The sequence below is a fragment of the Sorex fumeus genome, unplaced genomic scaffold (assembly GCF_029834395.1).
Source record: "Sorex fumeus unplaced genomic scaffold, SorFum_2.1 ptg000058l, whole genome shotgun sequence".
NCBI classification, from domain to species: domain Eukaryota; kingdom Metazoa; phylum Chordata; class Mammalia; order Eulipotyphla; family Soricidae; genus Sorex; species Sorex fumeus.
This window is the reverse complement of record NW_026606115.1, coordinates 30,081,650-30,142,773: the sequence shown is the minus strand read 5'-3', so window position 1 is coordinate 30,142,773 and position 61,124 is coordinate 30,081,650. Positions and strand designations below refer to the sequence as shown.

Sequence of the window (61,124 nt, the reverse complement as noted above, 5' to 3'; positions counted from 1 at the left end):
AACAAGCATCTATAAATCTGCATGTAAATTCTATTTTTGAATAGTAAAATTTATTGCAACAAGAATTAAATTTCTAGGGGCTGGAGCAATAGCACAGCGGGTAGGGTGTTTGCCTTACAAGTGGCAGACCCGGGTTCGATTCCCAGCATCCCATATGGTTCCCTGAGCACCGCCAGCGGTAATTCCTGAGTGCAGAGCCAGGAGTAACCCCTGTGGATCACCAGGTGTGACCTAAAAAAAAAAAGAATTAAATTTTTAAACAAGATCAGTACTTAAATATTATTACCTTAATTATATATAGTATTGTTATTACTTGATCTGGGGGTTACACCCAGCAGTGTACAGAGCTTACTCCTCGCTCAGAGATCACTTCTGGGAGTGCTCACCTATATGTACCAAATACATAAGGTATATGTATTTTAAGTATACCCAGGCTTTCATTTATGCAAGGCAAATGGTCTATCACAATTACATCTGTAAGTCTCAGTCTTTTTATTGTTGTTGCAAATTTATTTTGTTTGGTTCTGTTTGTTATTTGGGTGGATCATACGAGTCAGTGCTCAGAAGCTGCTCCTGGCTGTACATTGGGAGGTTACTCCTGGTAGTGCGGGAACCATGCAGTGCCAAGGATCTAACCTGGGCCTCCGACATGCAAAGTTTGGACATTGGCTCTTTATTCTTTCTGACTGGCTCTTTGGATGAAAATTTAAATCTGAAAGTTTTCAAAGAGGGAAATGACAATGTTTAGTTACTTTTGGATTTTTTCTTGTTCATTTCAACCACTATTTTTCTAGTATTCATAAACCTAAAGGTAACCAGTAGACGCCCATGTTAAACATGTCTCAAGCTGTTGCCATTAACTGTGGTGCACATATAGGCTTGGAAAGCTCAAATTAAATGGAATAAAATTGGAATAAATCAGAGCAGAATAAATCTATATAAGTGAAAATGCTAAGTTATTTGAGTGTTATAAACAAATTAGTGGTTTGGGTAGAATACAACTATGTCCAGTGACATTCATCCAGATTTAACTTTCTCAAGATTGTTTTTAATCTGGGTTAGAAGACCAATACACACCTGTGAGTGTAGACTTACAGAAAGCTGAAGGCCTTCAGAGAGATCCATTTTGGGTTTTTTTTTTTTGCTCACATCTGGCTATGATCACTCCTGGTGGGCTCGGTGGAACATATGGAGTGCTGGAGATCAAACCTGGGTTGGCTGAGTGCAAGGCAAATGTCCTATCCACTGTATTCTATCTCCAGCCCTTCAGAGCTCTAAAAGCATTATACAATTCCATTTCTGAGCACCAGAGGAGACCCTCACAGCCCCTAGCACTGCTGGATCTGATCAATGGTGAACCAAGTTATGCTGAGTGGCCCTTAAGGCACCCATATGAGATTTAAAAAAAATTTAGAACTGCTAGAGATACGTCCCCTTTCAACTCAAATTTTATCATTGTAAAGTAACTACTTACATTTTGCTGAAGCGTTAGCTCTTTCTTGCAGGTCTGTTCTATGCAATTTCAACTAATTGCTGTCGGCACTAGGACTTAGTGCCAAGCGTCTCCAAACACTTAACTCTTTGATTGCTTGATTTTGGAGGGCAATGAGCAATGTAATGCTAAAGGGAACTTAGAAGTGAAAGGACTGAAAATTGAGTCTTACACGTAATTCAGAGTGCTATATGCAAAAAAGTTTGTTGAAAGCAGAATCAAGGAAAGGATAAAAAATGTGGGGTTGGAGCGATAGTATAGCAGGTAGGGCATCTGCTTTGCATGCAGTTGACCCTGGTTCAATCCCTAGCATCCCTTTTGATCCCCTGAGCACCCTGAGTGTAGAGCCAGGGGTAAGCCCTGAGCATTGCTGGGTGTGACCCGAAGAGAATTATAAAAATGGGCAAGTTTAGTAAAAATGTGATTGTAGGCAATACAGAATTACTATCATACTCCTAAAAAGACAAAAGAGGGCTGAGGAGCTGGAGAGAGAACAAAGTGGTAGAGTGCTTGCCATGTACAAAGCTGACCCGGGTTCTATCCTCTGTACCCCATATACGGTTCCCTGAGCCAGAAGTGATCCCTGAGAGCGGAGCCAGGAGTAAGCGCTGAGCACTGCTGGGTGTGAAAAAAAGATGTTGCATTTTCCACTTTGTATCTTCGATTTTGTACTGTGTAGCAGAAAATGCAACATCAGCAAGGAAAAGAAAGGGTGAAGAGGAACGGCATTTGCACAAAGCTACACCAGATCAATTTACAGGTTTTAGTCATTTAGGTTTTTGGTGTTTTATTTTTGTTTTGACCCATACCCAGGAGTGCCCAGGGCTTACTTCTTGTTCTGTACAATGCAAAACAAAACACCTTAACCCTAGAACTATTGCTCCATCCATTAAAAAATGTAATTTGCTAATATGGTTACAATAGTGTTAAAGTATTGATGTACAAAGTTACTGCACACCATTATCACCACCACCAAAGTGCAAATGACCCTCCACTACTGTTTAGTTTGGTTTCAGTTTTGGTCACACCTGGTGATGCTCAGAAACCAAGTCTCCTCCATGCAAAGCATGCGGTCCCGTGCACTGAGCTGTCTCCCTGACATCAGTCATTTCGTTCTTTCTGAATTTAGAGCCCAGACCATTTTCTAGTGATTTTCAATTTTTACCCATGTCAGAACCACCTCGGGGGTCTTGTTAAAACACATATCTTGGGGTCTGTTATACATGTTCCTTATTCAGTAGGCTTGAGGCAGGCTCGATAATTTTTCATTTCTACCAAGTTCCCAGGGGATACAGATGCTACTGTTCTGGAACACTGTTTTGAAATCCTCTGGGTATTCATGTCCCATGCAGTTATTACATTTATTATAAAATCTATAAGCAAATTGCAAACAAAATAGTGAGGATAATTGAAACACAAACACAAAAAAATTGTATGTATGTGACTGTACCTCACGGTGATTCACTAATAAACTTTTTTAATTTAAAGATTTCATTGTGTGGCCACTACCAGTAGTGCACATGCAGGAGCAATTCTGAGAGTTGCTGGGCGGATTACTCTTAGAGGTACTTGGGGGGACCATGTGGTGTCAGGAATAAAAACAGTTCTGAATGGAAACATGTGCTCCAGCCATTTGACCCATCTCTTCAGCCTACAGGTACTTTTAAATGATAAAATCAGTTTTGAGAGTTTTTTGTTAATAATCTTCAGATGGCACTGTCCTCCCATTGTTCATCGATTTGCTCAAGCGGGCACCAGTAACGTCTCCATTGTGAGACTTGTTGTTATATGCAACTAATCCTGTACTGTGTTTGGCATATCAAATACGTTATGTGTAGCTTGCCAGGCTCTGCCGTGGGTGCAGAATACTCTCGGTAGGTTGCCTGGCTCTTGGAGAGGGACAGAGGAATTTAACCTGGGTCGGCCATGTACAAGGCAAATGCCCTACCCGCTGTGCTCCAGCCCAACCTTCAGATAAAGAGAAATATTGATTTTATTATTCAAATTTGGGTTTTAGGTTCACTCAGTGGTGTTCAGAGGTTACTCATAGCTCTGTGCTCAGGAATAATTCCTGATGGAGATCAGGGAACTACATATGGTACCAGGCATCAAACCCGGTTGGCCACATCTAAGGCAAGCTGTACTATGGCTCTGGTCCTAGGAAAAGTTGGTAATTCTTTACCTTTTGTTTAAAACTCAACAACAGTGGTGCATTATAAGGAGGAAGTGATGGGGCCGGAGGGAAAGGACAGAGGGTAGGGTATGCCTTGTATCGAGGCCAGCTGTTGCGGATTCTATCCCCAGCGCGTTATCGTCCTATAAACTTGCAAGAGTGATTCCTGTGTGGAGAACTAGGAGTAAGTCCAAGGTACCACCAGGAGAGGGCCCCAAAACACCCGATATTTTTAAGAGGTAGGGAAAAGAGCTATATTTAGATTACATATCGAAGAGGGTGGTTTAGTGTCACACCTGGTAGTGCCCAGGGGACCACGTGGTGCTGAAGATTGTACGTGGGCCACCCACATTTAAAACATGTGCCCAGCCTGTCTCTCTCCAGCTCCCCACAGTTTAGTGATTTTAAGAAGACAGTATTTTTTGGCTCACTCAGTGTTACCCCTGGTTCTGACTCAGGAATTACTCTTGGTAGTGCTCATATGGGATGCTGAGGATCGAACCCAGGTTGGCCGTGTGCAAAGCAAACACTTTACCCGCTGTACTATCACTTGCGCCCTGACAGTATTAAATTTTTGAGAAAGTAAAACATATACAAACCAATGATACCATTTTAAAGAATAGTACTTTATTGAATATGCTTTATTCAGAGAAAAATAAGTTTTAATCTATGAGAGCCAGATTATACAATGGAAAGCAATTCTTAGTTTTCCATACTGATAGGATTTCTATTAAATGAAATGCCATAAAATAATATTCATAAATACAGTACACTACCTCAAAACATTTCACAACATTAATACAATGACATAAAAATGTCATTCTGTCAGGTTAGATAAAAAAAATAATGAAAATTGAACAATCTAACAGAAATTACAAGCTTTTGTTAGAGCAAACAAAAATGCAAATTTGTTACCAAGTATAGACAAAATATAGTGACAGTAACTTTAAATGTTATAATATACAAGAATGTCGTAAATGCCAAAAATCTATATGCATTATCTGTAAATTCTAGACTTCAAAATAGAATCTTACCGCCCAAACATTGTCATATTGTATAATTCGAAGATATATGTGTTTAAGATTGTCCTATTGTATTATTAGCTATAAAGTGTCATTTACTATGTGAAAGTTATGGTATAGAACAGCTGACAAAATTAACACTGGAGGTCTCCTTGGAGAGGTAGCTTCAAGTTTTTCATCTTCAAACTATGTCACAGTCTGGGCTGTCACAAATTAGCTAAACAGCTTTCAACAAATCACCTTCTGAGCCTCCACTGCTCTGTAAAATGAGGGGGAGAAATTAGATACTCTCTAAGGTCACTTCCAGGTCTCAGTCTATTATGTTGCAAATGAAACCCATATTGGGCTAATATAATAAGCTGATGAACTGAGATGACACTGATTATGAAGGTGGGAATAAGCCTCCTTCTATTAGGAAAAGTTCAACTAAAATTTTTAAGAATAGGTTTTTCAACTTAGAATTTCAGGAACTTATCATGTGACTCAATGGTAGTGCACATGCCTCCTAATGTATGATTCCCATTCAATTCAATTCCCAGCACCACAAACACAAGAAGGATTTAAACATTTTAAGGATTTGACCTATTTATCGTCATTAATATCATAAGTATGAGGAACACCAAAAACATGAGTAACAGTCACTAAAAGAACTCATCTAAATTTTAGTCAAAATTCCTAGGGTAAAGGGAACCCTATTAAGAATGTCTGTCAAGAAGAGAATTACTACATTTATAGTAGGTATTTTATATACATGGTCTCCCTGAACTCTCATACCTTTGTAAAATAACTACAAAACCAAATTTCACAAAAAAATGGCTACCTCTTTCTTCTTTAAAGCACATGGCTAGGAAGAACTATACCTGTTAAAAATTCCTTTTATTCCTCTCCCTCCTTTTCTTATTTCTCTAATAGAAATGATACATGATATATCTATGTCTACCACCCCTCCAGCCCTCCCCCATTCAATACAAGCAAGAAATGATTTGGAGCTAGAGTATAGTATATGCAACTAATCCTGTACTTGTAGTCTCAACTCAGAGCATTCAAAAATAAAAAAATTATCCACTAGAATAAAAGCAGGAAAAAACTACCACCATTTAAATAATGTAACAATAAAAGGTTAGAAACAGTACCAAATCACATTATATACATTCCCACCCACTCTACAATAGGCCCTAATTGGGTGAGGAAAATCTAGCAGGAAAAGTAATTCAAGGAAAGGTATTAAAAGACTGACATTCATAAACACTAAAGTCACTTCTCAAAAATTAAGACTTTTATGAACACTAAATTATTATTAATAAAGATAACTATATATGTACTACAAAATAACTGTATTCTTAACGTGACTAGCAAAACAGGTGATAACTTCCAAATCTTAAGAGTGAATTTTATACAGAAAAAGAATGTCTACATGTAGATACTGAGAACAATTTTAGAAAGGGGGAAGAGGCAGAGATTTGGATCTGGTTTTATTTTTGACCTAAGTGGCTGGTTTTTGCACAATTACATGGGAAGGACCCAGTGATTTTTACAGTGAACAAAACACTCGTAAGTCTTTAAAATTTTGATTGGTGGAATTTGGAATGCTGAGTGATTTAAGAACCCAAAGCAACAACATTTTAAAACATTCTTAAAATAAACTTGTTAGCCACATCAGCTTTATGCATTAAATTTCACAACTCACAAGGAAGATAAAAAGGTCTTGCTTAACTCAAAATCTTTGAGTTTTAAAAGAGTTTTTCAAAATAATTTTTCTAGGGGCTACATCTGGTGGTGCTCAGAGGACTATGTGGTGTCTAGGGATCAAATCTAGGCCTAATTTGTGCAGTTAGCTCGCTGAGTTCTCTCTGCTACCTTAAAAGTTTTAATGAACTGAGACTCCCAAAATAGGAGAAGCCTTATGTTAAAACAATTAAGTCTTTTGCCCATAACTACAGTGAACTATCTATATGATTTGGATCTAAGGTGTCCTGGAAAATACATGTTCAAATTTTAGCACTTCTTCTCCTTACAATTTTAAGGTTAGTTAGTCTATACACATAAAGTTTAACTTAATGAATATATAATTAAACCTAAGTGGGATAGAGTGCAAAGGTAAAGAACTGGGAATTTACTAGTGAAACAAAAACAGGGTGGTCAGTAATTATTTTTTAAAAAGCATTTAAATTCACAATGCTTTAAACAAACATCACGTAGTGATCAACTGCAGTTAGAAGAACATGCTCCAAGAACCAGTATTCTTTTTCTTAGAAACTTTCTGCAATAAAATGCCTCATTCACCTCTACAACAGGTATTGTGAGAATCTTGCGAGCTTCTATGAAGCAGTTTTAATTTTTATCTATAGCAAGTCTTATTCAAGTTTTATTTTCTTTATAACATCTATAAAATTCTTATCAATATTTTATAATTTCCATGAGGTTTTTCTTTTGTTTGGGGGGAACCACACCTGGTGGTGCTCCAGGGCCCATATGGTACCAGGAATCGAACCAGAAGTGCAAAGCATTGTACTCTAGCCCGCTAAGTTCTCTCGGATCCATTTTCTATGAGATTTGAGAACATTATTTTGGAAGTACCTACTATCACTAGTTAAAAATCAAAAGAACTTAGGTAGAGAAATGATAGTTTGCCCTATATACATCTTAATCATCCTAATTACAATAAACTAAGACAAAAGGATAGGAGAATCTCAACATGGAACGCTGTCACTATAACTACAAGCAGTATACAAACATGCTTCTATTTTTACCTACATAAGCTGACAGATGTTTAAAATACTGGGTTAACAAAGATCTTTTAGTAAAGTGACTTAGGCAGGCTTAAACTAGCAAGGATTAAAGATGAATCCTCACTAATTAATTGGAAGATCTGAGACATATTTTATATTTCATTTTACAAAATCAGGAATATTTATTTTGAAACAAGAGAAGAAGACATGATCTACCTGTCAGAAAACTACCACTCAGAAATGTTTTTCATCCACAAAACAGGGAAAACATAAAAATACTTAAATTTCACATTGGCACCAAAAAGGTTAACTGCCCTGTCTTCCTGGATTAGAAAAACTAAAGCTGAGCAATAAGTAGTTTTGCAGGCGTCTGAACATGCCTAAGCCTTTAAATCAGTAAAACACTTTCTAAAAACTCGGATTATAAAATACATACTTATATAAAAATTAAAAAGAAAAGTTTAAAAAGTAGAAAGTGAAAGGTCCCCTGAATCCCCTTCTGGGACCCATTGCCCCACCCCTGCCCCCAAGAAAAACCATATTTAACCATTTAGTGCATATTTTTCTAAATATTTTGTTCTATATATTTACAAAACACACACATACCTCTTTACGTGGCTCATACTACACAAATTTTTGCCACTTGCATTTTCTACTTAATATATCCTTGATTTCGCTCCATATCAGTACATATAGACTATATGGCATTCTATCATTTAAAAATCCTTTAACTAGCAAAATCATATTAAAAATCACCCATATAAGTACATATGTATAATTTTAAAAGAAAATGGACAGCATTGTGAAACAAAAGAACATCTAAAAATAATTTCTCTTCCCACCAGTGTGGAACAGTTCATTCCTTTTTCATATAAAGCAAATTATGTGATTGGGGAGATTAACTCTAATCTCCACATTTATACAGAATGGTCCATTTGTTAACTCTATCTAAAAAGAATGAAAAATTCAGATGACTAATTCAGTTACACTAAGAAGCTATGTTAAGTCAGTGTACTACAAATACACATTGTGATCAGCTACAATATACTTCTTAGTTTAGTATTTCAATTAAATGACAGTAAAAAAAGATAATACAGCTGCTATTCTGAAAAATCCAGAAATTAAAAATTTAAATGATCAACTCTTAACACTGAAGTTTACATTTTTTCCTACTTGCTAGCAAATGCTAATGGAATTCAATGCTGATTACTTTAAGTGGGTTCCCATTACACATTCAAACAGTGTAATAAGAACATTAACACGCCTACTGTAAAGTTACATTTTAAGACATAAAAATTTTCTGCTTGAAAGTAATGACTGTGTAGCACATAGGACATTTGTCAACTGCTTCAGCACATTGTTTACAAGTGACCAGATGTCCACAAGGAATAAAAGCTATAGAAATATTTCTATCCATACATATTTTACAAAGTTTCTCTTCTTGCAGGAGTCTTAGCTGCTCTTCAGTACTAATATCTGCACAAAGAAGATAAAAGAAATAGGTTACTTTTAGACCATTTTAACTTGTTTATATTCACTGAAACATTTGAACTCTATGTCCCAGGATCAAGTCAACTGCTGCTGAAAGGGTGACTCACATACACTTGGTTCTATATGGTGAGCTGACAATATGGAGGTGAGCACGAAGAACAAAGGAAAAAAACGCCATATTAAAGTCATGTACAATGTGCTCTGGAACAAGATTTGAGAGAACTAGTTCTGTTCAGAGAGGCTGAGAAGACTTCACAGCTTGGTGAGAGCTAGGTGCAGGGATAGGAGAGAAATAAAAGAGTGACATTTAAACATTGCCAGCAATTTGTAGGCCAAAAAAGCAAGGGTGAGGTCATGGCTTCTTCTAGAATAGAGGGTTGAGCTTGAGGTACAACTTCTGAAGTCGGACAAGTAGAAACTGGATGTGAGGGATGAGGAAATAAAACTGATTTTAAGATTTCTAGTGTCACTGCTGACAAGAGGGTGGTGATGACAGGAGGCAATATTAAAAAGGTACTGGTTTGAGATTTTTCAAGATATTCTTGAGGTGTTTTAGTGTATCCATACAAAATATGTTCATGAGACAACTGGAGAGTCAAGTCTTGAGGCTAGAGGGTTCGAATGACACCAGCACATAGGTGGTACTGCAGTGCCTGCCTAAACCAGCCTTCCCCAAGTAGGTAGATTTAGTGAATGTTAATGTTTATGTCACAAAAAAGTGTTTTGTAATATATATATAACTATAATGACAATAGTACTCTTAACAGTGGTTAAGAGTACTATAATGCTTATTATAATGTGCTAACAGTAATTTTGTGTTGTGGTGCCTGGGATGGAACCCAAGGACTCACATATGAAAGGTAAGTGCTCTACCTCTGAGCTCATCCCAGAGCTGTGATCCACATAGCAATGAGCTATGTATTACTTTTGGACATGAGGCTTCAGTGAATAAAAAGAACACTGCATCAGATAACTAGAGTGGTCACATTTATAGAAAGAGCAGAATAGTGGCTGGCAAAGGCTAATGGAAGGATGGAAAGGAATCAGTTATTTAAAGGGTACACAGTGGAGACAAACAAACGAACCTCAGACCCAAGCAAGTTGCTACAGAGATAGAGATGGCCCTGGATTTCGCAATAGGCTGTTTCTGCTGGGCTGTTCCAGACAGGGGTAGGTGCCGTTTGTCTGCCTACCCCCTAGGAACTTCGGCGACAGCCATTTTCTAGAAGTCAGCAATAAGCTCCAGGTTCGAGCGGTAGTGGAGCCAAACGCCAGGCCTCACCGGACAGGGGAGGTTGGGCATTCCCCGCCGCCCCCCCCCCCCCGGCCCCGGTGAGACTCTGAGATGATGCAACACCCAGCCACCATCTACTTAAGCTCCCACACGGCCAGGATCCAGAGACACATAAATGAATCTTGGACCCAAACAACTTGCTGCAACGATCTCTTCAGACCCCAACTATTAAAATTTTAGAATTTTAGAATTCCTAGAGCATGCGGCTGCTCTCGTGGCTGGGCACCATTATATTGCATCCCAAACAAATAATACAAAACACATTGTCTAGCATTGCCTTTTTGGCAGGCATGAGTGTGGTGAGTCTGGTCTTGAAATATCAAAGATAACTAAGTAAAGAGAGTATTGTGCAAATTGTCTGCCACACAGGCAGAGAGAGGTGTGGAATGGGGGGAGAGAGGGAATATTGGGGATTTTGGTGGTGGATAATGTGCACTAGTGAAGGGATGGCTGTTGGATGACTGTATGATAGAAACTCAAACATGAAAGCTTTGATTCACGGTGAATCAATAAAAAAATAAATAAAGGGTACACAGAGTATCAGTTTTGTGAATGTTCTAGTGACTGGATGCAAAATAATGTGAAAGTACGTAACACTATGGAACCATACAATTAAAATGTTTAAGGCAGGCCTGGAGAGAGGCTCCAGGAGCCGTGAGCATGCTTTTCATGAGAAAGGCACAGCATGGCATGCTTACCATGTAACACCAGGAACAACCTGAAACAACTCTCCTAAATACTTAATTCTATGTCCTTCCCTATATGCTGTTTCCCCTTTTACCTCCTATATAGCCCTCCTTTAGATTACAAGATTCCTGGTATATGAGGTATGATGATAGATAACATTTTTGTTTTGGGGACACACCTTGCAGTACTGAGGGTTGACTCTTGGCTCTGTGCTCAGAGGTCAATCTGGGTGGGCTTGAGGAACCATACAGTATGCTGGAGATACCAGGTCAGCTGTGCGGAAGGCACACTTACCCACTGTACTATCACTCCGTCCAGCAATAGACAACTTTTGATGTTATTTATTTACACTATCTCAAACCAATTCTAGATAAACTGCTGTTATTTAGTTTTGGGCTTGGGGCCACACCCAGTGGTGCACAGCAGTCACTCCTGGTGGGCTTGGGGTATCATATGGGGTGCTGGAAATTGAACCTGGGTCAGCCACGTGCAAGGCAAATGCCCTACCCACTGTACTATTGCTCCAGTTCCTGCTGATTAAACTATCAGGGCTGATTCACGTAGAAAGAATGATAAGAAATATATATATATGTGTATGTGTGTGTGTGTGTGTGTGTGTGTATATATATATATATTGAGTCAGAGAGATAGCTCAAAGACCAGTGTGCATGCTTTGCATGTGGGAGGATGGTCCAGCTTCTATCCCCAGCACCACATGGTATACTGAGGAATGATGGGAGCTAATTCCACAGCACCCAGCTGTGAGTAGTCCCTAAATACAGCCAGGTATGGACCAACAACCAAAGTCCCAAAATGAAATATATTCTAAAAGTTTTTTTTCTTGTTTTCGACCATACTTGCCCAGTACTTAGGGCTTACGGGGACCATATGGACCCTAAGGCAAGTACCTTATGCACTGTACTATTGTTCTGGCCCTTAGATAAATTGAATTGTACATATATATATACACACATACACACATATATACACACATTATTTAGTTTTCAGTGTATTATATACACAAATATGCACAAAGGTATTAAAATACTTTGATCATATATACAAGAAGTAAAGTGCTTTATATTACAATGTCAAATTATAATCTTATTTCTTGGTGCTGGGGATCAAACCCCAGGCCTTATATATGCAAGGCATGTGCTCTGCTGCTAAACCATATTCTCAGCACACACTATGTAATTTTTACAAAGAAAGAAGTACTGATTTGGCACTATTTTTAGAAGAACAATTACTGGGGCATGCTTTGTCAAATAGCCAGTTGGAGAAAAAAACTAGCATTGAATCTAAGAATCAGTAAACAACAATAACGTGCTTTTCCTAGTAACTTGTACCTACTTTACTTCAATTAGGTCTATCCTCTATCTTACGTAAATCGTAAAAATTCAGTGTTTAGGAGGAGAAGCATAAAGAAGCTCTAATATGCAAAAATAGCCATAACAATCTGTGTATCAATTTAGTGAGACGATGGAGAGGTGGACTGATGGAATTCCACTCCTGCTTCTGAAAGCTGCCACTTGGGTAAGCCCTCATTCCTATAGCATCCTAGCTTGTAGTCTCAATAATAAGAACTCCATGGATAGCTGCTGGATAAAGAACAGAAATTCCATAAGTATTCCCCTCATCTCTTCCAACAGCAACCTAAGAAATCCTTCCATTGTAGAGAGCAGCATTAGGTATAAAAACTAGCACCTTTTTGTCAAATAAGCTTAAATTATAATTAGTATACAGGGAAATGTTCTACTATAGTAGAAAGATGACCAAGTCAAATGGTTAACATTAGTATCACCAACAAAAATAGATATTGTAGGTTTGAAATAAATATATCCTTAGGAAAAGTCATCTGCTGAATCTTTTATAACAAATGATGTCATTTTGAAAGTCATCACGATAATACCATGTCCAGGTACCAAAAACTGCATGTAGTTTGAAATCTTTTAATTTAAACGTCAGTGTTGCTGACAAGAACCAGAATATCTGTAATCCTACTGTTTTTTGTCTTGGTGCCACACACCAAGGGGCTACTCCTGGCGCTGTGCTCAGAGTCACTCCTGGTGGTGCTCAGGATACCTTGTGTGGTACCAGGCATTGAACTGGGATTGGCTGCATGCAAGGTAAGCACTTTACACTTTTTTATCTTTCTGGTCATAACATCCATAAAGAAGGAAGTTGTTTAATTTATTTATTTATATATTTATTTATTGTGGTTCTAGGAATTAAACCCAAGTCTCAAGCCTGTAAGGCATGCATTTTACCACTGACCCATATCCTCAGTCAAGGAGATCATATTTGTACATATTTATTTTTCCTTATGAGTTTACAGGCTTATTCTCTGGATTATTACATATTCTTATAAATGAATTATAGTATTGTACTGCTACTCAAGATTTACTAATATGACCGACCCTTTTATATGTTCACATCATATGAAAAATAATGTAAACCCTACATCTGAACTAATTTAGCTACAAAACTGGTTTTTGTTTTGTGGTTGTACCTGGCAGTGATCAGGACTCACTCCTGGCTCAGGACTCAATGATTACTCCTCGCAGGCTCAAGGGACCACATGAAGTTCTGGGGAGTGAACCCAGGTTGGTCACATGCAAGGCAAATGTCTTACCTGCTGTATTATTACTCCGGTCCCATTAACTACAAAACTTAAGGCATCTACCAATATGATAGAAGTTAGTTTTGACATCCTTTTCTTTTTCGGGGGATGGTGGTGGTTTGGGGTCAAACCTAGCAGTAACCAGGGCCATTTCCAGTAAGTTGCTGGGTGGAGAGCATGACTCCCAGTGCTGCTCAGGGCAACATGCAGTACCAGGGATTGAACCCAGGCTTTCCACATGCAAAGCATGTACACTAGCCTTTTGAGTTCTCTCTCTGGCTTACTTCTGTTGTTCTTCTTATGTTGTTGCTCTTTATCTAAAATAGAGCATAAGTTCACACTTTAAATATTAATGCATGAGTGGACGATATTAGATTGTGATTAGAATACATCAACTGTAAAAACATAGTTTTTAGAGGTTGGAGTGACACCCAGTGGTGCTCAGGGCTTACTCCTGATTTTAAGCCCAGGGATCACTCCTGGTGGTGTGTGGGGCCCTGATGGTTTTGAACCCTGAGCAGCGCCCACCTTACTCTCTCTGCTCCCTCCATCCCCCAAATGTTAACTCTATTCTACTCAAACATTTGAATATCATAGGGTAAATTCAAATCAACTGACTTTTGGGGGAGGGGGTCCACACCTGCCGATGCCCCGGGGTCATTCCTAGCTCTGCACTCTGCAATTGCTGCTAGCAGTGCTTAAAGGACCATATGGGCTGTCAGGGATTGAATCCAGATGGGCTGCATGTAAGGCAAAAGATCTGCCTCCTGTACTCACTCCAACCCCTCAATTGAATTTTAAATACTATGACAAATGGTTACTCTGGTTTTGGGCCACACTCGGCAATATTCAGAGGCTAATACTCGTTCTCTACTAAGGAATTACTCCTGGTGGTACTTGAGGGTCCATTTGGGATGCCAGGGATTGAACCTGCACATGGAAGGAAAGCCACATGCAGGGTAAATGCCCTACCTGCTATTATATTACTCTGACCCTAAAATGGTTACTTTGTTAAGTGTAATATGCTATGTATTAAATGTCCACACCTCCCCAATGTTCTTACGTTGAAGCCCTTACACATAAGAAGATGGAGGCTTTGAGAGGTAATTAGGTTTAAATGGGGTCATGGAGATAAAAGCCCAATGATGGATCACTGTCCTTATAAGAAGATGAAAAGTGAAGAGACAGTTTAAATTGTTTAGTGCGTGTTTTACATATGGAGAGCCCTGGGTTCAAACCTGACCACCATATGGTGCCCAATCATGGCCAGGAATGACCCCTAAGAAGTGCAGGAAGTAGCTTCCCAAACCCACCACCCCAAGAAAGAGTAAGAGAAATCCATGTGTGTGTGTGTGTGTGTGTGTGTGTGTGTGTGTGTGTGTGTGCGTGCGCACTGCGTTTTCTCTTGATCATATGAAGTCAGTTATGTTTATAAGTCTACAAGAGAGTCCTTATCAGGAACCAAATCAGCTTGCATCTTGATCTTAAGACTTCCCAGTTTCCTAAACTGCAATAAATAAATGCTGTTCTTTACTTGGTGCAGTACTGTGTTATAGCTATCCTAGAAGTCTAACCTATAAGGTTAAAACTAAGGCTTTTGTTTTGTTTTGTTTTTGGGTCACACCCGGCTATGCACAGGGGTTACTCCTGCCTGGCTCATGCACTAAGGAATTACTCCTGGCGGTGCCCAGGCGGTGCCCAGGGGATACTGGGAATCGAACCCGGGTTTGCCTCATGCAAGGCAAATGCCCTACTGGCTGTGCTATCACTCCAGCCCACTAAGGCTATTTTTAAGGCATTGTCAAACATGGGTTTTCAAATTTAAAAAAAAATAAAGGAAAAAATGAGGGAAATATGAAAGACTAGAAAATGTATTAATTATTAAGCTGGATGATAGACACCGGATAATTTCTTATACCATTCCAACTAATTTTAAATATTTTTTTGAGTTTTTATAATTACTGTCACAGGTCACAGTCCTCCCGTTGTTCATCGATTTTGCTCGAGCAGGCCCAGTAACATTGTGAGACTTGTTACTGTGTTTGGCATATCAAATACGTCATGGGTAGCTTGCCAGGCTTTGCCGTACGGGCGAGCTACTCTCGGTAGCTTGCCAGGCTCTCCGAGAGGGGCGGAGGAATCGAACTCGGGTCAGCCATGTTGGCTGTGTGCAAGGCAAATGCCCTACACGCTGTGCTATCATTCCAGCCCAGTTTTTATAATAAAAGTAAAAAAATAAGCAGTATACAAGGGGGCTCTAAGAGGGAAATGAAAAAAAGTGCTAGTAGGTATTTATTGCATTTTTTGGTTTTTGCTTTCGTGCCACATGGTGATGCCATGGCATATTCCTAGCTCTGTCCTCAGGGATCACTCCTGGTGGGGCTTGTCTTGCTGTACTATCTCTGTGGCCCCAATTTCTTGCTTATTAAAAACAGACAACTGTGGGTCGAGAATGACAGTATAGCAGGTAGGGCACTTGCCTAGTATATGGCTCTTGCAGGTTCAATCTCTAGTGCCACATATGGTCCCCAGAGCCCACTATGAATGATGCCTGACCACTGTTGGGTATAGTCCAGAAACTTAAAAAAATAGCCATCTATACCTTTTTGCAAGGAAGTCTGACTTGATTCCTCCTGTACATTTTCTTTCTGAGCACTCACTAGATCTGCAACCAATATCTCAAGTGATTTATAGTTGTTCCCAGATGTCTGAATTTTTTTCTCCATTATTTTCTTAATGTCATTGAAATGAAATCCCATTCGTATGGCTTCCTGTACCATGGGATTATGGAAGACAGTATCATCTGAAATGAAAATTGGTAATGGAAAAGAACATAGAGCTTAGACAAGTATTTTCAGTATCATCCCAACAGCAACCATATTTAAACAGCAAACAAAACCAAACAAAAAAAGTCAGCCAAGAGCTAACCTGGGAAGATTTTTGAAATATTTAGGCATTAAAAGATAACTCTGAGGGAAATATATATATATACACACATGCACATGTATATATTTTCAGACATATATATATATATATATATATACACGAAAGTTCACATCACTCAACCTTTAACACCATGTTAGTGATAACCTAAAGAAGGTCTTAATGGCCCCTGCCAAAATAGAACAATCTTCACACTGTTTTCTTTATGGAGACTTTTTTGTAGTATTTTCAGCAGTTTTTCATAACAAAGAATACAAAATATATTATTTCGGTTGTGCTTTGAGACGGGGATTGGGGTTTGGGATGGGAACATCCCAAATATGGTGTAATGGTGGTGGGATTGGTGTTTGAATATTAAATGTAATCAAATGTTGTGAAATATCTTAAGTAAAAGTAAAGTAAAGGCCCTCCCGTTGATCATCGATTTGCTCGAGCGGGCCCAGTAATGTCTCCATTGGAGACTTTGTTGTTACTGTGTCTGGCATATTGAATACTCTCGGTAGCTTGCCGGGCTCTCCGAGAGGGGCGGAGGAATCGAACTCGGGTCGGCCATGTTGGCTGCATGCAAGGCAGACGCCCTACCCGCTGTGCTAAATAAAAATTAAAAAAGATAACTCTGAAAAGCTTAAAATTAATTGAAAAGACAACATGTACTTTGTAGCACTAGTTTAGCACTTTAAGACTATTAAGAAGCAAGGTAGGGGCCGGAGTGATAGCACAGCGGATAGGGCGTTTGCCTTGCATGCGACCAACCCAGGTTCAATCCTCGGCATCCCATATGGTCCCACAGCACCACCAAGAGTAATTCCTGAGTGAAAAGCCAGGAGTAATCCCTGTGTATCGCTTGGTGAGACCCAAAAAGCAAAAAAAAAAAAAAGCAAGGTAAACAGTTAAGAAAAAGGTGAAGTACTAAAAAAAAATCAATCTTTTACAAAAAGCTGGATTCATTAGCAATCAATTCAAGGTACTTAAAGAGTGGATAGCTTTACTAACTCATAGCAGTAGTTCTGAAAAACCTTGGGAAATATGGAGAGGTTCCATTCTGTAACTTTGAATGTGATAATTTCATATCTCTTGGACTTATAGGGCAGAATTAGATAAGGCAAGAAAGCAAATAAAAGGAGCTGGAGGTAGCTCATTTTGGACTGGTCTTTGATACTGCACTGGCACCCACATAGCTTCCTGAGCACCCACACATGTGACCCCAAAATTGAAAAAAAAGAAAGCAAATAGAAAATGACTTTTAATGATAAACCAAGAATCTATGTTATATAAGGAGGTGCCAAAAAAAAAAAAAGACTTAAACTTTTTCCATTTTGGGGTGGGAACACATCCGTGGTGATCAGGCTTATATCTGGCTCTGCACTAAGAGTTCATTCCTGGCAGGGCTCTGGGAACAATAAGCAGTGCTGGGGAGCAAAACTGGGTCAGCCGTGTGCAAGGCAAGTGCCCAACCCACTGTATTATCACTTTGGTTCCCAGATTTAAACTTTCTTACTCATCCATTTAATTCTTGTTTATCAAAAATTTATACATAAGATTCAAGTACAAAATGAAAATTGAATACATAGGGGCTAGAGTGATAGTCCAGTAGGTAGGGCATTTGCCTTGCACGCAGCCAATTCAGGTTCAATTCCCAGCATCCCATATGGTCCCCCAAGTAATTCCTAAGTGCATGAGCCAGGAGTAACCCCTTTGGCATTGCTGGGTATGATCCAAAAAGAAAAAAAATTTGAATACATATACTTTAGATGCCAGAATAAAAAACTTTGTTATGTAAATGAGAATAGGCAGTATACTGTAGGGGCTTGGGATGGGAACATCACAAATATGGGATGTAGGGGCTTGGGATGGGAACAAGGCTGCGCAACATATTATCTAGTTCTCACTCTGGAGAACCTGGCAGGCTACCGAAAGTATCCTGCCCGCACAGCAGAGTCTGGCAAACTCCCCATGGCGTATTCAATATGCCAAAAACCAGTAACAATGATGGGTCTCATTCTCCTGACCCTGAAAGAGCCTCGAATGTGGCACTTTCTAAAATCTCAGGGCTAGGACGAAGGAGATGTTACTGGTGCCTACTCAAGGAAATTGATGAACAACAGGATGACAGTGATACAGTAATACTGTAGCTGATTTGAATTTATTTACATAGGCTAAAAATGAAATAGCAATCAATCATTGTATCAATTGAATTTTGTGGATTTATTTTCTGATAATTCCATTTGCCATTTCTTTAACTTTTTTGGTACAAGTAATATGACATAAATTTGTTATATGACTGCCAAAGAGGCAGGCTGGGAGTTGGCAGGGAACCTGGGAACACTGGTAGAGGGAAGGGGACACTGATAGTGGGACTGGTGTTGAACATTGTATACCTCAAACAACTCTACTATAAAAAACTTTATAAATCATGGTGTCTTAATAATTTTTTTAAATTTATGCATAAGGGCTAGCTAGAGAGACAGCTCAATAGGCTGAGTGCATATTTTGGAATCCCAGGTTTGCATCTCTGGTACCACATAGTCCCCTGTGCACCACTGGAAGCACCCAGAGCACTAATCCAAGAATAGTTCCCAACACTGCTGTGTGTAGCTCCTCAAAAAGCACTAAAACAAGTGCAATAAAATAAGAATAATCGGGGCTGGAGCAATAGCACAGCAGGTAGGGCATTTGCCTTGCATGCGGCCGACCCAGGTTCGATTCCCAGCATCCCATATGGTTCCCCAAGCAGCGCTAGGAGTGATTCCTGAGTGCATGAGCCAGGAGTAACCCGTGTGCATCGCTGGGTGTGACCAAAAAAACCAAAAAAAAAGTAAGAATAATCACAACATTATTTATGAGTCTCAAGCTGAAAAAAAACTTCTTACATTCATCAGATGAGTAAGTAAATTATATTGACTAAAACATACAGCAAGGAAAAAAAGACTGCCACAGACAAAAGAAAATTCTCATAGATAGCAAAAATGTCACCATAATGGGGAAGATGTATGTATATAATCTATGGTAATAGAAGTCAATATAACTTGAGATGGATATTAGGAAAGGGTTGATCAGACATTTGGATGGTGGAACTGTTCTCTTTTTTATGGTGCCAGGGATCAAACCTAGGGTTTCACAAAAAACAGCCAAGTGCTCTACATCCCTTGCCCTGGTAATGCTCTGTACTGTGATATGGGCCGTAGCTATACCTTTGATAGCACTGTTTCATTCAACATTGTTTTATTATAACATTGATGATCCAGCCAGAACTGTCTATGGAGAGTTTGCGTGTTCTCATGGGTGAGTGTTTTTTGTTTGTTTGTTTTTGGACCACACACATTGGTGTTCAGGGCTAACTCCTGAGTCTGTGTTTAAGGATCACTCCTGGCAGGCTTGGGAGACCAGATGGGATGCCAAAGATTGAAGCTAAGTCAGCTACCTGCAAGGCAAGCACCCTACACAGTGAGTGCTTTTATTAAGGTACTCCAATTTCTTCCCACATCCAAAAGATAAGCACAAGAAGCTTGTAAGCATGTCTATATTAGCCCAGTTTGAGAAAGAGTGAGACAGAAATGGGCAGAGGGAAGGGGAAGAGAGATGGGAAGGTTAGGAGTCACAAGAGAAAGAGTGGGGTGAGAAGGAGCGGGAAGAAAGGGAAAGGGGAACAGAGAAGAGGGGAAGAAAGGACGGGAAGAGTGGAGAAGAGAGGAGAGATACGTCCTGAGAAGCTCTGGCCACCCAAGCATCTGAATTAGAATACAGCTGGAAAACAGGTGAATGAATACAATGTTTAATATCAGAAGTGCTTTGTGTCTTTAAAAAAGGTGATATGGGTCCAGAGAGAGAGCACAACAGGTAGGGCACTTGCCATGCACACAGCAAGCACCACCAGATGCAATTCTTTAGTGCAGAACCAGGAGTCACCCTTGAGCACTGTCGAGTGTGGACCAAAAACATACATACAAAAAAATGTGATGATGTGTTTGTGATCAGAAATATTCCATAGGAACTTAACTTTTGTTTGTATAATTAATCTGTTTATTTATACTGATTTTGTAATATTTGCTTAAAGTCACAGTTCTCAAGAATATGTAAAGGTTTAAAGAGCTAATGTGTGAAAAGAATACATATATTTAATATACCTTATTGTATATTACACCTTAATAAATAATTTTTTATTATAGCTCAAGTCACATATTTACAATAGTATTAAATGTTCATGGGTTGTTTGGCCACAGTCAGTAATGCTCAGAGCACACTACTAGTTCTGTGCTCACAGATCACTCCTCGTGGGCTTGGGAGACCAGAAGGGATGCAGGGATTGAACGTGGATAGCTGCATGAAGTTAAGTGTACTATCACTCTGGCCCTGATTTATGGTTTTGATGTACACAGTTACCTTGTGCCTCACCAGCACCAAAGTGCCCAAGATCCTCCAATCCATTACATTATCCTATAAAAGTTTTGGGGGTCAGATAAGGACCTATAAATGTTTGGGGGTCATACCTGCTGGTGTTCAGGGCTTACTCATGGCTTTGTGCTCAGGGATCACTGCTGGAGGTATCTGGGAGACTGTATATGGTACAAGGGATCAAACCTGGGTTGGCCTCATGCAAGGCAAGAGCCTTATCCCCTGTACTCTCTCTGACACCCTATAAATGATTTAAGAGATTGGCAGAGGTAGGTACAGGTCCACAAAGAGAAAGTAAGGTTAGCAGAGTAAAAAATAAGGGCCTGAGAGATAGCACAATGGATTGGAGCACATGCTTTACATGTAGAAGGCTCGGTTTGATTCCTGGCATGTGGCTCCTTGAGTATTGCCAACAATGACCCTTGAGCACTGAGCTGAGAGTAGTTCCTGAGCACTGCTGGGTAGCCCACCTAAAAATTAAAGTAAAAGCTAAGTAAAACAGGATGTTGAAAAGGATGACATAGGAATTTTACTATAAGAAACAAAATGTGATTGGTGGTGGGGAATGTGCACTGGTGGAGGGATGGGTGTTTGATCATTGTGTGATTGTAACCCAAACATGAAAGTCTGTAACTTTCTCATGGTGATTCAATAAAATTGAAAATTAAAAAAAAGAAGCAAAATGTAGGAAAGTACATAAGATATAGGTAAGTATGTATTATTTAGCCTATAAGTATTTAAGATATAGGTAAGTAACAAGAGACATGGTCTAAATAGAAAGTATACTAAAACTTGTATTTGACAAAAATCACAAAGATTTGTATTTGAGGTCCAGAGAGTTCAGTGGGCTAGAGTTCTACATGTGCTAGGCTGGGTTTGTTCTTTGGAACGACATGGTCCCCCAAGTACTACTGGCTGTGGCTCCAAAACAAATTAGAACAAAACAAAAAAAGAAAAGAAATATTTGTGTTTGATTGGGTTGATAATATTGCTTAGTAGGAAAGTACTTGCCGTGCAAATATTTATGAAGTCCAAAACTTAATCCCCAGCACTGGAAGGAAAAATAAATTTGCTTGGTAAAAAAATTCTGGGTGCTCGAAAGATAGTACAGTGGGTAGGGTGTTTTCCTTGCACGTGGCTGACCCAGATTCTATCCCTGGAACCCCATATGGTCACCTGAGCCTGTCAGGAGTGATCCCTGAGCTCAGAGCCAGGGGTGAACTCTCACCACCAGCAGGTATGGTCCAAAAGCAAATGAGGAAGAAAGGGAAGGAGGGAAGACGGTGTAAGCAGCAGCCGCCGCTGTCAAAAGACCAGTTAGGAGACTATAATAGTTCAGATGAGAAATAAGAGTCTAGTCAGTATATTCTAGACAGCATTTTAAGAGGTGTAACTAGGGCCAGAGAGTGCTGTGGGTAGAGTGCTTGTATTTCATGTAGCCAACCCGGGTTCAACCTGCTACACCACATTTGGCCACCTACGCACTACCAGGAATGATTCCTGTGCAGAGCTAGGAGTTAAATCTTAAGTACTATGCGTGTACTCAACTTCCCTAATAATACTTAAAAAGAGGAACTGATCACCAAATATGACAATTAATTAAATGTACTGGGATTACGGAGCGCAAAGAGGTTAGCATGACTCAAAATTACCAGGTGATTTGACAGCGTGACTGGACGAAGTATGAGTAGTTGTTCTTATTTATTTATTTGTTTATTGGGCCACATCTGGAGATGCTCAGGGGTTTCTTCAGGCTCTGCACTCAGGAATCACTCATGATGGTACTTGGGGCACCATATAGGTTGCCAGGGATCAAACCCAGGTTGGCTACATGTAAGGCAAGTACCTTAGCTGCTGTTCTATCTCCTTCTCCCAAATCTGAGTAGTTTTTGAGCTGTTTGTGAGATCTGTAGGTGAAAATATCTAGGGAGTAACCTTTTTCTTGTTCTATTGGAGGTTTTTTTGGGGTAGCTTTTATGGCTCCTGCCTATCTAATTAGACACTGATGGTTTCCTTTCATTCCCTCATTGAACATTTATTTAACGATCTCTTTAGACACTTTACACAATTTTATTCTCATTTAATGAGTTCAGGTTATAATATCTATCTTGGATATCCTGCAGCTATCTCAAATTTGCCATAAACCAAAAGCAGAGACAAGGCATTCTCATAAAAAAAAAGACTTAATGGGCTGGGGAGATAGCTCAAAGGGCTAATGCATACACTTCGCACATGAAAGGCTCTGGCTGGATCTCTGGCACTGCAAGGTTCCTAAGAATCAAGCTGGGGGCAGCTCCCAAGCACTGCTGGCTGTTTCCCCCAAAAGAATTGTCATAAAACACGTTTTTGTAATTTTAAAAATATGTGCTATAATAAATGATATCTAAGTTGTATTTATGTCCAATACAAAATTTCTATCAAGAAATATCAAAATGGGCTTGCTCTTCAAGCACATTTTCTTCTTTGAACATGTATCACTTGCTTACTTGTCTTTATATTTCTTTCCTTATTTTCACTCTGGAGACGGTTGTGTTCTCTCTTGAACACACTTCCCCTCTTTCCTCTCAGATCTTTCTAAACAAGTTTCATTCAGTAAAAGCTATCTTGCTTCACTAAAAGAAATATCAAAATGGCTCTCCTCAAGCCGAGAAGGAACTTAAGATATATATCAATATATATCTATATAACTATATACATATTCAACTGCCTTTTAATACTTAAAATACTAAATAGAAGATGCTAGGTATGGGAAAATAACCAGATTTATTACAAATTAAACTTTCTACTGTTTTTGAAGTACACAATGTTTAAGTAAAGAATGAGATCTGTAGTGTGATAAAGGGTTCAGAGGACCTGCTTTACAGTTCTACTTACACAAATGATTTATAATTTTTTTTTAAGATTTTATTTATTTATTTATTTATTGGCTTTTTGGGTCACACCTGGTGATGCACAGGGGTTACTCCTGGCTCTGCACTCAGGAATTACTCCTGGTGGTGCTCAGGGGACCATATGGGATGCTGGGAATCGAACCCGTGTTGGCCGCATGCAAGGCAAATGCCCTACCCGCTATGCTATTGCTCTAGCCCAAGTGATTTATAATTTAACTACAGGCATGTCATGTAATCTCCTTGATGGTTTTGTCACCTGAAATGTGGTGATGCCAATATATTTGTTATTATCTTTCTGTCCACTTTCTGGTACCTCAAGATGTCCCCCCAAAGTAAATAACCTTTGTGATTAAAAAAGAAACTCAACCTCTCTAGAAGGTGATAGTATCCAACTTGATTGTATAAATACTTCCTGAAATTCTTAAATTTATAGCAAATATAAATTGACCTTGAAAGATAAGTTTACTGGGACCAGTGGGATACTACAGCAGGCAGGATGCTTGCTTTGCACATGGCTGACCTGAGTTTGATCTCTAGCATTCCATATAGTCCACCAAGCACTGCCAGGAGTAATTCCTGAGTGCAGACAGAGCCAGTAGTAATCTGAGCACAACCAGTTGTGGCCCAAAAACCAAAAAGAAAAAAGCAAGTTTACTTTTGCATCCTATAAATTACTTTAATACATTGTCAGTGATTGTATTAATTTTAATAAGAGTATTTACCAGTTCTTTTAGTTAGTGAAGGAATGTTTTCAGCAGTTCTTGCCTAAAATAGAAAAATAAATTACCAGTTAGAATTCTTTTTGGAGGCAATTACCTCCATCTGAAAATTGATATTCATCAATATCTATTCCAATTCAACATATGAATATGCATAAAAAGCAGAGTCTAATTAAGCTAGAAGGAAGTTCAAAGATCATCCAACCTAAATCCATTTACTTCACATACAGGGGCTGGAGTTCAAGGATATTAAACTACTTTATAGAAATAGTAGTTCACTGCTATAACAGCAATGTTGGGCTCCCATTTTCTAGCCACCTGAAAACTATGTCTTAATCAGCCCAGTTCACACTAATAACTTATAGTAAGATTTACACTATTACCTGCAAAAAGTTTAAAACTACTTTATCAATACAAAATAATTATAAAAAGTATCATTGTAGAAGGCAAGAGATTACGAAGTTTAGTTCTTCAAGCCGAATTTTGTCCACAGTGATACGCATATCAGTTCTGTTCCACCTTTCACAAATTTGCTTCAGGTTGGTAACAGGTCTTCACCCTTTACAGCTCAGTACACATTATAAATTTCAAATATGATGGCACCAGCAGACAACTAAAAGGACTGGAGCACATACTTTGCATGCAGGAGCCCTAGGTTCTAATCCCTGTTACGATATGGTCCACCCAAACATGCTGGGAATGACCACCAAGCACCAAGGAGGTAGTATCCCCCCAGTTACCACCAAGTATGTCCCCACAAACAATATAAACAATACTGTGGACACATACTCACACACCACAGTCAAGTCACTCAAGTATACACACACCAGTCTAAAAAACAACATACTATACTATGAATAAATAACATTTGAAAATGCATGTAGACAATACAAGACTTACCAGAGACTCCTCAAGTGAATGGGTTAAATGAATATTGTTTATATATTCCTGTCCTTTCTCCTCCAACAGGTATTTACACCTAAAGACAAAACGTTAAGTTTATTAGCTGATAAAGTTAAAGATATAATCTTCAGGAATCCTGTTTATGAAAACCACTCAATTTAGTCCTATACTAAGTTCCTACCCACTTGGGGAGCTCCCTTTCTTTTCTCTTCTATTTTCCAATAAACTTATCTACTTTCAAAAAAAATTCCAAAATGAAAACAAAAACCTCTCTCACAATCTGGGAATTTTCCTGCCTTTCCTCCTCTTCCTCCCCCCACTCTCTCTCTGTTTTGGGGCACACCTAGTGATGCTCTGGGCTTACTCCTGGCTCTACATACTCAGAAATTACTCCTTGCAGTATTTGATGGAATGTCAAGAATCAAACCCGTATATACCTCTCTATTATCTCTCCAGTCCCTCTTTCTAGTCTCCTAAATAAAATAATCTGCATCCAGAGGTAAAAGATATAATCTTCATCGCTTAATTCCATTAACTTTTTGCTATTTCTAAGGATTTATATATTAAAACGCCAATTTCCTATTCAATTGTTATTTCCAAAGTTAAAAAATATTAGGAATCCTTGGCCTGAAATAGAGTAAAGGAGGCAAGGAACTTACTTTAAAGGAAGTAAGGTAACTGCATATGGCTTCAGCAGCCACAACCCTACTTCAAATCCCCCAGAACCATATTTAGTCCCTGGATTATTGCCAGGGGTCACACCTGAATGCAGAGCCAGAAATAGCCAGCAAGAACTGGCAGGTATGTTCCAAATGTTTCCTAAAAGATTAAGTTTCCTTCATTATTCAATTTATGCTAGTATTAGAATAAAAAGATCAATGAGGGGCTGGAGTGATAATATAGAGGGTTGGGAGATTGCCTTGCAGGCAGTTGACCCAAGCTCGATCTCCAGCATTACATACGGTCCCACAAAAAAATGCCAGGAGTAATTCCTGAGTGCAGAGCCAGGAGTAACCCCTGAGCATCTCTGGGTGTGACCCTAAAAGCCAAAAGCATCAATGAGAATTAAAAAAAAATTTTAAATTTTTTTATTAGTGAAACACCATGAAGTACAGTTGTAGACTTACAAATTTTTGTGCTTGGGTTTCAATTATACAATGATCAAGTAACCATCCCTCCACCAGTGCCCATTTTCCACCATCACGGATCCCAGTATCCCTCCCGATTGCATTCATCTGGGGAACATAAAGTAACAAAAATTTTGTTTGATTTTGATCCACACTAGGCAGTGCTCAGGCCTTATGCCTGACTCTGCACTCAGGGTTAACTCCTGGAAGGGTCAGGGAACCATATGGCATTCTGGGAATCAAACCCAGATCAGCCATGTACAAGGCAAAAGCCCTGCTGCACTATTGCTCCAGCCCTGAGAATCTTCAACTTCTTAAATTATATTATCGCTTTGATATTTAAAGACATTTAAATAGTAACTTTCCCAAGTTTTACTTAATTAGTAAGTCAAACATTTATTATTATTTTTGTTTAGGGGCCATATCTGGCAGTGCTCAGAGGGCAATATATGGTGGCAAAATCAAACCTGAGTTGGCTGCATGCAAGCCAAGGGCCTTATTCACTGTATTATCTCTCCAGGCCCCAAACTGTACATTTTTTTTTTATTTTTTAATTTTTATTAGTGAAACACCATGAGGTCCAAACTGTACATTTTATTAAAAATATTTTATTGATTGAGATTCTGTGATGAACACTTTTGTTTTTGGTCCACACTTGGCTGTGCTCAGAACTGACACCTGGTGGGCTCCAGGGATCATAAGGGGTGCCAAGGTATCGCACTTGGGTTGGCTGCATGCAAGGCAAGTGCCTTCCCTGCTGAACTCTCTCTAGCCCCACAAATTGTGTATTTTAGAGGAATACTTCGTTATCTAAGTAAGTCCTTTAAAGGTAATTTAAAGTTACATCTTGTTTTCCAATGATCACTTAGGTTTTAAGCTATATTACTTTGTAACCCAAACATTAATACATCACTTGCATACATTATATTATGTAATATGTGTACACAATCCATATTATGTATATTTTATCCTTTTGGGAGGTTGTATCACACCCAGCTGTGCTAAGGGATTGCTTCTAGAAGTGCACAGGGAAGTTATATGTGGTGTGAGGTATCAAATCTGGGTCAGCTGAATGCAAAGGATAGATCTTACCCCTCTACCATCTCTCTGACCCCTGTATACTTTATTTTAAGGATGATAGCAAAGAAACATTTAGAGTACTATCATCATCCAAAGAGATCATTAATTATAAGAAACTTGAATATTTTCTATCACCAATGCTAATTATGGCTCTCTACCAGATGTGTCCTGATTTCAGAAACTGGAAAATATGAACAACTGTGTGTCTTCTAAACAATAATATACAGTAGTATTTGGCAAGGGGTGCAATCAATTCTTTTTTTTTACAATGAATTCTTATAAGAGATTCCTAGGCAACATGGGCTCCTTGTGTCCATTATGAAAGAGAGTATTTTCTTAATTTTTTTTGTTTCTGGGCCACACCTGGTGGTGCTTAGGGGTTACTCCTGATTCTGCACCCAAAATTACTCCTAGCAGGGCTCAAGGGACCATATGGGATGCTGGGGACAGAACCACTGTCAGCTGCATACAAGGCAAGCATCCTAACTGCTGTACTACCTCTCCAACCCCGAAAAAAAGTACTTCTAACAAAAGTATAAATTCCTAATTTGGCATTCTAAAATGCAATAATCTGGGCTAAGGATGTAGCTCATCTGTATGTAGATCACTTACCTTGCATATGTGAGGGAGGCCCTGGGTTCTATCCCTGATACCAACAAAAACAGATTCAAATAAATGGAATAATCTGGGGGGGGAGGGGGCAGAGAGATAGTGTAGGAATTAAGAACCTGTCTTGCATGCAGCCTAACCTGGTTTGATTCTCAGCACTATACAAGATCCTCTAGCAATATCAGAAGTGACTTCTAAGCATAGGTCCAGCACTGAGCACCACTCAGTGTGATCTCAAAACCAAAAAAAAAAAAAAAAAAAAAGAAGAAGAAAAAAGAAATGGAATGATGTGAATGTCACAGATGTGATAAACAATGAATGTTTTGGTCACTAGAGATGGCTTAGATGTTTTTTCCCCTATAAAGTAGGTGACCCCATTTTTATAGACCTGGTGCGAACTTCCAGTCATGGTAAAAGCAAAAATAGTTGAGGTGAAAAGTTATTCAGGTCTCTTCACTGCAAATTGTCCAACTTGCCTTTTCCTGATTAAAATTAAATACCTTACCCTGGATACCATTTTGCATGTTGTTCCCAAGGGTCTTCACTAGGCTTCCAATCAGTTAGCCCTCCTCCACAGTGAAAACACTGTACTTTATCACCTTCACCTAAGAAAATGTACATACAAGGAAAAACACAACGTTTTCATTCAATTAGAAGCTTATACCCATCATAAAATCAAAGATAATCCCAAATGACATGAAAATCACGTTTCACATATAAATAATACATTTGATCATTTGGAAAGAAAATACATACTAAATTCATTGAATGAATTTGAGGTTTTTTACAAAAGACAAAATCATACTCATTTTCACGTGAAAAATGACAACTGTTCTTTTCTTTTTAAACATGTTATTTAGGGCCATCATCACACTTAAATTTTTTCATATTATGAAGCTTTAACAATAAAGTTCAGCATACTAAAATTATAAGCTAAGTCTAAGGTTATAACTACACAACATTAAATCAACCAACCTTCATAACCAAATATTGAAATAACCAATATTTTGTATTTCAGAACTATTCCATCTTAGAGTAAATGGATCAGTTACATAATGGTAAGTTTTTCTGACTAACCCTGGAAACCATCATGCCACTATGCCTTCTTTTTTTTTTTTTTTTTTGCTTTTTGGGTCACACCCGGCAATGCTCAGTGGTTACTCCTGGCTTTGCACTCAGGAATTACTCCTGGTGGTGCTTGGGGGACCATATGGGATGCCAGGGATCGAACCCGGGTCAGCTGCATGCAAGGCAAACATCCTACCCATTATGCTATTGTTCCGGCCCCTCCACTATGCCTTCTTGACCTTTCTACTGCAGTTCATTAGAAAAGCATTCATTTCAAATAAGATACAATACAGGGCAACTTTCAAATACATGGTCTATGTGCAAAAGGTAGTTATCAATTTTAATATCTGCCAAACTAAACTCTCTGATATAAAGTTTGCATGGTTGTTATGATATGTAGAAAAGGCACATAGTAGCTTAAATTAATATTACTATCAAACCTATTCTTCAGGGATATCTTTCATCATTTGCATGCCACCTATCTTCAAAAGTCAATTACATGAAGATGGTCATTACTCAAACTATGGTAGTCTTTTTCACATGAATTCAGTGGTTACAGCAGAGACTAAACATAAAAACCCATAGAATAATAATGGTGCAATCATGTCAGTTTATATCTAAATATCTACTAGTACAGGAGGCTAAAGGTATCTATTTACTTTTTAAGCACTGTGGAAAGTTAATTTAAGAGTGAAACTTTTTAAAAGCTGTTCGAAAAGTTAGCTTGTTTTTTGCCTTGTTTTTTGGGCCACACCTGGCAGTGATGAGGGTTTATTCCTGGATCTGTGTTCAGAGATCACTCCTAGTGGAACTCAGGGGACCATATGTATGTGAGGGATTGATTCCAGGTCCGCTCTGCAGAAGGCAAGCATCCTACCCAATGTACTACCACTCTGGCCATAATTAGCTTGTTTTTATAATAGTTTACCTAAAGCATAAAATCCAGCTCTTGCAAGTTGCTCCTTGTTAACAGAGTACATCCATGTCCCAAAAGTAGTGATTCGTGCTTCATAATCTGCCATAGCTGGACTTCTTGGAGAATTTGTTGAATTTGAGAAATTTCTATCAGAACTTGCAACATCAGATTCATTTCGACTGTTAACATTCCGGCCCAAAACAAAGAAGCAATTAGGGAAATGCCGCCTGTGTTCTGACCATGCACGATCACAAGGTTCCCAATTTTTCAGTTTTCCACCACAGCAAAAGCACTGCACTTGATCACCAATACCTGTATAGTAGAGTCCAGCACTAGCTAACTCTCTTGGAGTTAAGTGGACATATTCTGGCCAGTTCTGGAATGATTTTAATCTAGCTTCTTCACTACGCATAGAAGGGTTCCTTGGGTACATGGCATCTGAGAGATCTACAACTTGCCCAGTTCTCAAAAGGTATTCTGCATGTGTCTCAGATGGCCTGTCTAAGGATAGATGATTTCTGTTTCCCAGACAGTTTTCAGCTTTGTACTGACCACTTTGGACACCAGAATTTGTAGGTTGTGCAGCATTAAAGCCATTAATAAATCTGCAACTTGGGGATACTTTCCGGTGCCTTCCAACTGCTGAGTCTCCATATTGCCATCTATCTACTGCTGTATGACAGCTAAAGCACCGCACACAGTCTCCTTCACCAGTATAGAGAAAACCAGCTCGTGCTAAAGTTGATGCTGAAACGGGACTACTACTTGGAAAATTAGCAAAAGTTTTTAATCTATTAAACTCTTCTATAAATTCTTCATCCTTATTGATGTCTGCAGGCACACAAGTTTTAGGTCCTTCAAAACTGTTCAAAGTCATCTTCTCTTGAATAATAGAACTTGTCCACCTTTACTAAAAAGAGAACATTACATTAGGAAATCCAAACTGTAAAAACATAAGCAACATATTTTTGATACTAGGAACTAGCAGATTACCCACAGAATATATAAAACTTACATAATACCTAAAAATATCTCAGTATTAGAGTTCTACATTATCACATGATTTAAGTCACTGAGGGAAAATTAGAATTTTTGTTTTCCATTTTAGAATACTTAAGCACATAAAACAGAAATAATAATTATCAGGGCTGGAGACGATAGTACAGCAGGTAGGGTGCTTGCCTTGCACACAGCTGACCCGGGCTTCAATCCCGAGGACCCTGTATGGTCCCTCAAGCCCACCAGGAATGATCCCTGAGTGCAGAACCAGGAATAAGTCCTGAGTCCCGTCCCTCCCCCCACTCCCAGTAAAACAAACAAAATGGAAATAATGATTTTCCTTTGGCATTGATTGTTTAGTCACACTCAGCAGTGCTCAGTGCTAACAGCTCCGGGATCAGGGGTCATTCCTGAAGGTGTGCAGGGAATTATGTGGTATCAGGTAATGAATCCAGGCCTTCTGCATGCAAAGCATGGAGCCTGGCCAGTTGAGCTATCTCGTACAGAAATATTAATTTTCAGGTGCTTATCTTAATAAGGAAACTATATAATGAAGAATATATTATCATCAACCATATAACTTTTACTTTGGGAGGAGCTCACAAATAGTAGCTGTGAGCCCCTCCTCGCTATTCTTGGCCAACTAGTCTGAATTCAACATAAGGGCTTAGGAAGTGCTTCTGCTGGGACCTGCAGTGCTGGAGATTACTCAGGCCACCCAGGCAGTGCTCGTTGTCTCTAGGGCCACACCAGGTGATACTCAGAAGCCTCCAAGGCTAAACCCCATGATGTTCAGGGTTTTATGTGGTACGTGGGATAAAACTTCAGTGAGCAAAATGCAAGTCATGTGCTTTAATCCTTGAATTACCTGTCCACCCTGCCATGTAAAGTTATTAGGGAAAACAGTAAAATATGAATAATTGTTATGAGAGAACTATTGCATACACAGGATATCAAAGTCCAATTTCTGCAATAAGAAAGAGTATTTTGGATCTCAGTGATAGTATAGAAGGTAGAGTGCTTGCCTTACATGCAGCTTACTTGGTTTTTATCCTGGCTCCACACCTGGTGCTCTGAGTCCTCCTCCTAGGAGTGATCCCTGAGTGCAGAGCCAGAAACAGAACTTGAGCACTGCTGGGTGTGGCCCCCAAACAAAAGCCAATATTCTATTAATGATTTTTTAGTATTTTTCTTTTTTCCCTGCTGTATTTCTGGTCCTGGTCTGTTTTTACTTAGTAAAAGGTAAACTTTTACTCAGAATATTTGTTCCAATGTGTTAATAACATCAGATGTTTATGATTTTCAGACATAAACAAGTCCCTTTTTGTTAGAATTGGATCATTTCAGATGTATATACTACTGCCCTCTAGAGGGTGGTTGAGAGAAAATATTAAGTACATGTAAAACTTAACTGCAGTTATTTTGCTATCAATTTCCCATAGTCAAAGAACAATCTATTGAAATTAAAGTACTTTTGAAGTCTCATTAGAGATACCAAGTAATAGCTATGTAATATTTAATCTAGGTAAAGTACTAAGAGGAAATGAGTGGCAGATTATCCTCTAAAATGCATAATTCTGACAGTAAGGGGGGAAATGACACTAGGACGAAATTCTGTACAGTGCCTAAATAATGAGCTCAGTATATGCTTGACAAATGCTTGACAAATGCAAAATATCAGAATATTATTACTTATTTCATTGATGTAAAATGACTTAGAAGCTCTTTTGGCACTATAGTGCAATCCTTGGAACATCATTTCTTCAGGAGTAATTATGTTAAACATAAGACATAAACATATGTCTTATGTCTAGCAGTGAATGTCAGTTTTTCCTGGCCTTGTCAATTCAAAATAGTACAAATTCAATACCTCAAGAGCAGAGCTATATTTGCATATACTAGTTTTTAGAAGAACATTTTCATAACTTCTAATAATTTTTAAGTGACCGAAAACACGCCACTAGCTTTGTGGTCCTTTGTTGAATTAAAATAGATAAAGGGAAGTAATGGGGGAACAGGGATCATGGGCCCCAGGTATACCAGTGATGTGGGAGAGTGGTATTGCTATATATCCAAAGCACAGACTCAACAACACTGTAATCAAGAGACCTAAGAACAACTACTGAACTTTGAAACATGCTTGACAGGGTGGCAAGTGGGGGTGGAGGAGCATGAGAACTCTGGTGGAGGTAAGCTGACACAGGTGGTCGTGGGATTGGTCGTGTAACAGTATGTCTAAGACCGATCTATCAATAACTTTGTTAATAACAGCTCGTTAATTTCAAAATAAATAAAAATCAAGATTCATGACTGTCGAGATAGTATAGTGGCAAGATGCTTGCTTTACATGTAGTTGATCGGCAGCATCCCATATAATCCCCAAGCACTACAATTCCTGAGAGCAGAGCCAGGAATAAACCCCTGAGCATCATTAGGTGTGGCTCCCAAACAAATAAAAATATTAGGATTCAGAGAAATCAAGGCTTTTAGGGTATTAAGGTAAAATTTAGTGGGGACATATGTATGGGCTTATATTCTGACTTTTAAAAGTCTTTTTTTTTTCTTTTTTTTTCCCTTTATTTTATTTTATTTTTTTTAAATTGTAGATTTACAATTTTTTGTGCTTTGGTTTCAATCATACAATGATCAGATACCCATCCCTCCACCAGTGCCCATTTTCCACCACCATGGATAATATCCCTCCCACCCCCATCCCCCCATCCCCCCTGTCTCTGTGGCAGGGCAATCCCCTGTGTTCTCTCTCTCCGTTTGGGTGTTGTGGTCTGCAAATGAGGCATTGAGTGGCAAACATGTTCAGTCCATAGTCTACTTTCGACATGCATCTCCCCTCCTGGGAGGATCCTCCAAACATCCTTTATTTGGTGCTCCCTTCTCTATCTGAACTGCCCTTTCCTCTAGGATACCCGGCTGGCCTCTAAGTTATGGAGTAATCCTCCTGGTGCTGATCTCAGCTATTCTTGGGTATTAATCTCATACTTTGTTACTTTATATCCCCCAGATGAATGCAATCTTTCTATGTCTATCCCTCTCTTTCTGACTCATTTCGCTTAGCATGATACTTTCCATATTGTACCACTTGTATGTAAATTTCATGACTTCATCTTTTCTAAGAGCTACATAGTACTCCATTGTGTAGATGTACCAAAGTTTCTTTAACCAGTCATCTGTTCTTGGGCATTCAGGTTTCTTCCAGTTTCTGGCTATTGTAAAGAGTGCTGCAATGAACAAACAAGTGCAGATGTCACTTCGACTATACATTTTTGCCTCTCTGGGATATATTCCCAGGAGTGGTATTGCTGGGTCAAATGGGAGCTCAATTTCTAATTTTTTGAGAATTGTCCATACTGTTTTCCAGAAGGGCTGAACCAGTGGACATTCCCACCAACAGTGAAGGAGTGTCCCTTTCTCGCCACATCCACGCCAGCATCGGTTGCTTTTGTTCTTTTGAATGTGGGCCAGTCTCTGAGGTGTGAGATGTAAAAGTCTGTCTCACAAGTAAATGAAGGCAGAATCTTTGTTGTAAAGGAAGTCATATGAAAGACAGGGAAAACAGCATGTGGTTTAGGGGGTACATGTGACCCTGGCTTGATCCTGGAGAGTTTAGAACCCCTGAGTGCTGCTGAATGTAGCCCTGCATACCTCCCAAGCACCACTGGGGTAGCCCTAGTGATTCACGAGCACTACTGTAGTGGCTTTAGTGGTGCCTGGCATCACTACATTCTTGAGCCCTGGCACTGAACTAGTGGCCCAGTTGGCCAAGAATCTCCAGAGGTGGCCCTTTGGTCCCCTGGGCATTACTTGGGAGGCATCCCCCAAAGAAAAAAAACCCAGATTAAAATGTTAGTTTAGTTAATAAAAATTTCATTATGAGCCAACACTACATAGCTGATAAAACATCAGCTTATATTAATGCCCTGATGTCTAATATCCACAACCAATGGAGCTACATATTGAACTTTTAGTTCTGAACACATTTTAGAAGGGACACTGATATCCAACGAGAAAATTCAGGATGATAAAAATGATGTTCTAAACATGACAACTGAATTAAGAAGAATTTGTTAGTGGGACAGCACTGAAGAACAAGATTCAAACCATTTTTGTTGTTGTCATTTCTTGGTTTTGTGCTCAGGGGATCATAATCAAATCTGGTGCCAGGAATCCAGTATGGGTTGGCCACACACAAGGCACAAGCATTAACCTCTGTACTGACTCTCTGGTCTGAAGTCTGAATTCAAACTTCAGAGGAGGTAAAGTGACAGACATGGTAAAGGAACCATGAAAGGAAACGTGAAAATATTTAAAATACAATTTTATTATGATTATTCATTGTTTCTGGGCAACAATGACGATGCTTAGGGGTTAAACCCTGAGCAGAGCTGAGTATGGTGGCTCAACAACAACAACAAAAAGCTTACAAAACGGACTGGATTGTCTTATAGATTATTAGTTCTTCCCATTACTGAGAGGATTTTTTAGCAAGTTCTAGGAAACAGGGTTAAACATTTCCTTTTTTTTATTTTGGGCCACAACCAGTGATGCTCAGGGGTTACTCCAGGTTTTGCACTCAAGAGTTACTTCTGCTGGTGATCAAGGAATCATATGGAGTGCCAGGGATTGAACCCAGGTTGGCCATGTGCAAGGCAAGCACCCTATCAGCTCTACTACTCTCCAACCCCAGAACTGAACATTTCTAATTGCTGCAAAGAATGTTCAATGTTCAATATAATCTAAACCATGAAAATTATCTTCTCTGAGGTAATACATTTAATTTCTTAGGTCAATCAAAATAGAAGTGCAAATCAATGAACAATCTCATCTCATTTCACACTAGAGGATATTTTGTGTGGTACAAGTGGTCACCCCACTTCAGATAACAGTAAGTAAACCTCCATCAATCAACACTACCAGAGAATTTCTACTTGAGCGTTTCAAGTGGAGAGCTCATCTTTACAGGGGCTATTTCCATGCTAATACTTTAGATTGCATCATATTTATTCAAGAAGCACTCAAATGAACAATACATATACATATCAGGGTATAAGATTTTGGATGAGGTTAAGAACAGAGGGACAGGGGCTGGAGCAATAGCACAGCGGGTAGGGCATTTTCCTTGCATGCGGCCTACCCGAGTTGGATTCCCAGCATCCAGCATCCCATATGGTCCCCTGAGCACCGCCAGGACTTAACCCCCCTGAGCATCGCCAGGTGTGATCAAAAAGCAAAAAAAATAAATAAATAAAAAGAAAAGACCAAAGGGACAATAGCTCAATAAAAATAATTTTAAAAAGAATGAATAGGAGAAAGATGACTGAAAAACTATAGAATCCTTGGTATTAGAGGAAGGCACTAAAATAAAGATGGGAGGAATTTTTAAAGAGGATTGAAGCTAAATGAAGGTGGAGAAGATATTTATAAAATAAGTATATGTGAAACACAGGAATTGTGACTACAGAAGAAAATGGGATATGAATATTGAAGAAGTGTAACAAAACGGCTCTGTACATGAAAAGGTCTGAGAGCAATAAAGTATGTGAGATAATCAAAGGCTTCTTTGTTAAAGTACATTCAAGCTTTGCTCCGGGTAAGCAGAAAGGCAAGAAGGTACAGAGTGAAAGATGCCAAAGAAAGCTCTGACATTAAGGTGCCAGGCAGTCATGAATCATAAGGGGAATAAAGGTTAGGAAAATGGCATTATGGAAACCAACACTGGCACCCAAAGAATAAGTGAGCAGTACCACATCTGCACAAGCATAAGTAGAATAGAATATTTTGAGGTGTTAAGGTGGTGAGAATAAAACAGGCTGAAAAGCTAGTGCAAGGACTAAGGTTTTTGCCTTGCATGTGGCCAATCACAGTTCAATCCCAGAACCATATGGTCCCCTGAGCACTGCCAGTAGCGACCCCTGAGCACTTCCAGCTATGGTTCCCCAAACACAAAAAATAAAATTAAGTGCCGGAGCAATAATACAGTGGATCGGGTTCTTGCCTTGCAAGTGGCCAACTTGGTTTCCATCATAAGCACCACATACGGCCCCCTAATCCCCACCAGGAGTGATCCCTGCTGAAATCAGAGCCGTCAGTAAGCTGTGAACATGTCCCAAAACAAAAAAATAAATAAAAGAAAAACAAAAATATACATACATATGGCGTGTGTGTATGTAAAGGTAAAGGTAAAGGTAAAGGCCCTCCCGTTGATCGTCGATTTGCTCAAGCGGGCCCAGTAATGTCTCCATTGGAGACTTTGTTGTTACTGTGTCTGGCATATCGAATACTCTCGGTAGCTTGCCGGGCTCTCCAAGAGGGGTGGAGGAATCGAACTCGGGTCGGCCATGTTGGCCGCTTGTAAGGCGAACGCCCTACCTGCTGTGCTATTGCTCCAGCTGGTGTATGTAACGCCAAATCATTTGGATAAAAAGAACCATGGGCAAGTATCAAGGAGAAAAGTATGATAGCTGACCTGGTGATATTGGAGGGCTAGGGAGTGGGCTGGGGAGCTGGAGGAGAGGGAAACATGCTGAGAAAAACCTCTGCCTGGCATGTGATACACAATACTAGAAGCAAGGAGGTAGATAAACTAGTTGTGTGGTCATACTCCTCCACTGCAGCCCTGCATCATGCAGACTAGAGCCTCTAGAGCCCTGCACTGACACACAGAGGAGGAAGGGCGTTAAATCTCCATGTGCTGTCCGGCCAGGCCATCCCCAGTCACCCTCTGGAGATCAGCATTGAAAACTGAGCTGCCTCTGCAGGTTCATTTAGTGAGATACAGGCACGCCTCAGTCGATAGCCACGGGTGCTCATACGTACACATGGTGCCCTAGAGGAGCAGCCCTGCACTCAACGTGACCAAGGCCACTAGGACATCCTAAAGCTGTTGTGACATCAACTTTCACTGGTTTACATTTGCAAAGGCAAAATTTTGGACATTTTGGGGACCTTGAAGATTCTGCAACATATTCATGAGATACCTAATCTTGCTATTTTAGTATGCTATGTATGCAGAACTCCAGGTAGACTCACTCTGTGAATAGAAATGATAATTCTATTAAAGCAGTATCAAACGCCAACTCTTTACTTAAGGGTTGTTTTGTTTGGGGGTCACACTTGTTGGTGCTCAGGGACTATTCCTCTGTGCTCAGGATCAAACTGGGACCTCCACATGGCTTGTGCTCTGCCAGTTTAGCTATCTAACCAGCCCCTACTTAGGAACTTTTACAAAAGTAAGAAGCAGACACAGTGTCTTTGGTATCGATGTGCTAATGATTGGAAAGGTTTTAATATAATGCATTGTGGATTGCCAGTCCAAAAATAAGGCAAAGCGAGTAAATGTTATGCCCTATGACTTTAAACCCATGTTTCCTATTACACACAAGCATTCCCTCACAAACACATCATAAAGTTCATTTTTACAACACTGAACATTTTGGGCCTAATAGAGATACCACACGCCTTAGAGAAGGTCCCATTGCTTGTTCAAGGAGGTCTGGCTCATGACACAGGACTATCGGCTGTAAACTGACAAAATTTAATTTTATCTTTTTGTTTTGTTGTCAGGGCCACACCTGGCAATTCTTCAGAGTTACTCCTGGCTCTGTGTTCAAGAATTCCTCCTGGAGGTGCTTGGGAGACCATACGTGATACCAAGGATCAAGCCTGGGTCAGCTGCCTACAAGGCAAGCACCCTACACATTGTACTATCTTTCCAGCCCCCTAACAATAAAATTTTAGAAGTTAATGGCATAGGAGTTTTAAGGAGAGAATTTATACAGTAACAGACATAATAATTAAAAATAGCTGCAACCTCTCCCTTGAAGACATATCTCGCTGGTTTGTCTTTGTTCCTTTTGTTTGCCTATTTCCACTCTAAGAAGCCTGTGTTCACTCTTGAATATGTACTTCTTCCTTTTATTTTTCTAAGTAAGTTTCAACAAAAATTATCTTGATTTATAATAAAAAAGCTGAAACCTCATTATAATGCTGACATAACTTAACCAGAAAAATAACGTTAGCAGCAGCAGGACCTCTGGTAGCTGCCCCAGTGCAGAAAGGAAGAAGAGTTTAGGCTATGCACATATAGAATGAATCACTGAGCCAAAAGAAGGCAGTAAAGATGACACCATTACTGAAGATAATAGCATGCCATAGACGATCCCCACAGCTGTTTCTATGACTGAATGCCTAGAATGCTTGACACAAATAGGACTCAGTTTTGAGTCTGGACAGAATGCTCTTATTCCTTCTAATTAAATGAGCTTAGCAATCCTAGTAAGTGGCGCAAACAGAGAATTTGAAACACATGGTTTAGATCAAAACTCTGAGAAGACAGAACAATCATATCAAGAATGAATTGCCTGATTGTTTTTTTGTGAGACTGTCACAGGATTTGCAAATCTGGTTAGTTTAAGAGCTCTTAAAACTTGAGTCAATGTTAGATAACATTGAGTTGTCCTTGCTCCTCCCGCAGGGAGCTTAAGGTTTATTGAGCTACTCCCACAACAGTGTCCCCGAGGCACACCCAATTCCATCAAGTACTAATAATCCTATATTGCTTTTCTCTTTCTTTTATGTCATTTGCATGGCTTATTTAGCAATGTCCTTTTTGTATAGACACAGGAAGACAATTGATGCTATGCTATGTAACATGGGAGTTAATTGACTCCAAAATAGTATATACTCCTGGACATCCATATTTACTTAAGCCTCAGTTGCCCTTGTTCCTAGCACTCTAAGAGCAGGGTCCCGACAAGGGAACAGATATACCCACGGCAAGCTGTGAGCTACCCTGGCATCAAAATGGGCCAAGCCAAAAGCCATAATACTTAATCATAAGTTAAGAGCACGGTCATGGACAAACTCTGTCATGACCCAAAAAGAAGTAATTGAATAAAGACCCTGCTGGGGTTAGGAAAGACTAACCTGGCCTGAGGAGTATGGTCTGGAATATATAGCAAGATGTCCCAAGGAAGTGCCAACCTTTAAGCTTAATATATCTCTTACTGTGTTCATACTAAATGACTATTATAAGAAGTAAAATTATTATGATTGCTTAAATGGATTACTAGCTGAGAAAACTGAGAAAACAATATACTCTGGATGAAATCCTGCCCTTGTGGGATCTCCTAGTAATCTGGAGTGCTGAATCCTCAGATGAGATTTTGTCCTTGAGTTAATCTCCTGAAGGAGAGGCTTTATATCTGTTTGTTGTTATGATAATGTTCAACCCCACCTTTGTATCCCCACCCTTCATGATTTCTATATAACTATTCTCTAAGGGGTAGAAGGGAAAGAGATGTTGAAGACATTGAAGACTAGATGTTGGGGACAAGAAAGTCGGGACAAGATGAGGACTAGACGTTGGGGGACGAGAAAGTTGGGATGAGATGCTGATGACTAAACATTGAAAACTTGAGGAGAACTGAGACTTTGGGACTAGAAGAACCAGAAGATGAAGATGACTGGAAGCAGAGGATTATGAGACTATGTTGAGACCACGAAGATATAATGAAGAAGAGGACTTTGAGATCCATGAGGAGACTAGGATGATGGAACTCCGATGACTGGGACTACGACCAAAACCTACGACTGCGCCATAAGGGAGAGAGGACTACACCGGGGAGGAGAGAGAAGTAAACTCACTACCAGCCGGGGGCCCGGTTCCTGTTCCTCAGTTCCTCACTCATTGGTCTACTGCTGCCATGGACCAGCCTGAGGAGGCAACTCTTGGCCACAGCACACTTGAGTCCTGCGCCTGCATGGGCCCATGCATGTGCTTCTTTTTGAAAGTTACAAACTTAAAAGTCAATAACTTGGAAATAGGCATAAGAACAATAATAATACAAGTTTTAAATATTATTAAAATAAACAGAAACAAAGTGGATTATGGAAGTCTAGAGCTGGGGCAGGAGGGGCTTGGGGAGTAACTTCACAAAAAGTTACTGCATTTACTTTTGGAGTGATGAAAATATTCTAAAATTAGACTGTAGCAAACATTACATAACTCTTGAACAAAGCTTTATAGCATAAAATTCAACTATGAATAATTTTGTAAACAATAGTGCTTTAATAAAAAAGTGGGAAAAAACTATGCCATGTGATTATGCACTGTAGCACTGTCCTCCTGTTGTTCATTGATTTGCTCGAGCAGGCCCAGTAAGATCTCCATTGTGAGACTTGTTACTGTGTTTGGCATATCGAATATGTCACAGGTAGCTTGAAGGCTTTGCCGTGCAGGCGAGGTACTCTCGGTAGCTTGCCGGGCTCTCTGAGAGGGGTGGAAGAATCAAACCTGGGTCAGACGGGTTAGCCACATGCAAGGCAAACACTTTACCCGCTGTGCTATCTCTCCAGCCCACCATGTGATTATATCTCAATAAAATATTTAAATGTTAAATATATATGAACTATATATAGTTCAATAATTGTTAGGATATACTGGTAGGTAAGAGGGGATTTTAAGTCTAATAAAAAGATATCTTTTCTAATAAAATTTTGTGCTTTTGACATGGAAAACTGAAAGACTTAATCATCTGGGTTTCTTTGGGGGAGGACACTAAAACCACAGCTGGCACAGTTCAGGGCTATTTCTGACTCTGTACTCAAGAGTGACTGCAAGCAGTGCTTGGGGGACCATATGTGATGCTGAGGATTGATAAGATGCAAGGAAAGCATCTTATCTCCTGTACAATCTCTCAGGCCCTCAATATTTTCTGTCTGAAGTGATAACAGTATTTAACATGTTGCAAAGATCCTGTTAATTTTTCTTTTAATGACGTCGTTTCAACTAAAAAATGCAGACCTTTTATTTTCGGTTTTGTTTTGGGGCCACACCAGGAGATGCTCAGGGACTAGGTCTAGCATAATGCTGAGGAAATGTGGTGTCGGGGATGTAACCAGAGCCTCAGTATGCAAAGCATACACACTATCCCTTTGAGCTGATTCTATTTTGGTACGATGAGGAACTCTGTTCAATGCTCCCAGCAACTTATTTCTCTTTTTCTTTTTTTTGGTGGTGGGGGATGGGTCATACCCAGCATGTTCAGAGTTTACTCCTGGCTCTGTTCTCAGGAATCACTCTTGGCAGGGCTTGGTGGATCATATGTGATTCGGGACGAAACCCAGGTCAGCCACATGCAAAGCAAGTGCCCTTCCCGCTATACTATTTCTCCAGCCCAGTAATTTATTTCCTAATGTTGCTGGTATTTTTTGGTTACAAGTAATTTTTCCTCATTTTCCAGTATGTCTGTGTATGCAACACTTCTAACAGTATTCAGGGGGTTATATGTGGTTACAGGGATTTGAACTTGTGTCATAGCTGCTGCAGCAACATTCAAAGTAAGTGCATCACCCCCTTTCTTAAAATACATTTTTCTGGTGCAAGGGACTCATATACAAACGGTATATACTTTAGCATGGAACTATATCCTTGGCCCATAGAAAAGCTTCTTGAGGGGCCAAGGAGATAGCTCAAAGGGATGGAGTGCATGCTTTGAATGCAGGAGTCCTGGTTCCATCACAGCCACGGTCACCTGAGCTCCACTGGGAATGACCTCCAAGCTCAAAGTATCCCCCTATTTACTATTTTAGGAGTAGTCCCCAAATACTGACAAGTATGGCCCAAAGGCCTAAAACAAATCTGTAATGTCACTAGTTTCAGTTTTCACATAATCTAAGAAAAATAAGTAGCTTCATATGTGCACCAGACTCTAAAGAAAGTGATTTTGACTGTGAAAATTAATAAAACTTTAATTATTTAAGTTGGTTGAAAAACTATCCCTAATGATGGAAAATTAACTCTTTTATTTACATACTCAAATTTTAAGACAAATATGTGAGGACCACAGACAAGTGTGTACACAACTTCCAGTTATTACAACATTATCAACAACCATGAAGGGAAGGAGGAAAACAAAAAAGTTAGATGAGCACTAGAAGATAGAGCAAGGAGCACTACCTTTAGTCTTTTTTTCTATCTAGTTCATAGGTCTCTAAAATTTCTACCTCACCCTTCTGGTTCCTGGAAGAAATTAATCTAATCACTACAAGTTTACCTAACTAACTACAAAAAATAATATTCCTGCAACCAAGAGTTCCGTTACCCATTTACTGCAAAAACAGCACATTTTCCAGTAACAATATTTATGCTGTTTACTACAAAGGGAATTAACTGATTGTTAACGATTGAGTTTATCACCCCAAAAGATAGTTTACAGTTCTAATACTGGTTAAAAAAGTGACCTTACTTGGAAATAAGCTCATTGCAGAAAATGTGAAGATGAGATTATTAGACTGGACCTTCATCTAGTAGGATTGCCATCTTGAAAAAAAAGAAGTTGGCACAAGGACAGAGAAGAAAGGAGGCCATGTGAAGATGAAGGCAATAAATGGAGTAAGGATGTATCTGAGCCAAAGAATACCACAGATGAATAGCAAAACCAGAAGAAAAGGGAAAGTAATGAACAGGTTCTCACTTAGAGACTTCAGAGAGCAAGGATGGCTCTGCCAACATCTTGATTTTGGATTTCTATCCTCTAGAACTGTTGAGAGAATATATTCTTACTGTTTTAAACCACTCAGTTTATGGTATTTTGATAAGACATTCTTTAAAAATTAAAAACCAACAGGATCAGAGAAATAGCCAAGGAGTACATGCTTTTGAAGAGGGAGTTCCTGGTTTTGTCCCCTGATCCCCAGCACCACTGTCCCCCTCTCCTCAAGCTCTACACTGGGAGTGGCTCCCATGCACCACTGGGTGAGACCCAAGAAACAAAAAAATGATAGGATTCACAAGTTTTCATAGCAACATAAGAACTCTTTCACAGGTTTTTCACAGAAAACACCACCATAATTTGTCTTAAGATTTTCTTCAGGGTTGGGAGGGTACTAGAGCAGGTAGGGTGCTTACTTTCAATACTCACAGCCAATCCCCATTCCATTCCCAGCACTATATATGGTCCCCAGGGCCCTGCAATGAGTGACACTGAGTAGAGTCAGGAGTAAACCCTGAGCACAGCTGGATGTGGAGCCCCTCCCCCCAAAATGTTCATGACATGCAGAAATAGAAGATGTTATCAACTGCTATTTCCCTATGGAGAATGCAGCACAGAGATCTCAAATAATGAGATTTCATTCACCCTAGTTCAATGGCGGTCAATCCCTCTTAATTATCTTAAAAGTATTATCCAGTTTGTTCCCTGTCTATAAAAAGGATTTAGATTTATAAAGTCGCAGCTACTTAGAAAATTTATCATAAAAATCCTAAAGTTCAAAGGCCTGAATTTTAAAAATGACATACCCAGAACAAAAAGGGCTCATCACTTTAAAAACTGGTGTTTATTGCCAGAGATAACTCAAAAGGGCTGAGTGCAGGCTTTGTATGCAGGTGACCTGGTTCAATTTCTGGTACAGTATGGTGCCCCAAGCTGCCAGGAGTGACTCTCAAGTACAGAGTATAGGGAGTACCCCACCAAAGATGTTCCAAACCCCCGCCAATTATTTCACTGTTATACTATGATATATTTATATATATAAAATCCTACCTTCTGGCAAGTTCTTCATTTATACTACTGAGATTCTACAAAACACTAAAACAAATAAGTATACTTTCTTTTAATTTTAAGTTAAATAGTCAATAAACATTTTCAATTTTAATGACATTCAGTCATAAGCTGTTATCCTATTAAATATTATAGCCACTCAAATAACTGAATGACATTAATAAGTTTAGCCCACTTATTAATTCTGCTGAACATAAAATGTACTTCTGTAAACACCAGAAACGGCATGCAGAGGATCAACAAAGAGAAACTCAATTATATGTTCTACATTTAATTTAGAAAGTTACAGTAATACATTTTAGCACAGACCTCCAATCTTACTCCACAGGTAAAATTTCCTCGAAATAGACACACAGCAAAATATTCCCTCATGTTTCCTTCGCCAATTATGGGACTTTTTTCCCCCAAAGAATGTCTCACATGAGAATAAACAGATTTTAAAGTCAGTAATTCACACAAAGGATCAGAGAGATAATACTGGGTTAAAGGAACTTATCTGGCATGCAGCCGATACCAGTTAAAATCCTGGTAATGCATGGTCCCCCAAGCACCTCTTGGGAATGATCCCTGAACACAGAGTTGGCAGTAACCTCCAAACACTACCAGGTATGGCCTGATCACCTCTCGGCCCCTGCTGCCAAGGAATTCACTAAAGATCATAAAGGGGCTTAGAATCACTATTATCGCCTCTTCCATTTTACTGAAAAAAAAAATATATATACACACGCAGACATACACATACATGCGCTCACACAACAGAAAAGCAAGCAATCAAGTGAAAATGAATAAATGATCTGAATAGACACTTTTCCAGAGACAACATAGGGATGGCCTACAGACATAAGAACAATTGCTAAGCAGCCTTCCCTGATAAGAGAAACACAAATCAAAATCACAATGAGATATTATCACCTCACTTCAGTTAGAATGGTCTATATCAAAAGATTGAAAACAACTTGTGTTGGAGAGGATATGGAGAAAATGGAACTTTAGTATACTGTTGGTGGGAATGTAAATAGGTGCCTCTATGGAAAATTCTAAGGATTCATATAGTGAATCCTTGAAAACCTGAAATGAAAATACCTTATGATCCAGATCTATTTCTCCTGGGTGTTTATCTGAAATATATACAAACACCAACTTGGGGTCAGAGAAATAGATCAAACGAACTGAGTGTATCTCCTAAGCACCACTGGTTACTGAATCCTAACATTGCCAGGTATGTTCAAAAACAAAACAAACTCTGAAATAAAGTACAGGAGTTAAGTGCTTGCCTGCACATGGCAGACACTAATTCTATCCCCAACACTGCACATGAACCCCAAGCACCATCAGGAACAATCCCTGAGCAGAGTCAGGAGTAAGCCCTGAGCATCACTGGGTGTGGCACCCCGCAAAAAATCCCTACTAATTAAAAAATAAGACAGCCAAAATATGGAATCAACTTAAATGTCACTGAGAGATGAATAAAGAAGTCATAGAATAGTACACTCAATGGAATACTACTCTATAGTTATAAAAATAAAAATGAAATTGTACCATTTAGACAAACTGGATACAACTTGAGGTGATTACGAATTACTAAAGCAAGCAATTGGTGAACCTGTATGTTCTGCATATAGAAGAGGGGTTCAATCCCTGGCACTGCATGGTTCCCTGAACATATTTGCATGTGATCCAAAACCAAACAAGCACAAAACAGTAGAGTCTGACACTGGAAGTTTATGGCTTTTCATCATTTACTATATATATATAGATTATATATAGTGAAATAGGAGAGGGAAGGATGTGCTTCTTGCCTACCCTTTCCATTTTTTGGTTTTGGGTCACAACTGGTGATGCTCAGGAGTGAATCTGAATTGGCCACACGCAAGGCAACACCTTACCTGCTGTACTATCTCTCTGGCCTGACTGCAAGCTATCACTGAGCTCAACATTTAAAAAGAAAAACTTTGCTGAAAACTGTTTTTGAGGGTCAAAGCGATAACTCAAAGAGCTAAAGCCAGGTAGGATTCCCACTGCAGAATGATTCCCTCAGCATCATCAAGAGCTACCCTCCCACCCCCAGCACAAAGTTGGGAGTACCCCTCAAGCACTGCCTGGTATAGCCCAAAAACAAACAAGCAAAAAACCGTTTCTGGGGCTGGAGCACAGCGGGTATGGTGCTTGCCTTGCATGTGGCTGATTCCATCCTCAGCATCCCATATGGTCTCCTGAGCCTTGCCAGAATTGATTTCTGAGCGCAGAGCCAAGAGTAAGCCCTGAGAACTACCGGCTATTACCCAAAATTTAAAACAAAATTTCTGAGTGGTATCTATCACTAGAGCTTTGACTTAAAAAATATTCCCTGGTAAAAATAGTCAATCATAGGTCTGATTAGAAGAAAGGTATTGTCACCTGGACACCAGAAATTTCACTGAAATATTTTTACAGAAGGGCAGCTCAGCACCAGAGAAATAGGTCATCAGGATGAGCACAAGCTTTGTATACAGGAGTTCTGGGTTTGAACCACAGCACATGGTCCCCCAAGCACCACTGGAGTGACTCCAGAGTAATGAAAAGCACTCAATGCTGGATATGTTGCAGAAACCCACCCTTCGTCCCAATAAAGGGGAGCTCAGAATCAAGCAAAATGAAAAGTGTATCACTGTATTTTGTAGTAATCCTATACAGTCAAAACTTGCTCATCTATGCCTGTGAGGAACTGGAGAACAAAAATCACTATTTTTTTTTTTGCTTTTTGGGTCACACCCAGCAATGCTCAGGGGTTACTCCTGGCTTTGCACTCAGGAAATACTCCTGGCGATGCTTGGGGGACCATATGGGATGCCGGAGATCAAACCCAGGTTGGCCACGTGCACGGCAAATGCCCTACCCGCTGTGCTATTGCTCCGGCCCCCACTATTTCATTTTAAAGATAAGTAAACTAAGGCATAAGGAAGTTAAATGATTTGACAAAGTCACAAAACTGATTAATGGGTTTGATCCCACATATTACATGGTATCCTGAGCACCACTAGGAAAATCCCCCAAGCACTAAGTGGGCAGTAGAGACCGAGTACTGCCAGTTGTAGTTACTCCCCTCAAATCAGATGTCTCCGCAAATGATAAGCTGAGGGTTTTGTTTTGTTTTGTTTTTTAAAGGGGGGGGGGGAAATGGGCCACACCCAACAGTGGTCAATAGTTACTCCTGGTTTTGTGCTTAGGGATCGAACACCCCTGGTGGTGCCTGGGGGACCCTATGCAGTGCCAGGCATTGAGGCAGGGTTGGCCACATGCAAGACAAGCACCTTCACTTCTATACCCTGCTAAGGGGTTAGTTGGTGGGCGAAAGAGATAGTACAGGAGTACTATCTCTTACATATAGCTGACTCCCAGTACATTATTACCACGACATATGGTCCCCAAATACCACCAGGAATGATTCTTGAGTACATAGGCAGAATTAAGCCCTAAACATCAGCGGGTGTGGCCGCAAAATCCATAGAAAAAATAAAGATGAAAACCAGAGAGATAGTACAGTAGGTAGGGCACTTGCTTTGCATGGGCCTACATGGGTTTAAACTCTCACATCCCGTAAGTCCTCTGAGCCCGCCAGGAGTGATTTCTGAGTGTAGAGCCAAGAATAATCCTTGAGCATCACCCAGTGTGCCCCCAAAAGCAAAATAAATAAAAAATGAAATAAAAAATGAGGGGCCAGAGAGAGTATAGCAAGTACAGTACTTACCTTGCACGCATTCCATCCCCAGCATGCATACCATGAGCACTGCTAGGCATGGCCCAAAAACCAAGAAAAGAGACCATTTAAAAAATAAAGATGAGCTGGTAAGTGTCATATTTCCCAGAATTAAGTATTTTCCTCTATCATCATATTGAGACTTCAAGCAAGTGTTGACAAAAGTTTTTGGAGGATGGGAGAACACTTGGTAATGCTCAGGGCATAGTGCTTGTGGGCACTTGCTGTAGTGCTCAGAGAACTATTCAATATCAGGAACTGAATTTAATCTTCTAGTATGCAAAGCATGCACACTAGCCCTTTGAGCTGTCTCCCCAGCCCTGAAACAAGTTTTTTTTTTTTTGTCCTTCAGTTTTTGGGTGATACCAGCTGTGCTAAGGGTTTGCTACTACTGGCTCTGAGCTCAGGAATCACTCCCATCAGGAATCAGGAGAACCATGTGGGGTGCCGGGGATCAAGCCCAGGTCAGTTGTGTGGAAGTGCCAACCTGCTGTACTATCTCTTCAGCCCCGGAAATAAGTTCTAATAAAGCCAACATCCTTGTTTACCTCTGAGTAAAAATATTTTATTCTATTTGAAAGCCACTCTGCTGAATATACACAAATATTTGGCAGATTTGTTTTCTGTCTGCTTTGAATTTTTTAAATAACAGAAAGGAGGGGCTGCAGAGATAGCTCAAAAGCTCTTTGAAAAACATTTCTAATCCTATTTGCTACACGTAAGGCCAAAACCTAAGCCTGAGCTCCTATAATCCCAATTCATTCTCTTTATTTTTATCATACTAGCTGACAAAAATTAAAATAAGTAATGTACTTTATCATTTAAAAATATTTTAACCGGTTGGGAGAGGGAGAGAATAAGTGAGACAGAGGAGGGAGAAAGCATGAGAAAGAGAAAGAAAAAAAGAGAATAGAGAGAGAACACCAGGGTACTCCACAAAGAGCACCCTTGTTCTAACAAACCTTACATTAAAAGGGGAATGAATGGGATGAGGTTTTGTGCCTAGGCATAAGGAATTCATTGTGGTACCCCATGGCAAGGTGCTCTGCAGAAAAGGCTTTTGTAATACAGATAATCAAAATACTCTTTTTAATTTTTTGAGCCACACCACACCTGGCTGTGTTCCAGGCTTACTCCTGGCTCGCTTGGGGGACCATATGGGTTGCTGAGGATCTAATCCAGGTCAGAGATTTGCCAAGGCAAGAGCATCTTATGCACTGTACTGTCTCTCTGGCCCTTAAGTATTTTAATTAAATGGAATATATATTTAAAATATAAAGGCACCCAATAGGCTTAGTCACTTGCCTGCTATCCTATGACCTCTAAGGCACAAAAGTCAACTTCTGTTCAATATCAATGATTTCATTACTAGTATTTTCTGTGCTAGCCAACTTGGCTGACCTGAGTTTGATTCTTTCGCCCCTCTCGGAGAGCCCAGCAAGCTACAGAGAGTATCTCGACCGCACGGCAAAGCCTGGCAGGCTCCCCGTGATGTATTTGATATGCCAAACATAGTAACAACATGTCTCACAACGGAGACGTTACTGGACCTGCTTGAGCAAATTGATGAACAACAGAAGGACAGTGCTACAGTATTTTCTGTCTCTTCAAAGCTATGACCTTTTTACAGTGTCAAAGATTAGATTTTATAATACTATTACCAGATAAGACCACAGAGATAAAAGTTTAGGAATTGGATAGCTCATAGTATCTCCAAATCTCAAAAGAACAAGGACATATATTTTGTGATAGTTAATACTTGGAATTCTGTCACACAGTTATAATGCTTGGCATATAGCAGGTGTTCACTAAACATTTATTTTGTAAAAGTTGGGTTATTTCCTTTTGGCGCTAGCTACTGGACTTATTAAGACCATTGAGAAAGTGGAATACCATTATTTCACACTTGCGGTCTCTAAGCATTTATAAAATAAACAAAGAATTTATTAAGCACGCTAATGTTTACAACCAAATATAAGAACTTACATGAAAACATTTCAAACACTATACACAATAACTGATAGAATTATGATCATTTTATCTATTGAAATGAGCAGACTAAACTTTAGTCAATGTTACTCTGTCAGCCTAGTCAGTCATTGAAAGCACTAGAACACAATAAAAGTACAGGTGTAGTACAAAGGTCACTGGACTAGGACCTTTATTCTAGTTCGAGGTCTGCGAATATCAGTTCTATAATCTTGGACTATTCTTTTCTTTCAAGTCTTTTAAAAATAGCTATTTAGCTATTTTTAATTTAGGACACCATGATTTATCAAGTTGCTCAAGATACAGTTTAGGCATAAGGTGCTCCACCCCCAATCCCATCACCAATGTGATCTTCCCTCCACCAATGTCCCAGGTTCCCTCTTAAAATCCTCTTCTTTGAGTTTAACCTATTCCTAAAAAGTAAAGAACTGAATTACTAATCACCTTTCCGGTTTTAATTTTGTAGTGCTGGGGCATCAAACCTAGGTTCTCACAATAAGAGTCACATACTCTACCACTGAGCTGTATTTCCAACTTCTCAACTTAAATTTTTATGACCCTTTTGATTTGTTAAGGCAAGCATATTCAGTGGTGCTCAGAAACCAAGGATTACTGAACTAGGCCTCTGGTATGCAAAGTATGCACTCCAGTCCTTTGATATCTCCCCAGCTATCTATTTAGGAGTCTTGTTTACTTTTTTGTTTTTGGGCCACATCTGGCAGTGCTCAGGGGACCATAGGGTGCTAAGGGTGGCTACATGCAAGGCAACACCCTACCTGCTGTAAATCTCTCTGGCCCCCTCAAACTTGTTCCTTTCTTTTTTGAAATATAACAGATTTTATTTGTAAGTTCCGGGGCGGGGGGAGTGAGAGGGGGAAGAAGAGGAAGTGAGGGAGAGAGGAAGAGAAAACACATTCAAGAGAGAATGTAACGTCCTCAAGAGTGGAGAGGGAGCCCCGGTGCACATTTAAGCATTAGATATGATAGGTTGAAAGTACAATCGCAAAAAAAAAAAGTACAATTGCAAGAGGGGAGATGCGGGCAACACATATACTCAGGTGCTACATGCGCTCAGCAGGAGCACATGGGCTTAGGCAGCACATGCGCTCCTAAGATTTTTTTCTGTGTCAACAGTGACAGCCTGAATACTGCTGAAGAGGGAATAAATTTGTCACTTAAAGTAATGTGACTTTGGAGGCCAGAGAGATAACTAGAAAGTCCTAAAAATTCCTGAGTGGCTGAAGAGATAGCTCTAGGGCTGAGGGCATGCTTTGCCTTCCTAAGGCTCAGGTCTGATCATAGCAACTTAAGGTGACCAAAACACTTGCAAGAGCGACCACCAAGCACTGAGCTGGAAATAGCTCCCCATCCCAACACTACTGGGTATGGCCATCCCCCAAATATAAGATTTCTCTGTGGGAACCAGGAAGATGTTTCAAAGGGCAGAGCATGCTTTACCCACGGGTCCCAGGAGTGATGGCATGATCTTATGTCCCGTGTCCAGAGATGTAGCTCAGTAGTACAGCACTTGTGTCACATGTGTGAGTTCCTGTGTTCAATCTCTGGCACCACACTCACACAATTCTTGTGAAGTCAGGGAGAGACCTTTGCACAAAGGAGCCCTGGGTTAAAATCCCTAGCACCAGGGCCAGAGCAACAGTACAGTGAGTAGGGTACTGGCTTTGCATATGGGTGACTCAGGTTTAATCCCCAGCACCTCATATAGTCAGCCAAGCATGCCCAGGAGTAAGTCCTGAACACGGCTTGTGTGTGGTCCCCAACACAAAATAAACAAAATACCCAGCAGCACCCGAAGGGACTCCTAAGGACTCATTTGGTAGTAGTCCCGCTGCTACACCTTAAGATGTGGTCCCAAAGCAAAGAACAACAACAAAAAAATTCTGCTTCTCCTTGTCTCTGTGTGGCCCACCAAACATTTACTATTTTTATCTTCTTGTAAATTGTCTTCCTCTTTCTGAAATTCCAGGCTTTAACCCACAACATTCTTCTGTCTTTAACTGTAAATGGAATTAAGGATACAGACTTTAAAGGGATAGTCTGCACTAATTCAGAGTTACTTTTCCTGGGACTCTCGCATGTAAACAGGAGGTATACATGTTTTTAAAGTTTCAGTTGTTATTTTTCCTGTTAATCTGTGTTATTACAGGGTGTATCTACTAAGAACTAAGAATGAGAGACAGGGAGATAGCTCAAAAGGTCCTGAAAGTATGCTTATCATGCAGGAGATCTGAGTTTGAGCCCTAGTACATCTTCCCCAGAGCAGCAAAAAGAGAAACTCCACAACGATACTTCTACGAAGGGGAAGGGGGCGGGGGGGGGGGGGGGGGGACTGGTGTGATTAAATACAGGAGGTAAGGCCCTTGCTTTGCATGCAACTATCCTGGTTCAATCTCTAGTACTGTATACAGTCCCCTAGCACTGCCTAGAATGGCTCTTGAGCATACAGCCACCTGGTGTGGCCCAAACACTCCCTTTCTCCCCCCCAAAAAAACCCAATAATGGCAGGGGCCTAGGAAAGTCACTCAAAGGCAGTAAGTACAGCATTTGCCCCACAATGTATGATCCTCGTTTCAATCACCAGCACTGCCAAAAAAATTTAAGAGGGTAGAGGGAAATTATTTTTCTTTCCATGTACATTACACAAAAAATAAAAAAACTTAGCAAATGTTCTACATTACACAAAAAAATAAAAAACTTAGTAAATTTTCTAAAATAAATTACAGGCAACATATTTTTACTTCTTACATTATAAGCAATACAGAAAAAAGAAGAAACATGAAGATTTATTAAGTAATCAAGCTTACTTTGCCAGAGGGGCCGAAATGAACCACAATGGATTTACAACAAATCACAAATACACAAATTCAGATATGTTTATTGAACTTTGAACATTTTAATTCTGTTTTAACCACACCCTGTAGTGTTCAAGGACTATTCCCAGCTTGATGACTGGGGGTTGGGGGACTGTTTGCTCTCAGGGGTACTAGGGGATCACGCAGTGCCAGGATCAAACTTGGGTCTCCAGAATGCAAAGCATGTGCTCCAGCTCCAGACCTCTCTGGGGTCCTGAACTTTGAGTCTTTTATTTAAAAATTAACACCTGCTGGGACTGGAGAGACAGTATGAAGGTTAAGGTGCTTGGCTAGCATGTGGCTGTGAACCACCCACTGGATTGAAGAACCGGCAGGTACAGCCTCTGAAACACTGCTGGATGAGGCTGCTAACACCTTCCCCCAATTAATACTTGCCTGGGACAGGAAATTCCCCAACAGTAAACTACTTGTGGAGTGGGGTCTCATACTACTATCCCATATTAGTACCAAGAAGTCATAAAAGGGCAGGGAATATATCCTAAGAGCATAGCTGGAACTCAAAGTATCCTCCACCTTCGGTGTGCTCCCCCTCAAAGAAGGAGCTCAGGATATCCCCCACCTTCGGTGTTGCTCCCATCTCCCAAAAGAAGTTACCTGAGAATATACTTAATCACTTAACTTCCCGTTAGTCGTCGATTTGCTCGAGCGGGCGCCAGTAACGTCTCCATTTGTCCCTGTCGCGTGCTAGTGTAGCCCAATGGCATCTGTTCTCCCCAGTCTGTTACCGACTGAGAATATACAAGCATATATAAATTTTATACATACACGTGTATGTATAAAATTTGTATGTATAAAATTTTATACATACACGTGTGTATGTATAAAATTTTAGAATCTAAACACTTGCCATGTCTTCAATAATAGGGAATACATCAGGCACTGATTTCATAAGCACGTTTAACTGTTGAAAAGTATTTAAGAGCATTCTCTATCTTGGAGATTAGCCTGGATCTCACTCAACCTGAAATATGTACTGTCAACTTGCTAGCACTTTTGTGGGTTCTCTCTCCTTTTGGGGGTATTCTGGGCCACACCTGGGGGTTCTCAGGACTCACTGGTGGTTGTGCTTGTGGAGCCATATATGGTGTCTAGGATTGAACTTGTCTAGGATATTTTTGGCCACATGCAAGGCAAATGACTTAATCCTTATACTAACTCTCCAGCCATAAATACAACATTTTATATATCTAAAGAAAATTAAAATGCGAGACCCTAAAAATAGTACAGTGGGTAAGGTGCTTGCCTTGCATGCGGTTGTCCCAGGTTTGATTCCTAGCACCCAATATTATCCCTCGAGCCCAACAAGCATGGTCCCTGAGTACACAGGAGTAAGCCCTAAAGAGAGCTGGGTGTAGCCCAACCTTCCCCCCAAACTTTTAAATGCAGTTGTACACTGTTGCATATGTCAGAAATGTGTAGTGAGTCGAACACATTTAATTTCTAGCTTGGAAGCTATGCAGAGGTTATTTGTAGAGAAAGAGTGGGGCAGCAAGACAGCCTAGCTCTCTCCTATGGGGCCTTAGGGCTATACCAGGAGGTATGAAGGTACTACTCCACTCTAGGTCCTTCCTCAGAGTTCTCAGAGGACTAGGCAGTGTCCATTGTCCCGGACTCCACATGCATGTGGGATTGGGGAGGGGGGGTGACCTGAGTTCTAATTTAAGTAGACAAATAGCTTTAGGGAAGCTATGAAATTTCCCGAGCCTTAGTTCCTGCTTTTGTAAACGGACAGGGTGGGACTATGATTCCTTCCAACTCTAAAATGCTACCATTCTAAAATGGCCGTCTGTAACAATATCCTCTTAAAATGGTCATTTAAACAAAAAAAAGTATTATATTAACCTCCAGACTTAAAACAAGTAAGACACAATGACCTTGATTATTGATAGATTGTGATAAAGCTTCCATTGACATTTTGCTCTCAAGTTTCGGCAAGCACCAGGCCCTGTCCACCAAAGGAAGCAATTAAAAGTGTTAAAAGAATGAAACTGAAAGTTAGACTGAATTTTGCTTCAGTCAGAACACGCTGAGGAGGTGAATAAAGCAGAAAAGGTTGGAAAGAATTAGCAGCCAATTTCCTGTTCTAGAAGCTCTTTGGCTCCTTTCGGTTTCACACGCCCTCCCCCGACAGACTCCACCCCGCACCATAAATGCCACAGGAATCAGATGTGGGGAGGGGGAGTGAAGGAGGGGAAAGGCGGTCCCTTTGATCACTTTTCCTTTGAAAAAAAGTTCTTTGACTCTATTTACCTTAGTCATCACGAGATCTGGGGAGGTAGCCAGGCCCGCCTGAGGCCACCCACCCACCCAGCACGCCTCCCCCCCAACACCTCCCGCGGCGCCCCGGAGGACCCACCCCCAACCCCACCCCAGCCCGCAGGAGCGGCCTTCCCGCCCTTCCCGCAGCGCGGCCCGAGGGAGGCAGAGAGAACCCGAACGGGCTGTACCCACCGCGCCAGGAGAACCGGCCTCGATCGCCCGCGGCGCCCGGCGAGGTCCCGAGGGGAGGGTCCAGGCGGGTGGGTGGCCCGAGCCCCGGACTGGAAACGCCGAGCGCGCTGGGCCGTCGGGGCCTCCGCCTAGAAGGAAACGGAAGTGCCTTCACCTCCCGCACACGCACCCTCCGGCCGGCCCGGGAGAGCCCCCGAGCTGGGGGACGCGAGCCGTGGGACGCGAGCCGTGTCCACGTCAGGGCCTCTCTGAGACTTCAGGCGCGGTCGGCCGGCCTCGCTGCCCAGGCCGCGTCACTGGCCACCCGCAGGAATCTCCTTCCCACTGTTCCCACCCGAGGCCGGCCTCCCGCCCAGCGGAGCCCCTCCTTCTTCCCCCTCCGCCATTTTCCACCTTACCCCGCAGGCCGGTTGTCCTTCGATTGGCACCGAGCCCGCCTGGGACACCGCCAAGGTCCCGGGGCTGGAAGGGGGACAGGTAGGCCGACGGGAGCCCCCCCACCCCCACCCCACCCCCCCTCCCCCCGGTCCTGGAAGCCAGAAAGCGTTGGAGCGGGTGCGCATGCGTAAAGGGCACCTCACAGTCCCCGCCCCCAGCGCGGGCGTTTCCTGTTTCGGCGCTGAGGTGCCTTTTCCCAGGACGTTTACTGGCAGTCCAGAGGTCTTGAGGAGAAGGATGAAAGAGGTAGAAGGATGAAAAGCTAGAGAAGGCAGCGGCAACGTTGAGTTCCGACTAGAAGTCACGTGGCGGTGTTGACAGACCTAGTTAAGCTAAGCGCTCTTATTCAGTTCCCCTTACGGGGCAAACAGAGGCCTCGAGAGAGTAACCGCCACAGTAGTGCATGTAGTTCAGATGGATCTTCCGATCGAGGGACTTGAAGAATAGGACCTGTGGGACGGAAGGAAGCAAGGCAGGCAGGCAGGCAGGCAAGCAGGCAGGTTGGCTTTCCGTGAGGCCGATAAATGTAGATGAGAGACGGGAAGCAGAAGGACGCGAACAAAGGAAGTATGAGTACACAAAACGCTGTTCATGCCCGGGTATTTTTTTCCAGCTGGGTTGCAGGAGTGTCAGAGCGACAGATTACGGATGAATTTCGTTTCCCTATAGGCGAATGTAGTGAGATGAGATGAGATGAGGTGAAAGTCAAATCTTGGAGGCCCAGAAGACAGCTCAATGGCTGACCTCGGTGGCAGTGGTGCACATGGTCCCCCAGCACCGCCAGAAGTGAGAACGAATATTTCATAAAGTAAAAGTTTCTAGATATTACTTGCAGCCTCAAATGAGGTTGCCTTTCATGAAAAGGGAGCCTGCTGGGGCCCGAAAGGACTTGTATGCAGAAGTCCCAGTTTGATTGCACAAGGTCAATCCCACATGGTCTGATCCCACAGTTAGATCCCACATGGTCCCCCGAGCCCTATCAGGAGTCACCTCTGAGCACAGAGCCAAGAATAATATCTGAGCACTCGCCAGGTGTAACACCCCCCCAAAGTGGGGACATGCAAGAACTAGGACTTTTGTTTCTTAGGCATTTGGTGTTATTCCTTACTCCTGTCCCATTATGACAGATATGGGTATCTCACACGTGATGTATGGCCAAACTGCAAACAAATATTTACCTCATTTAATTCTTAGTTTGGCTGGAGTGATAGTACTGTGGTAGGGCGTTTGCCTTGCACCCGGGTTCAATTTCTCTGTCCCTCTCAGAGAGCCCGGCAAGCTACCGAGAGTATCCCGCCTCCTCCCCATTGCGTATTCGATATGCCAAAAACAGTAACAGCAAGTCTCACAATGTAGACGTTACTGGTGCCTACTGGAGAAAATTGATGAACAACTGGAGGACAGTGCTACAGACTGTGCAATTCTTAGTTTATAAAATACATCACTTATCCCAGGTTTCCAGAAGAAGAAACATTGAGGTTTATAGAGGGTAGGTAGTTTGCCCAGAGTTATACTTGCTAGCATGTGTGGAAACTATAGTAGTGATTCAAACCTAGATCTTAATGATAACTGTGTGTGTGTGTGTGTGTGTGTGTGTGTGTGTGAGACCATGAGACCATTACTCAGTTTTCCAACTGGCCTCTGTCCCTAGGCTGGTTTCCTGTCAAATCAAACCCTCACAAAAATACTTTTGTTAAATGGACTACTACCTGCCTAGTGCTTGGGGGTCACTCTAAATTATACTCGGGACTATGTGGTACAGAGAAACCCAACCTCCCTCCTGCAGGCGAAGGCTGTACACAAGCCTTTGTTTGTATTCCCCCGGTCCCTACGCTTTTTATTACTGCCTCTAGAGTATAGTGAAAACTCTTTAATTTTGTTTTCCCCCTGCTCTTTGACACTCTATCTTCTATCAAAACAATTATTTTCTGTGACCCTACTCATTCTCAGTTTTTCTGCTTTCCATTGTTCCCTCTGTGTATGTGAAAAGACTGTCCCTGTTCTTTTTTTTTTCTTTTTGGGTCACACCCAGCAATTCACAAGGGTCACTCCTGACTTTGCACTCAGGAATTACTCCTGGAAGTGCTCAGGGAACCATATGGGATGCTGGGAATCAAACCCGGGTCCACTGCGTGCAAGGCAAACACCCTACCCATTGCACTATCACTCCAGCCCCTAACTGTCCCTCTTCTGACTCCTTTAACTGGGGGTGGGTTATCTTTCTTCTTCTTACTCTGAAGTCTCTCATACCACTTAAAGTTTTGTTTATGGTTTTCTTAGCAACCTTTGGGTGTTATTGTTTGGTTTAGAGCTACATGGGATGGTGCTCAAGGCTTTCTCCTGGCTCTGCACTCAGGTATCACTCAGGGTAGGCTCGGGGAACCATATGGGTTGTCAAAGTGAATCCGGTCTGCCACATGCAAGGTAAACTCCCTACCAGCTATACTATCACTCTGGTCCTTTCTAACACGTTTAAAATGGTTTTGTTAGTGCCTTTAAAATTGTGCCTTAAATTTTTAAATGGTGGCTGGGCCAGAGAGAGTACAAGAGTTAAGGCACCTGCCTTCATGTGGCTGCTGCTGTTTTGACCCTGACCCCACATATTGTACACCACCCAGGAGTAATCCCTGAGCACTGTCAGGTGTCACCCCCAAACAGAACAAAAATGTTGCTTTGCACACACCTTGGAGCCACCCACACTTCTCTAAGTGAGCAATTTCTTTATGGGTGCATTCCATCTGGAGGGAAGTCACCCATTTCCCAACGTGGGATTGTGTAATACTTTCCCTTTACACAGGTTGTTTCTTTTTGCTAGTCTCATATATCCTAGACAAAAATATTTTTACTTTAAAATAGTGTCGAAGGGGCCAGAGTGATAGCACAGCATGTAGAGTGGTTTCCTTGCAGGTTACCAACCAGGATTTGATTCCTAGCACAGTGGCTGATGGTCTTTGTTCATCAGTTATCACATGTTAAGAAAATGGTTTGCTGGGGGCAGGAGTGATAGCACAGTTGGTAGGACATTTGCCTTGTATGTGACTGACCCGAGTTCGATTCCCAGCATCCCATATGGTCCCCTGAGCACCACCAGGGGTAATTCCTGAGTGCAGAGCCAGGAGGGACCCCTGTACATCGCCGGGTGTGACCCAAAAGCAAAAAAGAAAAAGAAAATGGTGTGCTTATGATGCTTCGTGGAGGATGTTTTGTGGCTGACTCTTTACTAAGTTTGGGATAACTCAGTTCAGAATAATTCAGTCTCTATTATACAGTTTTGAATATATAGGTCTGGCTGGAACCAGTTTTGTTTTGAACAAACGGGGGCATCTTCAAGGATTTGGCTTTGCTCAAGATTTTGATAAATGAGAACCCAAAATAAACAGTTTTTTTTATTAAATTTTCCCACTAGATAGTTCAAAGGTCTGGAGCACATGTTTTGCACACCAGGTTCAGGTTCAATTTTTGGAACCATGTGGTCCGTCCATCACTTCAGGGAGTGACTTCTAAATACCATACCAAGAATAGCCCCTGAACTCACCTCATATGGCTGCAAAGACAGAAAAAATGTTTTATTAAATGCATTTCCTTCCCCCTGTATTTTTATGTTGGTGGCAGTAACAAAAAGTTATAGACTCTTGGTTGCAGGACTTGCTTACTTGGTGCTGACCTGGGGTCCTACTCAGCAAAACCTCACTCATATACATGGGGGTGACAGTGATGAAACTCACAAACTCATGTATGACACTCTACCACTAAACCATATTCCTGGAACCCCTGTATGTACACTTCTTTTTGAGGGGTGCACCCAGCTGTGCTCAGGGCTTACTCCTGGCCTTTTGCTCAGGAGTCAATACTGATAGTGCTCAGGGGGATAATATATCATAAAAGATCAAATCAGTGTTAGCTGCATGCAAGGCAAGCATCTTCACAACTAAACCATATATAATTTATGTACCAATGTTTTGATTGGCCCCTGGTTTGGCACACTAGAGGTTTTGTGCTTGGAGCAATGAACAAAACTAAGTTTAAATGAACAAAAGGGATTTAGGTACTTGTGAAAGGAAAGATGGCAAAGGAGACACTGTATGAGGGCATCACAAGACATTCTGAAATATTTCAGCTTAGGAAGAATTAAATATGGACATTGAAAACCTAGACATTGGCTCATTCTAGGCATATTTGGGAGCTAGAGAGATAGTACAGTGGGTAAGGCATTTGCCTTGCACATAGCCGACCGGGATTCGATTCCCAGAATCCCATGTGGTCCCCCGAGTACCGCCAGGAGTAATTCCTGAGTACAAAACCAGGAGTAACCCCTGTGCATTGCCGGGTGTGACTCAAAAAACAAAACAAAAAACAAAGGTATCCGAATTAAATCTATTTAATTTTTTATTTGGGTGCCACATCCAGCTGTGCTCAGGGGTTACTTCTTGCTCTGCATTTAGGAAGTACTTTTGGCAGTGCTCGGGTAACCATATGGGAACCCAGGGATCGAACTTAGGTCGGCCTCGTGCAAGGCAAACGCCCTACTTGCTGTACTGAACTCCAGCCCTTATTCTTAAACACTTTAGAAAATATTTTAAATTTATTTTGGCAGTATTCAGGAACTGAAGACAGAGTGTCACACAAGCAAGGAAAGTGCTCTATAGCTGAGCCACATCTCTGGCCCCACTAGAAAATCTTGCATATCCCAGAAAATATAAACCCTATGCTGAAGATAATAGACCATACAAACTTGGGGGTGGAGAGATGGTATAGTGGGTAAGGTACCAAACAGGTTCAACCCCTAGCATCCTTTATGATCCCCCAAGCACCACCAGCAGTGATCCCTGAATAAGAGCCAAGAGTAAACCCCAAGCACTGCCAGTTATAGCCCCCAAACAA

The 61,124-nt window shown here is 40.7% G+C and overlaps 1 protein-coding gene across 2 annotated transcripts; it reads right to left on the bottom strand.

The window, feature by feature from the left end:
- Positions 1-4,273: 4,273 nt before the first annotated feature.
- Positions 4,274-55,901, bottom strand: XIAP (X-linked inhibitor of apoptosis). Of its 2 annotated transcripts, none has more exons than XM_056125716.1 (7): positions 55,806-55,901; positions 30,172-31,069; positions 28,681-28,780; positions 25,357-25,435; positions 24,460-24,502; positions 16,114-16,314; positions 4,274-8,892 (listed from the first exon to the last, which is right to left on the bottom strand). In XM_056125716.1, the coding sequence occupies exons 2-7, from the start codon at positions 31,034-31,036 to the stop codon at positions 8,699-8,701; spliced, it is 1,482 nt and encodes a 493-aa protein (XP_055981691.1). In that variant the 5' UTR covers positions 31,037-31,069; positions 55,806-55,901; the 3' UTR covers positions 4,274-8,698. The 2 variants fall into 2 exon arrangements, with proteins under 2 accessions (XP_055981691.1, XP_055981692.1); XM_056125717.1 differs by having other exon boundaries at positions 30,172-31,064; positions 55,806-55,871.
- Positions 55,902-61,124: the final 5,223 nt, after the last annotated feature.

Excerpts from the sequence above, each read along its gene's own strand:
- XIAP (XM_056125716.1), bottom strand. The coding sequence starts at position 31,036 with ATGACTTTGAACAGTTTTGAAGGACCTAAAACTTGTGTGCCTGCAGAC. Across the intron at positions 28,781-30,171 it reads AGCTGGATTTTATGCTTTAG|GTGAAGGTGATAAAGTACAG; the intron begins GTAAACTATTAT and ends ACATTTTCTTAG. Across the intron at positions 25,436-28,680 it reads CATGCAAAATGGTATCCAGG|GTGTAAATACCTGTTGGAGG; the intron begins GTAAGGTATTTA and ends TTTTGTCTTTAG.